Raw genomic sequence first — 71,653 nt, 5'->3', positions numbered from 1 at the left:
TATTTCTGAGGCTGACTCAGGTTTGCAGAGCAATGAGAAGAGGCAGATCACAGAGCCCCCACAGCTCCTGCCCTCGGGGTGGCTGGTGGGTGGCACCCAAGCTGTGAGCTGCAGGTTTTGGGGTGCAGGAGGAGCCAAACTCAGGGAACGTGGGGTGGGATCATTTCTGCTCCCAGCCCTGAGCATCACCTGGCTGTGACAGAGCCCAGAGAGAAAACACTCCTGGCGGCCAGGACATGTCCAAGAGCTGGGCACAAAAGTGCTCTGCAACTTCCTGAGTTTAGTTTAATTGATCAAACACTGCCGTGGAGCAGCTGAAGATGCACACAGCAACCTTTGGAGAGGTGTGCACAGAAGTTGTGTCACCTGCAGCTCACAGCACGACCCTCTCTGCCCAGAGGAAGCTGTGCCCCATCCCCATTTTCCTCTGGAAAGGCCTGACAAAGGTGTCAGGTGTGTTCTGCATGGAAGACCTTTTGTTTTAGGAAAGACTGTGACCTCAGAGGGCTGTGTTAAGGGAAATACATTGTGCTGAAGTGTTTCAGGGCTGCTTCTGAAGCCTGTTTGTGTCTGGTATTTATCCTCAGCAGCTGATTTGCAACTTCACTGCTCTGCAAGCAACCACTGATTATCCTGTGATTCTTCTTCTCATGATTAACATTCTAAGCCTCAATGTTCAGCTTTATTTTAAAGTGCAGAATAGAGCAATCATCACAAAAGAATCACTGTGGTAATCCTGAGAAAATGCATATGTGTGACTGGGTAACCAGGGAAATGGAAGAAAACCAAAAAAGTGCTCTTGAAAAATTTGCAAAGAGATAGACTGTTAAAAGACTGATCTAGATCTCTATTCTAGAAAATATTATCTAGAAAATTAATCCAGAATATCTAAGCGGACATTTTTCACTATTTAATCTCCTTTTCTGAGTGTGCTATTTAAAGATTTGCCTTCTTTTCCTCTACATGTTTACACAAACATTTATCTTGTTATAAATAGATGTGCACTCACACCCTCAGCCAGGTTTTCAGACCCTGCAGGAATGTCTCTATTGAAAGATTTCTGGTTGGGTGTAAGCAATTCATTCACACTCGAGGTCTGCATGGGCTGTGCTCTGGGCAGGGGCTGCAGGGTGGAATTTGGGACTTCCCATTCTCCAGTTGAGAATTCCCATCCCATTCCTTTTCCAGGTGTGAGGAGCATGGGCTCAGCCAGCGTGAGATGCTGCTCAGGTGGCAGCTGTCCTGTCATGGGCTGTGTGAGCTGGGCCATCACCTCTGAGTGTGAGGGAGAAGGGAAAGGCAGCCCTGCTCCTGCTCCTCTTCCTCCTGCTCCTCCAGCCATGCATCCCTCTGCTGCAGAGCACCTTTGCAGGCATTGGAATCCAGGCTAATCTGTGTTTTGCTTCCAGAGGGTTGTTACTGATCCCAGGGAGAGATTGTAGGGGTGGAAAGGAGAACAGGACAGAACACGAGAGCAGCAGCCCTGCCAGGCTGAGGAGCACAGCCAGTGTGAGCCCATGGCACAGAGATTTCACACCAATGTGAGCCCATGGCAGCAGATTTCACAGTCAGTGTGAGCCCAAGGCACACAGGTGTCACCTCCAGTGTCAGTCCATGGCACACAGATTTCACAGCCAGCTTCCAGGGCTCTTACAAAACTGCCTCTGGAAGTCCTTGGCACACGGATTTTGCCAGATTCCTTGGCATTCTTAAATTTAGGTATGCCATGAATCAGTTATTTATAAACTGCAATTCCTGAAATAGGGTCCTAACACTGAAAGATTCAGATTTTCAGGAATTCTGAGCTTTAGCAGTTGCCAGTAACTTTCCTGGGACCTGCCAAATGTTTATTGCAGTGACTTCTTTAGGTGCAGAGCATCTGAAAACTTCACTTTCCACTCTCAAAATAAGCAGGGCACTTATGTGCATTTGTAGGCACCTCTTCTTTCTTAAGAAGTGTTTGTTCACTGGCCTGGGGGATTGGGCTCAGAAGTTCTGAGGTTAGCTTGGTATGAGGTTTCAGCTTTTCAGAATGCTTTGATGATCTGGACTGGGAGATGTTTCAGGTCCTGTGCTGGGGGATTTGAGGCAGTGGACCCACTCTTCTCTCCATTTCTGCACTTTTGTCACTGGCAGAAGTGAGGCTTTTCCTGACAGGCAGGACAGAAGCAACAGAGGTAAAGAATCCCTCCAGGAGAGTGGGTTTATGTCACACACACACCTGATCCCTCAATGTGGCTTCCAGGCAACAAAAAATAAACACAGCAGCTCACAAAGCTCCTCTGGGCTGGCACCCACACTCCCAGAGGTTGCTGTCTCACATCAGCACAGGATGATCTCTCCCATCAGTGGCTGGATATGGAGCTGGAGCTGCCAGCAGGTAACTGGGGCGTTCTGAGAGCCGAGCTCCCACTGCTGGGAGCTGAGCTCTGACCCTGCCTCTGGTTCAGGCAAACACCTGGCATCATTTAACTTGACTCAAAATATGTTTTTTCACATTAGAACTGAGGAGGAATGTGGCTCGGACCCTCCTGGGAGTGGTGTGAGGAAAGCCACAGCCACCAGGGGAATGTCATTAGCGTCACCCAGGAGTGATCAAACCCTCCCCGCCCTGCCCTGCTGTGGATGTGTCACAGTCACAGCACTGCTGGCAGCAGCTGGAGCTTGCCATTTCTGCACAGCCCCATCCGAGCCTTGATGTTTGTTTTTTCCATGCATGATCTCTCCTTGTTTACCACCCTCTTTCATAACCGAGTCACCCATCCTGGGTTGTTCAAGCTGGGGAGTCACTGGGGCACTCTGTGCTTGCCAGTCTCATCCTCCTTATCTCCCCATTCCTGTTTTTACAGATCCTCCCTTCATGATAACCAACATTTCAGTCTCAAAGCTGTATTTTGAAATTTAGCTTGGATTTTGATCGGTCTCTTAGAGATGCTGTCCAGCCTGTCTGGCTGTTTGTGTGCACAGCCCCCTGGGTGGGAGATCTGGCAGTCAAGGAATTGTCTCTGCCTGTCCCTAAGTGTAATGATGACAAACTGTAGTTAAGTTTGTAGCACAGCATAAGAAGTTTTGGCCAGTCTGGATGCAGTAATGACATCTTTAGATGAACTCACTACCCCCTGAATTCAATGGCAGGAGTGTTGTGTTGATCTCTGTTTGTTTGAATATAATGTAACTTAAAGCTGAGGTTTGCTCTTGTACCCATTTCTTGTAACAGCAACGTATGAACTGATGTAGCAAACCAATCAAAAGAGCTAAACATTCCAAATGAGGTGCAAATGAGGTACATGTAAAATGAGCCTGATTTTGGGTCAAGTCTGGGTCTGATGCCATTAAAAAATTGAACATGTTGTGTCACCTTTTTCATTCTCCATGATCAGTATTCATATTGCATCTTTCCCTTTTCTTGTCATCATTTTCTTTATGATTAGAAGAGGAACTAAAGGTCTGAAAGGCCATCAGAAGATAAAAACCAGCACACTGGAACTATGTGTCTGAAGTCATGTGGCAGATCAATGGTTGCTTTTAAACCAGGTCAATAAATGTTGTATTACAACACCAAAATCATGGAAAATATTGTCTGGCAGCATCCTGAGGAGCTGGGTACAGGAGTTGCTGGTGGTTTTTGTGTGCCTGGAGTTCATAAAGTCAGTCCTGAGGGGATATTTTACAGTTAGATGAGGCTGAGGGCTCTGGCCCACCACAGTTTCCTGTCTCCCTCCCGAGAAGAATCAATGTCTGTCACATCTGTGAAGTCACTCTATATTTTGATTATTCTCCGCATTTTTCTTTAATTATGTCCCTCTTTTGCTTCTTAAGAGACTCTTAAAATTTTCAAATATAATAAGAAATAATAATAACCAATTAAAAAGCTGTGGGTATTAAGTGGCAAATAACAGACTGAAACAAAAGTCAAGGATTATCCTGGGAAATGACGTTTATGGATCCTGGACCACTCTGTTCTGTGAGGCAATCTGAGGTTTTGGCCGGGCTTAAAAATGTGGCAGCACAGCTTTGCAAGGAAGAGCTGTGACAGAAATCACCCAAGTAGATTTTGTGCAAGGTTGGGTTGGAGGTGAGGCAGCTCTGGTGTGTCCCCTCAGCACTGCTGGCCCTGCCCTGCTGGCTTCCCCTGGGTGACCCAGCATGTCCTGGCAGCAGCCAGGGTGTAGACATGGTTATACAAGCAAAAAAAAAAAAAAAAAAAAAAAAATTTCCCCTGTATACTGCATTTGCCTTGTAAAGTTAATACAAACCAGATGGGTGAAAACATTTTTTTTTTTTTTAGTTGTAACTCCACCGGGACAACCAGATATTATTTATGCACCGTATGGTGAGCACTGAAGGGAAGGGTGAGGAGGTTTTGCATGAAAAGCTTTGTCAGGCACAGCCCAGCTCCAAGAGGTTTGGTGCACATGGAGCTCTCCAGATGTGTTTGTGAGCAAGGTGTCACAGCAGAGCTGCCCTGGACAGGATGTTTGTGTAGAGGACACGATTTGAGAATGCTATAGGAATGTATAAAATCATTTCAGATGACATTGCTTTGAAAAGACAGCCAATAGGGAGGAACTTGAAAGGTCTAAATGCTGCATTGTTTGGTCTTTCTCTTCTTTAATGGTTGAATAATGGTGTTCGAAGACATCTTATTCAAACATAATAAGTTTTATCATCCAAAGTGGCTGAAAAAGGTTTTATCTTTTCTACTAAAAAACCCTGCCCTGAAAACCAGCATGTGAAAGCATTGGCTACTAAAAGTAAGTCCGAATAATTTAGTCTTCATTATGGTTTCAAACTTAGGTCTCAGTAATGAAGACACTTTTAATTTTAACTGGACCTTAGGCTTTTGTGTGGCATCTCCTGAAATCTGCACTCAGTGGTTCAAGAGTTACATCCTGATAACTCCATCAGACAAAAACAAAGTGAAGAGGGAAGAAAATCTCTTTATCAGCTGTGCAAACGTGAACACTTCTGTGGAAGTGTGGGACCAAGGATGTATCCCAATAAATCCCTGTGACCATGGAAGCTCAGGACAGTGAGCAGACCACCAGGCTCCCCTGTGCCATTGCTTTAGCTTGGAACACTCACCTGGGAAAGGATGGGGTGCAACCTCAACAAGGATTTCTAGACGTGATCTTTTTGTGCAGCCTTTCTCATGTGAATCAGACCTTCAGCATCAGGATCAAGGCCCTCATCCAAAGGCTGCTCAAGTCAATGGAAAAACTCTCATTGTCTTTAGTGAGCTTTGGATGAGGCCCCAAAGGTTGAGTCACACTTTGAATGGAACATTGAAGCAAAACAGGCTCAAGGCTCCATTCACGTAGGGGTTTTAACTGTTAAGTGAAATTTCCCAAACTTCCTGTGCCCTCCTGCCTGCTTCCTGATGTCACTTTTCCCGAGGGGACACAAGCCCAGGGAGAGCATCATGAGCCCAGAGCCTTCAGCCTGTTCTCCACCTTTTCTCTATGAAATCCATGTGACCAAAGTGCAAATGTCCCATTTCCCCCCAGGAATGTGGGGGGAAACATATTTAGTTCTTTTAATATTACCAGTGAGTATTTGTTCGATCACATTTAATTTTCAATTCCCACATAGGTTCCTGTGACTCCACGTGTTCTCAGGGACATTGTTGCTTCTGGATGGAGAGGGGCTGGAGCATTTCCAGAACTCTGATAAGCAGAGGTGCAGGCCAGCTCTTCTCTTCAGCAGGGTTTCAGCACACACAAATAGTGCCTATGCCTCATACTTGGTGCTTCAGTTCTTGTTTCACATCAGCTGGGCAAGGACACTGGGTGGAATGATGTGTTTGTGCTTATTTTTACATGTGACATTTAAGAGGCAGAATAAAGGGTGAAGATTTTCTCCAGATGTGTTTATAATAGAGGTCTAGAGATATGAGGGATGGTTTGTTGACCTCAGGTACAGGTACTTCATATTTACTAATTCACTATACAAGTGATGTATATCCACTGGAACTGTCATCACCCCAAAATAATTAACAGCCCAGCAGGTAGGACAATTAGCAGGGACGTGAGAGATTTCTGGAGTCAAACCCAGGAGAAGAATTTATGCCCCAAGTCTTAATGTGAGGGCATTTCTCACCAGAGCAGTGGCTGCTTTAGGGCTTTTCTGCTGTGATCTTCAGCTTTGATTAAAAATTCAGCAAATCACTGGACCTAAATAAAGGGATTATTTTGAGGTCAGAGTGGTTCTGTGGGAGACCAAGCTCAATGCCTATTTAATATTTATACAAAACAGGATGGTTCCAATGCCACATTCCCATTACACATTTTGGGTCCAACGTAGTGCAATTTTCCTTTAAGAAATCCTACAGAAAAACCCTCCACCAGAAAAGCCCCAGTAGCTTTTCCTCCTGAGCTACCTCTGGGCTGTGCCAGAGTAGCTGACGTACAATGAGATTTTGCCCTGGGTAATTTGAAGTCCATGGGTTTTTCCTGGGGATGATTCATTTTACAAAAGCACACAACAAATAAACAAACACATCACTGGAGTTAAGAAGCAGCATGTGCTATGGATTAGGGAGAAGAGCAGCCCTTGAAAGCCCAGCTGTCATGTTCAGGATAAAGATAATGTCATTTTTTTCCATTCCATTGTCTTTCTCTCTGTCTACTCTTTTCTCTCTGTGTCTCCCTTCATTTAGTCCTTGCTCTCTGTGTCATTTGTTTGCTTTCCTTGCTTCTAGGCTTTGTTAGACCAGGGTGTGGGATGTCTTGGCCAACACCAGCTAACAGCAGAGCAGATAAAACAGTGAGCCTTGGACTTGTTTTAAATGGACTGACTTAGATACACTAAAGCACTGAACTAAATATCATCTTCTTTTCTAGATGAGCCATTTTTTCCTCTGAAATGGATGTTGGTCCCTTCCAGAGCAGGGTCAATACCAGTCCCATCACCATCCCTTCTGAACATCTGCCAGCCTTGCACAAACTGGCATGTCCAGCTCATTCTTGATCTCTCCCCAGAGGGAGAACTGGGCTTGCAAACAAATGTTTTCCTTTCTGCAGCCTCATTTTGGTTGAAAATGGCATTCCTGCACTGTGCTTGACTTGAGAAGATGAGTCAAAGCATATCTGATGCTTGGAGTAGGACCTCAGGAGCCTGAGAGTCTGTTCCAGGGATGCAGGGCATCTCTGTTTCCTTAACAAGTGAACTTTAACTGAAGTGAGCATGCAGGGCTCCAGTGTTTGCCAGTCTGCATTGTAAATACTGTAAATACTGGAGGGAGACAGGGAGAAGTAAGCAGAGGAACACACAAATAGGAAGGAAAAAAACCTTATAATTTGATTTAATGTATTAGTTCCCACCTAAACTGAGATTTCAGTTTTTCTCTTCCATCTCCCTCCCCATCCAACTTCCCACAGCAAGCTTGAGCCAGTGAAGTTACAGTGATTGTCAGCTCAAGGAACTTGACCAAAATTAAACTCATTTCCCCAGTAAGTCCACACAGATTTTTTTCTTTCATTTGTAGGAAATGCACATGTGTAACTAAATCCAAATTTGGCAAAGTTAAGGCTTTTGAATCAATTCACAATGAGTCTCATTCATTCCACTGTAGCTGAAGCACAGCATCTCACCCTAAAATGTGATTAGCTTCTCCATATAGCAATACCCCTGCCTTTATTTTTTTTTTCTTCTAAGAATATAATTGGTGAGGCAGAATGTTCTTGGAATGTATCTTGCTGCAGCAGACACAACAGCTCTGCTCTTTGGAAAGTGACACTCAGGAGTTCTTAGCTACAGCCCAGTTGTCATAAGAAGAGATGATGAATTAGCCAAGAGCTGGGGCAGGACAGGGGCTGAGGGCTGGGAACAGGGAATGGCTGAACAGATTCAAGGAACAGCAAAGCAGGCCAAGAGCTGGAGGAGAACTGCTGGAGAGATCTCGGGCTTGAAGGCCAAAGATTTCCAGGCAGAAGCCAGAAGGGCTTTATAAACGTAAATGAGTGGGTGGACAGAATGGATCAGCCATGTATTCAGAGGTCTTGGGATTCACTGACCCTCTTTAGCACCAGATGCTGCTTTTAATGCACAGCTGGCTGGTGGAGGAGTATTTCTGAGTAAACAGACTGGGAGATGGATCTCACATCCAGAGCTGTTTGCCCAGCACTGTACTCGTCCTGGCTGGAGGCTGGGATCTTTTTGATCGTGTCCCACATGTTGTACTGTACTGGGATGAATCATTTCCTGCCTCTGCCCTTTCTGCTGCTGCTGCATCACAGCTCTGCTGCTCTGGGACTGGATCCTGAGCCTGGGGCTGAGCTCTTTGTGTGCTCTGGGCTGGTGCTGGCGCCTGCTCGCACGGAGCAGAGGCTGCTGTGAGCCTGAAGTGCTGTGAGTCCGAACTGCTGTGTCATCCTTCGTTATTAATGACCGAGAACCACATGACACAAAGTTCTGGGAAGCTCGAGCAGATTCCAGGAAGGGGTCAAGGAGTTCAATAAACAGTTTTATTAGAACTTGAATTGCAACCAAAAGGCTACACATTGAGTTTTTTTATGAAAACCTTTGTGAGTGTTACTTGAATTTAGAAATCCTGTGAATGGCAGCAGAAGCCCACAGGGTTATCTTTGCTTCCTGCTGATTTTTGTCACTGTTAGTTCACAGTTGTCCTCGAAAAGGAAACCCGAGTGCACCCTGCATTTACCTTTTCCAGTTGCCTTTCCAGCTTGTTGGTAAACTGTAGGGTTATCTGAATTTCCAGGGTCATATTCTTGCCTCAGTGACACTGGTGGAAATTCAGAGATGAGCAGGGAAATCCTAGAGTGCAGCAATGTCCAGGTGACTGCAGCACCTCAGAGAATCTCCAGGTGAGCGATCACCTCAGTGAGGGGCAGGTTGTGGCTCAGGATGACAGATTCCAGGTGAACACACCTGGCTGAGGAGCCTTGGGAAGGGGACGTGTGCCCACCACACGGACACGGGGACACAGGGACACACGGACACAGGGACACGGGGACACGAGGACACAGAGACACGGGGACATGGGGACACAGGGACACGGAGACACAGGGATACGGGGCCAGGCTCAGCAGGTACAGGGACACCTCTCAGTGTCCCCAGCATGCGTGGCACTAATTGGCTCTGTCTCCTGGCAGCAATCCCACAGCTGAGTAACTTGGTGCTCTGCAAAAAAATACTTTTTTTGCTAAAGTAATTGCTTTTACATTATCTCCACCTCACACTCGTTAAGACCAAGCTGCAATTCTGTCTCCCTGAACATGCTTTCAATTAATGCTCCCGCCTGCGTTCTGGGTTTGCTCCTGCTGCCATCGAGCCCTGGGAGTTGTCTAGCACGGTGTATGGTATAAACAGCTCCATTTGTTCATTCATCAGCTTGTCTGTATCACAAGGAATGGGAAACAGGAATGCATCTCCCTCTCAAAGTGATCATAAAGCATCCATTATAGTAAATATTAATGAGCACTAATGAGCATTGCTATTTCACTGTTACAAATGAGTATTGAGGCACAGAAATTAAGGGTCCAAGCCAACTTATTCTGATGTAAAATTAAGGTGATTTTTGGCCTTATTAGAAAGTGACCAAGTTGCTACTTGAAATAAATAGAAGAGCTACAACCAGAGGCTGTGTGTGCCTCATATTCCACCGATCTGTCCACAGGACAAAATCCTCACTGCTGCCTTTTGTTGGCTCTTGGCTGCAAACCACGGCTCTGTGGGAGAATGTTCAGCAGTTCCCACACTGAACAGACAGACCAGCATTGCCCCCCGAATGGAATTGAATGTACCAAATGTGCACTGGGACATTCCCTGGCTGCTGCAGCCACCTTTGGGGCAAAGCACAGCTACATACAGAGCTACTCAGCAGTCTCTGATGGAGGAAGTGAAAAACACTACATCTGTTTGAAATAAATGGGGAATTTTAGGGAGGTAGAATGGAATTACCCAAGCTGGGATCTGACTTCAGTTAACTGGCATCAGCTCTTGCAAAAGCAGCCTCAGATTTTTCAGTGATCACACTGGTCAGAAGTGCAGGCTGACCTCTTGTCCCAGGCGTGGCATTCCAAACATGCTGGTACCTCCTCCCGAGGGGAGGTGGGCTGGCTCACTGCTGACTCAGACAAAACCCTGCTGCTCATAATCTCTGAAGCTGCTTCCACAGCTTTGGGGTTTCTCGAAGCCTTCACCGACGATGTGCCATCACTTGCCATGGCTATTGCAAGGTTCCCCATGAGGAAAGTTTTCTGGACATGGCACATCCAGTCTGTGGGAGCTGCTGGGCAGTGGGCAGACCCTGCAGCAGTTCTGTGCCACCCATGTCCATCATTCCTGCCCTGATGCACATTATCTGCAGGGGCTGCTGAAGTCCTGGGTACCACAGAAACTTCACTTCTTGTAGAAGCTGCACACAGATATGAGACAGATGCTTTTTCATGCCAGACAATCTTAGGGAATGCCTGGAGCTGTGGCTGGAAGGTGTAACTGATATCCAGGGAACTTCTTTGAGGAGGCAGAGGGAACAGGAGCACACAGACAGAGCCTTCAGCTTTCTGGGGTTGTGAGCCCTTGGTTCTCTGTGTACCAGTAAGGGCAGAGCTGCAGATAATAATAATAATAATAATAATAATAATAATAATAATAATAATAATAATAATAATAATAATAATAATAATAATAAACAACAAAAGCACTTTGCTTTGCTCCAAACACGAACCATCTCCAAAATCCAACTGATGCACATTCACAGTCAGGCAGTCTCACAGGCTCTGAGGATTTTCTCACAGGCTCTGAGGATTTCCAGCCTCACAGGGAGCAAAGCACCAAAGGCAGCAGAACTGAACTTGCTGTTCTGTGCCTTCATGCCCTGTGTGTCTGTCCTCGTGGGGATTTGTCTGTCCTGTGGATTTCCCCATAGCTGGGCATTCACTGCTCTCTCTCATTTGCACTCTGTGCTAGTGAGTACAAGGCCACTGCTCCTGAAGCTTTTCTCTTCACATTCACAAAATTTCTTTTCTGTCTGATAACGACAGTGAAGCACAAACTGTTAACACAATTTAGACCCGTGTCTTTATATCAGATCTGGTGGAAAGCTGCCAGTTGCTTTGAAATTACACTGAAGGATAAAGAGACACGTGCATGTAACATATACAAACATAGCACAGCGACATAAATCCCATTTCCTTGGGCGATCAGGTTAAAGATAAGAAATCTGGCAAGAAAGAGTCACCACAGAATGCTCTGCCAAAGATGAGGTTGGCATGAAAATGGAGGAGATGGCAAAGGAAAATTTAACATTTCACTGGATAACTGTTTCTCCCAAAGTTTCAATGAAAATGTTTTGGCAGGATTTATTTGTTACAAAAGAAATAATATAAAATGAAACTTGATTTTCTATCGCTAAAATTTCCATGGAAAGTTTTAGATCAGGCCCACTTAGAAAGCCCAAGAAAGCTTCCAAGCAACAACAAAACCAGACAGATTGATCACTTTTAGCTGGAAAACATAAGGATCAACAGAAACGTGACATGTGGGAAAAATATACATAGACTGAGGTGAAAGTTCTTAGGAAGTGAGGACCATTCAGTAAATGGCTTTGCATTTGGGTGACAGTGAAAAAAATTACCCTCAGAAGCTGTCCAAGCAACAGTGTCCTGTTTATATCTTGTGGTCTTATGAGTAACTGACTGGAAAAAAACAAGAATGAAAAGATAACAATTACAATAAAATTAAATTAAATAAGCTAGTGACTCATTACAGAGCAGTAAAAACAAAAACAAGATCATTTAGGTCCCAATAACAACAAGAGAATTAAAAGGAAACACAAAAATGGCTGGGCTGCTTTCCTCACATATACAATCACAGTGTTCAGGGGAAGGCAGAGAATACAGAACAATATGGATTCTGATGCTGTAGGACTTCAGCAATGTCGATTTGGGTGGGACAAAGCTTTTTCTGAAGTGCCATAGAGGGACATTCCTCTCCACACACCCTGGCCAGGCACCCCACTGGAACTGAGAGCAGGATTTATCCCACAGCTTGCTCCAGAAATGACTTTATTGAGCAATATTGTCAGCCTGTAGAAAAGTGTTATCGGGGAAGACCCATCCATGTTCTCCTTCATAATTCTGATAAAGGCTCAGGGCTAATCCTGGAGGAAATGCAAGCCAAGGAACTCTTGGAATATTTAAGCAAATGAGCTCAATTTCAGATGGCTCTGCTGTGAATTGGTGCAGTTCCCGTGCTCCCAAAGCACAGCAGTGTTTGGAGCTGTGCATCCTGGGCTCGGTGACAGCACAGAAATCTCACATGGAATGAGTCCTGCATGGCTGCAGTGCTTTGATTCAGCAAAACCCCTCAAAGATTTATTCTGAAGGAAAACTATTATTGTACAAAGGAGGGCCTTGACTTTTCAATGCTATTCAATTACCAATGCCAATAAGAAGCCGAAAAACTCAGGGTAGAATATCAAAATTCCCTAAGTGTGAGGTCATTTGTGCTGGCACACTTCTGAACAAATTTTATTTCTCTGCCTCTTTTCACGTATTCCAGTGTTCACATTGATCTCTAAAGTGTCCCTGTCTGAAGTGTGATGGAGAGAGGACACAGGGACTTTTGCACTGGGTTGGAGTTATTTGTGACAGGGTTTGCAGAGTTTGCTGCAGGAGGAAGGCTGAGCAGCTGCTTCTGAAGCTTTAGAAATTCTGTGTAAACACATCTTGTTTAGTTCTGCTTTAGCATTGCCTGCAAAGAACAAAAGGCACTTTATAAACACAAACAAAGAGCGCTCATTCCACTAATAAGGTAAAGTAGTATCTTGGAGGAAAACAAGACACAAAGCAGCAAAGCGATTTCCCCACATTTGCTCTGGAAAGCCACTAGGAGAGCAAAAAATAGAATCTAAATCTCCTGACTGCTCGTCCTGTGCTCCAGCCACGAGACCAGGCTCCATCTGACCGGGCTGGGCTGTGGGGTGAGCGTTGTTGTGCTGCACAGATGGAAAATCCTGAGCGCACTGAGCAGGGAGAAGCTGCACCTGCCTTGGACAGCACCTCAGGGCTGTGCCCAGCGCCTCTCCCACCCTGCCCCGTCCTGCTGTGCTGACTTGTTCACAGCCTGCTTCCCTGGAAGTCAGCTCAGCTTTTCACAGCTAGTCCTTCAGTTCTTGGAAAGACGTGACTCAAGCGTTTAACCCTTTCTCTGCTGTGGCGGTGCAGGACAGGAATGTTGTCCTGGGCTGTTCCTGGCACTGGGAATTGCAGCCACGAGGGTAACACAGAGCTGCACTCATCTCAGGCATCCTTGCCTTCACCAGGCTGGCCATCCCAAGGCTTGTAGGGCTGAGCAAACACGTCCTTCTTTCACCATGAAAGATGCTGACGCCACATCAGACAAGGCCACTCTCAGTTTTGGGTTTGTAAACATGGGCCTTTCCCTAGGGAAGAAATTGTCTGTTCCCTCAAGAGAGTTTAGTAGGGAAACATCTTCTTGCCCCCAGCTTCTCCAGTCCTGGTTTACCAAAAGATTGACACTGACCCCTCTCCTGTGTGTTCATGTTACAAACATTTCCTGCTGACATCAAGCTCTGTTTGTTACGTGCATGCTCTGGTTTTGATAAAAGTGTGCTGAATTTATACTTCTGCTCCAAAATAGTAACTTACCAACTGGGCTTTAAACTTCGAAACGTCACTGCCAGTGTCACAACAGATGCTTGCCATAAGCTGACAACCCAGATTTTCCACTGAGGAGTCATTCACGGATGCTGCTGTTGTAGCAGAATCTGACAGTTCTCCAACTCATAACTCACATGTAACCACTACTTTACTTTTCTTTAACTGCTGAAGATTGTGTCCCAGGTGATTATACAAACTTAGTTTTATTTAATCCTCAAAATTTGTTCGATTTGCTACCAGGGAAATGTAGCAAAATCGGTCCTTGTTGGGAGATTACAAAATAAAGGGTGATAAGAGAGAGAGAAAAAACAAGCAAGTGAGGAGCTAAGAGCTATGAACAATGCAGAATTTTTCTCAGAGGTTATTGAAAATTCATTGGAAACCACCAGACTATAAATTCAGAGGATGAGTTATCATCATCTTCGCTGACACAAATTCAGTTCAGCATCAGCTAGGAGGGCTGGACTGAGGTCACTTTCATCCACCTCTTCCAAAAATCCAGCAAATATCCAGAAAAAGAATCAGACTGAAGTGCACGTGCCAGGCTGCATAGCTGGAAGCAAAGAGGAGGTGTTGTGGCAGGAATGTCACCTCTGGTTCCTGGGGCTCTGGGGAAACCTGGGCAGAACCTGAACAGAACCTGGGCAGAACCTGGACCAGAGCTGCAGCAGGAGAGGTGAAAAGGTTCACCTTGACCTTCAGAATGGCTGAACAGAGAGGCTCAAAGGGAGACAGAACCTCCTCAGACACAGCAGCTTAAAGTTATCACACAATGTTTATTATTCATCACTGCTAAGCTGTTTGATGTCTGCTCAGCTCGGACCTGGAAGAGCTGCTGAGCCTCAAGCTACAAGGTTAACCCAGCTTAATTCCAGCTTGGCCAAGGCTTGTGCTTAGCCCTGACATGTTTGAAACTTAAGCTATAAAGTGTCACAAACAGGGACCACTTGGTTTTAAATGCAAGCATAGAGAGTCATTTTACTCTCCAGCAGGATGTTCCAGTATCTGTGTCCATATAATCCTGGCTCTGCTAAATGAACTGCTGAGAAAATGAATTTGACTAGCAGAGAATAAGATGTGTTTTATCTTGCAGACATCAAACCTGTTGTTTTAGTACCTCCCTGAAATTTCTAACGGGTCAACAATGTCATCAGGCAGTGAGAATGGTGGGCAGTTGAGGTTCATTAAGCAAATTAAGCCACACTTGAGAAGTGATTTGTGACAGTGAACCAGCCTGGGCCTTTACCAACACACAAATGTTACGGGGAAAAAAGTGTTTATAACCGGCATTTGTATTCTAGTAAATATTTTAGCAGAGAGCTGAACTCAGAGGAGGTGCCAGTGCTGCCGTGTGGCTCAGAGTGCCAGGGTGTCACAGGGTGCCCAGCGAGCTGGGATTTGTTTCTCTGCAGCCCACGGGGAACTGGAGTCATTTACAACAGAACTAATTCTGGTTTTGTGCAAGGCAAAGCCGTGAGGGGAGAGGGGAGGAAGCAGCAGGCATACATCAAGAGCTCTTTAGGCAGCGAGCCCCTGCCAAGGGGAGATAAGGAGGAATGAATTAGCTACTCTGGAACCAGCTCTGCTTCTTCTTCTTCTCAAATAACTTCGGCTCCGTGCCTAGTGAAAGCACATCCTTGCTTTGGATGTCTTGTTTCCGTTCCGTGTCAATTTTCTAGTGCTAAACTAATTTGCTGAGGCTCTGCTAATGTCCCTGCCAGAGGAGCATCCATCGCCCTTATCTTTATTTACTCAGAAACATCATGACAGTATATTTTAGCCCTCTTTGCCTTTCAAATTATTTTCAGCAACATTCCCCATCTATCCCAAAAGCTGCTTCCTGCACAGGGATACATCTTATGGAGAGGAAAACGCCAATGCAGCAGCCAGGTCCCGGACACGTGTTGCACAGTGCTGGTGCCAGAGAGGGGAGTGCCTGGTAGCCCTGAGCTTGGCTCAGCCAGCCAGCTGGGGGGCCAGCAGCACCACAGAGCAGCCCCGAGCCTGCAAATGCCCTGAGCCTGGCCTGGGTGGTCCCTCTGGGCAGGAACCCACTCTGCTTGCAGCATTGGGGATGGTCCCTGCCAGCTCTGAGACACAGGTTCAGCCTTGCACAGAGCCTGAGCCTGGCTCTGCTCTGCTCAGCAGCAGTTCTCTCCTTCACCTTTCCAAAATTTGGGCTGGTTGTTGGAGTTTCCTAACAAGTAACTAGAGCAAGAAAGAGGGGATGCCATAAGTGCTGGACCAGTCCAGGACCCTCTTCTTGCAGGACATGAACCTGGCAGCTCCACATAATTTATTTTGAGCTCTTTAGTCAGAAGAGTGTTTAATAATTTTGTAACTAAAATCTGTCCTTAGGTTTATCTGTTCTGCCCATGTCTGCACCTTTCTCCGTGGACCATTCCTCCCTGTGGAGCTCTGGGATGTGGCTGCACAGGAGCTTCCACTGGGCTGGGGGAGGCTCCTGGAGGGCAAAGGCTGATCCCTCCCTGTCTCCCTCCCTCTCTCCCTCTGTGGGCTGAACAAGGAGCCTCCCTGGCATGATGCAGGATGATCCAGTTCCCTAGAGCTCACCCCAATGTGTCCCTGAGAGGCAAAGTGATCCCTGGCAGGAGCTCAGTGCCTTTTGAGGGACAGCCCTGAGGATGCTCCCTCCCCACAGCAGAATGCTCCAGCAGGATGAGGACATGGGGCCCTTCCTCTGTTCTGGAAGCTGAAAATTTGGAGGGAGCCTGCTCCACACCTTTAGGGGCTCAGCCACCTGCAGCTTCTTACCTTCTTCTCCTTCCTGCTTACTTATGGCACTCACTGGAACCAGATTTAATGCTACACTGCTTAGAGCACGTGAAGAGTCAAGCCCTCCTGTTTTATTTTGTCTTTGGAATAACGTCCAGGGTTGCAATCGTTAGAGGTTCTCTTCAGTTTCCTGTCAAGTCGTTTCTAATTATACATCCCTTTTAATCATGATCTCTTGGCTGATGACAAAAGGAAATGCAGCAGGTTTTGGCTTGGACATCACAGCTAATGACTTTCTAGTAGTTTCAGAACAACAAGGTACCAGTGCCACCTCTTGTTAGTAAAATCTGATAGCAACAAGCCAATGACTAATGGTCCAGGACCAGCCTTGCTCTGCTCCACTGCTGTCACCTAAAGTCACTTTCTTGCTTAGCTTATGGGGCCACTGGGGATGTCAGACAGAAAATTTTTACACCTAGAGTACATTTGCAACGTTGAAAAAATCTGGAAATTTGTGCAGTGCTGGTTCTGGGGACAGGCAGCAGCACAGGGGTGAGCATGAGAGCCCTGAAAATCCAACGTGTCAGCCCTGAGCACCTGGACAGAACACAGGCATCCAAAGCCTTGCTCCTCTCAGGAGACACAGGAGACTGTAGGAAAACAAAAGCTCTTTTCTCTTGCTTTTTTAGGTTGGCATGGAGTGCATGTACTCCAAGGAACAAGAGTATCAGATTTGAATTACTGTTTATTTCTACCACAGCCATGCCCAAAATCTTGGACTGAGTTTGGGACTCCATTGCCATGTGCTGTTCAGAAATTGTCAAGAAAAACTACAGCTTGAATGAATAAAACAGAAACAGTGAGGAAAATAAATGAAAGAAGAAGGGGAAAAGAAAGAGGGGAAATAATCTGAATGGAGCTTGGTGAGGAAAACCCAAGTATTGATCCCACACCTCTCTAGTAGTCAGTCCTACATTGACTTTGCCACACTGCCCTGTTCCTGTCTGTACTCAGAAAGGTGCCTGTACCCAGAAGTTATAGCAAACTTATTAAGAATTCTGGTTAAGGCTTTTCTTTTGTACAATGCCAGAGCTCATTCCAATGAGAATGGAACAGAATCCCTATTTCAGCATACTTTCGATATGAACACAGATGTTAATCCACAAATCTATGAAAAAACTAGGAACACTTGCTTTATTTTTATAAATAGATGCAATCCCACTGAAATTAATAACAGAGCTCATCCCAACTGCAGAATTAAATGTACATTCTCTGCTCTTTCAACACCAATACCATTATTTCTTACTGTGTCTTTAGTAGCAATTGGCTATCCTGTACTTTGGGCAGCAATCTCCTTGGCACAAATAGATCCAGGGCTGATCCCAGGTGTCAGTGCTGGCCAGAGCAGAGCCCCAGACCGTGTGTGATGGAGCAAGGTGCTGCCTGTCTCACAGTTCCCTGGGCAGGGCAGGGATGCTGAGCAATACCAGCAGTGCTGACAGGGAAGCTGCTCTGAGCTCAGGGCAGTGTTTTTGCCCCTGGCCTGCAAGGCTGAGCCTCAGTTCTGCTGCCAAGCCTGGGAGCTCTCACCCCGTGGACAGATGCTTGTCCCATCAGCTTCATCAGAATAAAACTGTTCTGTGGTTTCTTGTTATAAACTCTTTACAGCAGCTAATTACTGCTGGCACAGAATTAACCACCAGTTGTAGAAGTGAAATTCTGCTCGGCTCTGGGTCCTGGCTGCTCTCACAGTATTGTGGCCTAATGGCACAAAAAGACACTCACACTCCCAGGAATCAAGCAGGAGAAGAACCACTTTATTTACATTACATGTCTATTTATAGAATTCCAGCAATGACCATGGATTGGACAGTGAGGATAATTCCTCCTGACCCCATAGGTCCCACCAACAGTCCATCAATTCTCTCTTCCTCCAAAGAGGAATGCAAAACAATCATTATTTACAAGAAAGAGTGTGAGAAACCGTAAAAAGAATCTGTCAACAATCAGAAGGCTGAAGCACAAAGGAACACAGTGTGGTGAGAGGAATGTGCTGCTCAGCTGTGGGTGCTGCCCACGGGGGCTCTGCCAGTGCAGGATCGACCCCTCTGCCCTCCAGGTGGAACCTAAAAATCCTCTTTTACTTTTTCAGTGAGCAGGGGATAAATCCCAGCGTCCTTGCCAACATTTCCCCTCTAAACAAGTTCCATTCTAGTGCTCAAGGCTGCAAGCAGCCTGCAAATGCTCTGGCACCTTTAGCTGTGTGTTCCACCTGCTCTGTGGTGTGCAAGGCTGCAGGGAAAGGTTCCCTTTCAGGCTGCTTTGCTGCTCAGTGCTGAGCACGGGTTTTTATGTCATTCTGAATAGTTGCTTTGATGGTGAAAATGGAGGGGGAGAAAAAAATCTGTCCTGTGGAGACCAACCTGTGAGGTTTGCATTTTATTTATGGGAGAATAATTCAGCAGGGTCAGTGGGGTATCGGTTTACAGGATGCCCTAGCTCCACTGGTGAGTAATCTGCTAATTAATAGCTTTGGAAATGCTGCCAAGCTGCTGCCAGAGTGATTGCAGCACCAGCACACCTCGCTCAGCTCCTGAGCAGACATTCTCAATAGCTGCTGGGATGGGCACAATGGCCTCTTACTGCTCCTTCCAGTCTGTTTTCTAGGCCAAAAGATATTAGATTTGTATCTGTCCTCAAATATAGATCTTTATTTTTGTACTCTTGGCATCATGAGTCTCAGTAGCTGAAAGTCAGCCCTGACTTCTATCTAAGCAAGTTCTCAGTGTTTTCAAAAAGAGTAACAAAAATGCAAATAATCTGACAGCTTCCTCTTTGGCCAACAGGAATTCAACAAATAAATCTGCACGCTGTGTCTTTAAATCTAAGAAGTCTTTGTGCTGAAGGTGAGGTAGAAAAGCCACCTGTTCACATAAAAAATAATGAGTTTATGCACTATGGTCTCTGGTTCTTATCTCTAAAAAGCAATGCTGATCCAAACTAAATCTGTCAGTGAGACACAGATACTTGAAGGATTCGTTTTAGGGGATTCCAAGTTAAATTGCCAACTGCTGTCTCACAGGAGGGTTGAACATTGGGAAAATCTGTTCTAAATCTATAAATTAATTTAAAAACCCACAGGCTCTTGTTCAGTATCTTCAGTGCAACATCTTCAGTGGGCACTGAGAATGTTGGACTGAAGAATGAACGCTGCTCCAGTGCCTTCTGTCCCATCTGTTCAAAATTCACCCTTAATTTCAGAATAAATGTGCTGTTTCCTTGCCAGACCTGGCTGCTGGGGAGAAAGAAGAGTTAATGTCTGGGGTGCAGATGAGCTGGCCCAGGTTATCCCTTAGGCAGGGCTTTGCAGGGCAGGGTCAGGCCTCTGAGGATCAGCAGTCAGGTCCCTGGGTGTGTGCAGGGATGGGGATGTGTCCCTCAGTGCCTCTGCACTGTTTGTGCAGGCTCAGAGGAGCCAGCTCGTCCCTCAGACCATCACAGTGCTCAGTGTGGCACCTTCTCCCTGTGTTTCCAGGTCAAGGATGGAATTTTCCTCATGTTCTCAGTGGGTGTGCATCCCATGCACACTCGACCACTTCTTTCCTCTTTCAGTAGTGGACGTGGCTCCGAGTCCCTTAGGACAAACTCTTCATTTTTATAATTGAAGTGCTATCTTTTCCTTGCTTCTGTCACCTTCAGGAAACCTATTACCCAACTCTGGGTGCTCTTTGAGGAAGCAGAGATGAAGTAAGAGGCAGCAAGAGGGGATGTATGACAGTGCAGTGAGCAACTGCATCTCTGGGGGACAGCAGGTTCCCCAAATGCCACCCAGAGCAGGGCACCAGGGGATGCTTCCCTGCCTGAGGTTCCTTTTGGAGGCTTTCTTCACTCCCTCCGTGTTTGTTCTCCTGCAACAGCAAGGAAATGAAGAAGAGGAAGGAAAGGAGGCAATGAGCACACATCTGGGGAGGGAGGGAGGGGGCAGATGAAGGTACCAGAGGTGCCCCTCCAGCTTGTGCAACTTGTGCTCACCACCAGTGTCCCAACAGGGCACAGGGGCAGCTTTCCTGTTAGACAAGAGCCTTGAGCAGGAAAGGAGAAGTGGGGCTCTGTGGGTTACAGGAAACCAGGATGGACCAAGCAACGCCCTGGCCAGACAGCTCAGGCCCTGCCTTGGCCTCCCCACCATCCTGCAGGTCTCCATCAGCCACTCAGCAATTTTGGGTGTTGTTCAGCCCCGGCTAATGACGGGAATCTCTGTCCCAAGTGAAGCAATCTGGGGATCCATTCCTGCTGGGTGACTTGCCCAGAGCCCTGGGGGCAATTCCAGAGACCAGTTTTTCAGCCTGTTCACACTGTTATTTTTGCTAAATAGAGCCTAACAAGGCAGGGAATGCTTCAAAGCCAGCTCTGGAGGGGCAGAGCCCCTCTCCTCTGCCCAGGGGCTGCTTGGCCAGGGGGCTGAGAGCCTGGCCCGAGGCTGCCCAGGGCCAGGAGCCCCTTCTCCCTGGCCACAGGAATCTCTGCCTGCACAAAGAAACCTCGAGCTGAGCTGAGCTCTCTGCACGTTATATTGCACCCCAAGGATATTAATCCCCTCCTGCTGTGGACCTCAGAGCCAGAGGAAAACAATTCCCTTCTCTAGAAGTTCAAGCTGTTGGTCTGTGGTAACTGCTATAACCATACTTTTGAATGGCTAACCAGAGTTCAATTTTTTTGCCTGAAATTACATGATTTTTATGCACTGTTGTATTTTTGCCAAGTGTCTGAGCTTTCCAAGTGCCGTGGCTATCAGGCCCAAAGGAAACAATCTGTTTTGTTCCTGTTGCATCTATAATCACAAAGTTTAAAACGGACCTCAAAGCACACCTGGAGAACCACTGTCAAGACAAAAGATGTCAAACCTTGTGTTCTCAGTGTCTTCTTGTTATTTAATTGTGTCGGCCACAGTAATGCTTTGAAATTTTGCTGTATTTAATTGTCAGTGCCAGAGCTGATGGTTTAGTTTCTGGGTCTGAAGAACAGCCTGGTTTTTCACAGCCTATGGTGTGTTGTATTATGCCTGAGCTCCCTGCTCGGTCTGCTGAAGTTGTAGGGCTGTGGTTTGCAATGAACTTGTTAGCAGCTCAGGTTTCTGACAAAAGAGATCAGTATTGCAGGCTGCTGGAACACCACATCTCCCAGCAAAGCCTGCAGGGCTCAGCTTCATGCTGGGAGTGGTCAGCACCTGGCTGACTTAAATCATTCCACGTGAACAGTGTGCTGAGACTGGCAAACCCCCCGGCCCAGCTGGGCACACCTGGGTTATTTGTATGGATTCTAAAGCTGGTGCAGGCTGCCAGGGCTCACCTGGGCTCAGCAGAGCTGGGTGCAGTGCAGACACGAGTGCCAAAGCTGGCCCTGACCAACAGGTTCTGTGAGTGTGGGCCTTGTTTTGCACCTGGGACAATATGGGGGTTTGAGATGTGTCAGCCCCAACACTGCCATTCTACTGAGTCAAAGGCCCCAGCTGAGTGGGTGGATTTTTACAGAAGGCCTGGCTAATTTTTAGACCATTAGTAATGTAGCTGAGGAAGATAAGGTAATGAACAGTGTGATCCAGTCTCATGCTGCAGAGTGCAGAGAGTTCAGCTGCAAGAGTTAAGAAAGAATTAGGGAAGGATTCTTTTCCCTGTCTGTGCCATTGCACAAGAGCAGAGGTGCCCGAGGAGGGGATAGCAGCAGGAGCTGGGGGTTGGACATGGTGTGGTTTATTGATGACCAGGATGGAAAATACATTTCCTCTTACACTCCAGAGGTGGGATCTGTGTGACTGGCTCTGGACAGGCAGCCTTGCCCTCCAGTTCCTAAATGGCCACCGAGGAGCATTAGGAGAGGAGCTCTGCTGCAAGGGCTGGAGCTCATTGCCATCTCTCATGGGCAATATTGGCCATGGGGCTGTGCAGGGTGTATGAAACACTTTAGTGTCTGTGAGCACTTCACACAGGGACAAAAGACCATAAAGAAAGGGGTTGTTGAATATTTGGATGCATCAACTGCAAGGCTTAAAATATGGGATACTTCCCTCAGTGTGATTTAGATGGATCAGTGTCATCTCTTGAAATGAGTGATCTGGATTTCTCTGTGATTGTGCAGCTGCCAGAAAAGTACAAAAATTGCCTTTACTTTCTATACAAATCTCTGTAGTTTTCTTCTTAATATGTGCACCTGTGATTGAAGGTAAAAATTATCATGCAAATCTCTAGACATGCTCTCAGCCAAGAAAATGGTGAAAATTCAGCTCTAATTTCACCTTCCAAAGAAAAGAAAAACATAGAAATGTTGAGTGGCAGAGTGCACATAATCTCCCTACATTAAATATTTTATTAAAGGCTCCATTGGGGCACTAATTTATTTTAATTTTTGCATGCAGTGCTGTTCAGATCCCAGACTCCTTCACTGTCTTAGGCCCCAGCAAACACATCAGTAATGCTGTCTTTGCACACAGCTCACACACAGGTGGTTTATAGCCTGTATATACTGTTACAGGACGTTTTTTTCTTGAAGTCAGATTACAGCACAGTGCAGGTAATTAAACAGTGATCTCTATACAAATTAAAAGGGTTGGTGCATACTTTATTTTAGAAGTACAATTACAGTAATTTCAGTGCATGCTGACTGCATAACAGCACGCTCAGGACCCGGGGCTGATCTGGGGATGTGTGAGTGCTTCTTGCACATGCAAATGTGAGGCTTACTCACCTCCTGCCTTTGAAGTGCCACCACTGCACAATCCCTAGGGAAATGTGCCTGCACTCCAAGGCTCCCAAATTTTCTAATGGTTTGGGAAACAATACTTGAAAATTAAAACTCTTCTTCCCATTTCCTGCTGAGCATCACCACATCTGAGCAGCACACAACACTCAGGTGAACAGATGCATTTCCTTTTTCTTCTTGCCAGGCTGTGCTGGAGCTGCCCTGGGAGCCACAGCAGGCACAGAGTGCCCCCAGAGCAGCTCCTGGTGCATTTATTACTGCCTGCACATTGCAGCTGCTGTGCAGGCTCCAGGGGAGCTGTTTCCAGAGAGTAGAATGGCACATGGGATATGGCACATGGGATATGGGATATGGGATATGGCACTTGGGATATGGGATATGGGATATGGCACATGGCACATGGGATATGGCACAAGGGATATGGCACACTGCACATGGCACATGGCACTTGGGACACGGCACATGGCACACCTGTGCCCAGCCAGGCACCCAGCACAGGCTGTGTCCAGCCCTGGAAATGTCTCAATCCTATCAGGCTGGGTTTGAGCCACTTCCTTCGTGCTGAGGCGAATTCTTGAAGCACATTCAGGGTGTTTTTCGCTCATGAGCAGGCTCCAGGCCAGAGCTGGTGTCCAGGAGCAGGGAGGGGAGCAGGGCAGGCTTGCCTGGGTGATGGCATGTGCAGCAAGCAGGGGCGGCACAGGATTTAACACAGTGCCTGCATCCCAGAGTCTGATCTCACAATCAGCTGGGAAGGCGATGTGATCCAAGTGACTGCTTACAATGTAGGTCAGCTGAATGCAAAAGTGAAAGCAGATGCACCATGAGATTCCCACGTCTGCAGAGGGAGGGGATGTCAGGCTGTAAGTGCAAAAAGCCCCAGAACTCATGTGTGACTCGTGTTTTCCGGTGAGTGACAAACGCTGCCATCCTGCCTGCATGGGAAGTGGCAGTATCCAAGGGCGGGCGTGGATGTGAGAGAGCAGCCCCCGGGAGGGGCGAACCGCGAGTGTTGTGTGCGTACATCCCCCTGGCATCGGTCCGGCATCAGCCTGGAATCAGTCCGGCATCCCCCGGCATCAATCCTGCATCCCTCCGACATTCCCCGGCATCACTCTGGCATCAGTCCGGAATCAGTTCGGAATCAGTCTGGCATCAGTCCGGCATCAGTTCTGTATCTCCCCAGCATCAGTCCTGCATCCCCCGGCATCCCCCGGCATCAGTCTGGCATCAGTCTGGCATCAGTCCAGCATCTCCTGGCATCCCCCGGCATCCCCCCGGGATCACTCCGACATCAGTCCTGCATCCCCTCAGCATCAGTCCAGCATCTCTCCGCCATCCCCCGCCATCCCCTCTGCTTCCCCCCGGTATCAGTCCTGCATCAGTCCAGCATCCCCCCGCCATACCCCCTGTATCCCCCGGGACCACTCCGGTATCAGTCCAGCATCCCCCTGCCATCCCCCTGCCATCCCCCGGGATCACTCTGGTATCAGTCCAGCATCCCCCTGCCATCCCCCTGCCATCCCCTGCCATCCCCCTGCCATCCCCCTGGATCACTCTGGTATCAGTCCAGCATCCCCCCGCCATCCCCCCTGTATCCCCCTGTATCCCCCGGGATCGTTCCGGTATCAGTCCAGCATCCCCCCGCCATCCCCCCTGTATCCCCCGGGATCGTTCCGGTATCAGTCCAGCATCCCCCCGCCATCCCCCCTGTATCCCCCGGGATCCCTCCGGGATCTCTCCCTGCCGGGCTGCGGTGGCCGCGGTGCCCGGGCGGGGCCGGGAGGAGCCCGTGCGGTGCCCGGTGACCGCTGGGTGACTGCAGTGACAGGAACGCTCCCGCCCCGCTGCTGCCGCTTCCCCGAAGCCGCGAGGGCTGCGGGAAATCCCCGGCGCTGCCCGAACGGCCCCGGGGCTGCCGGGGCTGGGGAGGGACCCACGGGCACCGGGGGGATTTTATCCCTGTGCCTCAGGAATGATTTGTTCATATAGTCATTAATTTATATTAAATCTATGTGTGAATTGTAAGCGGATCGCTGTGGCACAGATGCTCTTGCAGGATGTAAGCATTGCAATGCAAATTAATTTTTATTACTTCCAAAGCGGATTCCAAATTTACATCCACACAGGGAATTAATTAGGAGGAGTTTTTGCCTCTGCAAAAAGAAAAGTCTTGAAATCCACAGTTCTACGGGTGTCCCAGGGCACCACAGCAAGATGGGACTAAGATATTTGAAACGTGTCACTTGCCTCAGTCACTGCTTTCAGAAAGTCAGAACACTCTGAGCATAAAGGCTTTCTTCATATTAAACCACTGAGATCGATCACCTGATTTTAAATTTCTTCTAGACAGTGTAATGTATTATTAAAAGTTCCCAAGGGAGCATTAAAAAGAATTATTTCTGCGGGTATGATGGAGATGTAGATGTGTTGCTGTGGGGTAAGGTGAGGTGAGGTGTGTTCCTGCATCTGTGCTGTGGTTTGCCTCGTGCTCTTCCTTTTACCCTGTGGTAAATAAGAAGCTCCCCCAGGATGAAGAGGAAGTATTTCTCTATCTTGAAGCATCTTGGTAAGCACCGGAGCAAAACAGTAATATTTTTATTTCTCCTTAATGACTCAACAATATTTTTAATTCTCACACATCTAATGTATGAGTGCTGTCAGATTCTGACTACAGCAGTGTCCTGTGGCAATGTGCTTTCCATTTGACCAAAAAGAGCTGTCAAAGGAGGTGATGGATGGAGAGTTCAAACCTCAGTGCTGAGGGAGGTCAGCCTGTGAGTGATGATCTGCCACTGGCCTCAGATCATGAGCTGTTTGCATAACTGGCTCAGGACAAACCCAGGCTGAGGATGACAGATGATGCTGGATAAGCTCTCCCCATGGCTCTTTCCAGTCTGATCCAGATCTGCACCCCAAGGTCAGGAGCACTCCAGAGCCAGTCACTGCCAAGGGTGACAGACTTGCTGGCCTCCCTCCCACTCTTCTGAGGAATGACAAAAGGGAAGGTAAACAAATCAGAGGAGTTCTCTGCCACTCATGGCCTGCTCTGAAGCCTCAGCAGTAGGGAAGGGAAGGGGTGAGACCCTGGTGAGTAACACAGGCCAGTGCTGCTCCTTCTCAGAAGCCACCACCCAGCTGATGGCCCTGGTGGGCATGTGATTGCTGTATGCACAGATGAGAGCAGCATCACACTCTGCTCAGGATGGAGCCACTTCCTAAATTTGTGGTTTGGTGAGCAGAATAGAATCTTGTGTTTGATGGCCTCAGAAAATGACTAAAATTAGAAATAGAGGTGGATGTGTTTTTCAACTTTTTTGGACCGAGTGTCTTGGCTGGCATTTCCCCATTCTCCTCCTTCCTTGTCCTGTTTGATCTGTGGCTGGCATTTCCTCATTCTCCTTCTTCCCTGCCCTGTGAATTAGGTCTGTCTGACCCATAGAGAGCCTTTATCCTTGGCAGATGGTATCAGATGGTATCAGATGGTATCAGCTTCACTCCATCTTCCTTGTCCTTCCCTCTCTCTTTGGTTTGAGATTCAAACAAAAACAGACACTGAAGTCTCACAAACCCAGATAACCCAGTTTTCATCATTAATCCTCCCTCTTTTTTGCCTGGCCTTCTCTGGAAACAATCACATGGTGGACTCATGGTCATGGGGGAACTGTCTCGAGGGTTCTGGTAAAGCACCCACCCCTCTTCCCTGTGGTCAGGCTTGGGCTACTCCTCTTTGCTATATTTTCACTGCAAAAAAAAAAAAAAAAAAAGGGAAACCGTTAGGTCAGCAGCCCAAAAAATCAGGGAAGGAAAAGCTGCTCAGCCAGGGCAGGAGCTGCAGGGAAAGAAAAGGAGAAGGAAGAGCCCCTGCACCCAGGCTGGGACTGGGTGAGTGCTGCCACGAGGGCAGCTGGGAGTCCTGGCTGGTGCATTGCAGTGGGTGGGGAGCTCAGGGTGAGGGGGCCTGTGCTGATTGTCCACACTGGTCTTGGCAAGGGTCTGGTGAATAATGTTTTCCTGGTGCTCACATCCTCCCCTTTGCTCAGCGCTGACTGTAGGGGAGCCACGTCCTCCCTTCTTTTTCCTGTTTCCCATCTGCTCATGATCTAAGTGTGGCAGCACTGGTGAGTGTGGTCTGCTCCTAATACCGGTGCCTGGGACCTGTTGGAGTTCAGCTGGTTTCTCTCAGATCCCCCATGGCATTAATTCCTTCTGCGACTCAGGCAAAGTCTTCTCTGTGACACTGTGAGGAGCCCCCTCCTCCCCCCAGGGATGCTGGTGTGCTTGGGACTGGAGATCATAATCTCATATCTCATCTCATCTCATCTCATCTCACATCTGCAGCAAGGCCCTCTCCAGACTTTGGCCTGAACACCCTTGAGGGGAGATTTTTCATTCCTCATCCCTATCATTGCCCATCTGGGTTCAATCCCTCTGTTCTCCCCACAGACCCCCACCATCCATTCTGTGTTGAAGGGCCCAGTAAACCCAGAACTTCAGTTCTGCTCACTTCTGCTTCTGTTTCTGTCAGAATCCACTGGACTCTGAGGCTAAATCCCTTGGGAGAAAGGAGATCATTTTAGTCAGTCCTTCTAAATCTCTCAAATTTGTGCTCATGTCAGGACTCAGAAGGAAGAAAGTTTCGCCTTTGCTGAAAGAGTGTAACCCATCTCTTACCTTTGTGATCTTATATTTTGGGGAGTTGCAGTTTGGAAGCAAACAGCACTACTAAAAATAAATATGTTTTGTCCTTATCTCCACACTGTTAGTATAAAAGGGTCCCTGAGTGGGTGGACTGACTCTTCTGTGTTCCTTTTTCTTTCGGTTCTTTTTTTTGTTTAACTCAAGAATTTGTCATTGTCATGTTCACGAGGCTGACCCCACCCCAGGGCTTTTCCCTTCTTTCCTTGCTCTCAAGCAGGACCATTCTTTTTCCCTTTCAGGCAGCCTTGGCTCCAGGTTAAGATGCAGAGTGAGGGGTTTCTGGTGTGATTTATCAGTTCAGCTTTGCAGTTGTTCTGTCTCTGGAGCACCAGTACAAGTCTCCTCCATTCACTCCCTCCTGCCTTATCAGAAACCCAGCCCAGGACCCACAAGGGCCACCTGCCAACACATAACTCTGTCCTACCATGGATGGAACTCTTGATATTGCCGTTTTTAACTTGTTTTTCAGGTAGTTCCTACCCTTTGAACACTGTCATTTTTCAGACTGTCATTCACAGAGTTCATCGGGTTTCAACTGCAGCCTCTGAACTGAAAAAATGTATATGCCTCATTTTTGTGGGCTAGAGTAAAACAGAGAAGAAATTTCCAAAGTGCTGAATGTTTTCTCTCCTAGAGAATTCCTCTGGAAACTCCTACACGTGTACAAAATACTGCTTCCAAAAATGTTACTCTTCCTCCATGAGCAGCTGAGCTTGGATGTACCAGTGCAAGTCCCAGAATGTCCATGAGCTCCAAGGCACCCTGGGGTGGCAGCACGGCCTAAGGAGGGCCAGAGTTATCAGAGTTAGGGGGAACAAATGGATCTTTACAAATGGATCTTGTAAAGGACATAAAATCCAACGTTTCCCAATTAGAATCAACCTGTAGGAAGCTGAAAAATCCCTTCATGTGGAACACCATGTCTGCCCATCATGAGAATCATGGCAGCCTTTTAAGCACAGCACCAGGCTCTGTAATCCCCATGTGCCCTTCTGGGAGGAATGGAGACAAGCCCTGCTGTGGCAAAGTGCCAGGCTGGGCTTTGCCAAGCTCCATCCCAGCCCCATCTCTCACTGCCCTGTCACTGGGTGCTTGCTGGAGGTGTGGGTGGTGCAGCACATCCCTGCAGGATGTTCTGGGGCAGAATGGGAATTCTGAGTTCCTCTGAGACAGAGGGGCCTAAATTAGAGCAAGGAGGCAAGAACCACAGGGTTCTGATGTGCAGGGGTGGTGCCAGTTCCAGTTCTGCACGCAGGAACCTCTCAGTGCCCAGTCACTCCTTTTTATGGACTCATCCCAGAGAAAGCAGTGGTGTGTGTTTGGTCACTTAGAGTCACTTAGACTTTGGAAGTGACTTTGGTCACTTCCCTGCTTGGGGAATCAGGCCCAGCAGGAAGGACAGAAAGTCTCCTGTCAGCTGGAACACAGAGCTTTGCAGTGAAGATAATCCCACAGAAATGTTCCTGTGTGTGGAAGGCTTTGGAAGAGCCAGCTAGAACAGAGCAGTGAAACCTGATCAAAGAGAACAAGCTCCATCATTTAAGCTGGGTTTGTGGCTGCAGTGTTCTGTTAACAAGCAGATATTGCTGGAAGGGCTGGTTGTGCAGATGTTACACATCTGCACACATCAGGCCTCTGGAAAGTGTCCTGGTGATAGCTGAGTCCAAAAATGTCACTGGTTTTCTAGCTTCTCTCTTGACTGGATTAAGGAAGAATTCTTTTTCCACGTTTGGTGGAAGTGTTTTGTGGTTCAGATCAAGCGGCCCAGGGGAGACAGACCCCAAAAGCAGAACCAGAGCTCAGTTCTGGTGAAGATGAGCTCACAAGGGTCACTGTGGAAGGCAGGACCATGCAAAACCCCGTGGCTTTGCTGTTCATGACTGTGTTCTATGGTTTCTAAATTCCTACCCAAGGTCCCTGGGCTAGTAAAGCATGGAGGTTTGGATGGGAATCTCCTGAACAGCCCCAAAGGGATTTGGTTCATGACAGCTCAGCTCCAAAATTCAGGGAAACCTGAACTTTTTACAGGGTAGAAAAAAATTATCCCCCAACATGTTCTTCCCTGGCCAACTCTGCTTTCCACCTCCCATGAGCAGTAAACTGAATAATCTTTTATGAAATGGAGACTTTATGGGTAATTTGGTTATTGATTGTTCAAGGGGAGGTTTTGTCAGGATGTTCCTCTGTGAGCTTGGGGTGGGAGGAAAACAGTGACAGCCAGGCCAGCTAATGAATGATTTAATATCAGTGACTGTGGTTTAAATTTTCACACTTGCACTTATTCCAAACAGCTGTAAGTGCTTTAGGGAAGGTGATATTCCCCCATTTTGTGGGAAGAGAAACTGAGGCACAGTGCAGCTCAGTTATTTGTCCAGAATCACTTGCTGCTGGGAATAGAAAACACTGTTCAGGCTCATGTGAGAATCATTAGCTAATACTTATTATTAAGGAAATTAATTCTTGTCTAGAATATTACTGAATTTTGACATCTTAGGAACAGATAAGCTCTATAAGTTGGGCAAGGAAGTTCTTGGTTCTCCCTTCAGCTCTCTGCAGAATGTAATGTTTTGTTTAAACACAGCAAGAACATTAACAGAACATAGTCCTGTCTTTCCTTCCTTTTTCCTTGTCTTCCAAATTCCATAGATCTGACCTTATTAGCCTGAGCCAATCCAGGCAATTGAAGGCAGCAGCTGCTGTGGCTTTTCATTTTCATGGTTAGTCCAGGCTGTGCTGATTTCTGGTACCCAGATTTGGGCACAGTGGTGTCCCCAAAGGGGGATGTGCCCTGCACTGCCTGCCCCAGAGCCCTGCAGGTCCTGCAGCTCAGCCTGGCCCTGTGACACAGCTGGGGTGGTCCCAGGCTGGGGTGGTCCCAGGCTGGGGTGGTCCCAGGCTGGCCTTTCAGCCTTTGCCTCGTTGGTTTTGTTTGCTGAGGGATGAGCACTTTGCCCCTGTGCGAGGCTGAGCTCTGCAGAGTCCCAGCCCAGCAGCTGATTGCACCACAGGTCCTGGAAATCCTCTGGCATGAACTGTCTTTGTGAAAAAAAGGTTCAGGAGGCAGTTTGGAGCAGTTTGGGGGTGGGGGTTTGTGTAATTAATATATATGCACTCCTGCACAGAGAGGGATTCTTGGGGCTGTCCTGTGCCAGGCCAGGAGCTGGAATTTGCTGTTCCTGGTGGGTCCCTCCCAGCTCAGGATATTCCATGATTCTGTGTCTGTCCCAGTGAATATGACTCCAAAGACATCCTGACTGGATCTCTATTTGCACAGTAGCTGCTTTTCCTGGTGTTTTCAATCTGTCTGTCACAACTACATTATAAATGTAGTGTGTAAATGTAGGTAATCCTAAAAGCACCACAAAATAGGATACAAATTACTTTGGCTCAGTGGGATTCATTTTGGGGTTTGGATATTTATGGGCGGGTTTGCCTTAAAATGGTTATCCCTCAATATTTAACATTTCTGCTGTTTTTCTGGCTTCCAGCCCAGCCCTCCTTCCACTGCAGGTAAAGAGAGCAGGGTTGGGCTGGCAGCCTGCACTGCTCCCTGGGAGGGTGTGCCTGTCACCCCCTCTGCAAACGGGACTTTCATCTCCCTAGACACCAAGGTATGGCACAAGATCATCCTTTAAAAGTCACATGAGATTCTGGGAATGCTGTCCCCGGTCCCAGAACACTTCCAGAGCTGTTTATCTAAGCTCTCTCATGCTACGCCAGCACCAGGTGTGCTGTGTGCCTGAGGCCCCACGTGTTCTGGAAGCTTTCCTCGGATTTTGTTTGTGCAGAGTTCTCCTGCTCTGCACAGTGGGTTCAGGGAGCCTCTCCTGCTGCTCTCTGTATTTTCCTTGTGATGGAGAGAACCTCTCTGTGTTTTCCCACCATGACCCCTGGTAGGATTGCTATGGCCAGGACTGTGCCATGGCTCTTTAGGATGTGTCTGATCCTCTTAGACACCACTGTGGGCGTTTCTCGCTTCTGTACAGCCCATTCCTTCTCAGGCACCTGGCTGTGCATTTCTAAACGTGTTTGTTTTTGTTACTCAGCAGCCACCATGTTGTGCTGATTCCAGTGAAAACTGGGTGAAATTCCACAGCCTCGTGTTATGCAGAAGGACAAGCAAGGTCTCTGTCACATCCAGGAAACTATAAATAGAAACTGTACAAAAATCAGCAGAGGATGACTAGAGGAGAGGTGGTCCTATGAAACTGCCCAAATTTATGTGCCCAGTTTGGGAACTAAAGGTAAGGTTTCCTGCGTGGAAAGAGATAAATTTCTTTTGAATTGGCCTCTGGAAGATAATTCCTTGACTCTTTCCCTAAGTGCTTGAAGGGTCTGGATCAGTGCTCATGTAGCTCTCAGGCCAAATTGTACCAGGGAGAAACCAGCAGCATGATGAGGCCGGGCAGAACAAATTCCACCTCCCAGGGTACCACACATCAGCCTCATTTTTATCCTTTGGAAGGACAGTTATCTGTTTAATTGTTTTGTCATCACTAACAATGGTCCTGAGGTGCTCTGTGGCACCTGGGCTGGTTTGGTGGTTTTGGGGGAGTGCCCTGAGAGCTCCCCTGTATTTACACACAAGCCTGACTTGTGCATTGCAGAGATTACTCTCCCTTTCCAAACAGAGAGCAGTGACTGGACCAAGCCCAAGCATTGTTTAAGAGTGGGCTGTGACTCTATGGTTTGTTTTCTTGTTTTGTTTGCAAAGGTCAGAGATGTATGATTTTTTTTTTTTTTTTTTTTTGAGGTAAAAGTTGTACTCAGATCTTTAACTGGGCTGAGCTAGAGGGGAAGTGAAAAAGCAAGTCTTGGTCAAAAGCATGATATTTCTTTGGTGATTTCTCTCATCAAACATGTGCCTGAAGTGGAAGCTGATTGTGTCTTCCTGAGGCCACATTACCTTCCATAATGCCCCCAGTCTGTAACTCCCTGCATGTGAGTTTAAATCTAATAAAACCCCTGGTTCTGGTACGATTTTCCAGGCTGTATCCTCCAGCCAGGGATGTTTCCTTGCAAGCCCTTTCCAGCACTGGAGCTCTGCCTTATCTGGGCTGTGCGTGGGCCAGGCAGGAGGGTTTGGCTGCAGGGCTGGGGGTGACTCTGCTTTGCACCAGGGATTTTCACTGCAGCCTCTCTCAGGCACCTGGCAGAGGGACAGGAGGGAGAAACTGCCCATGGCCAACAAATCCTTCCCACTCCTCTGGGGTGGGAGAGACTGGATCATTCTTAGCTTGTCCTCGAGGCAATAGCCAGTGTGAAAGTTTTGGTGAGGCATTGCTTGTTGCACACAAACGAGTGGAAGTGCCAGTGATATTTTCTGCAGGGTCTGAAACTTGTGTGAGGTCTGGGCTTTCAGGGCTGTTTGCCTGGAAATAACATGGACATTGTACAAAAAGGCTTTAGAAGTAACTCCCCACTTTTGACAACTTTCTGCATGCTCAGTAATAGCTAAATGATGCAGGCACACATTCAGAGTAAGAGTACAATTGCTGTTGGACATTCTTCTGAATATGTCAGATTTTTAAAATTGAAGTATTGAGAGGTGAGGAAATTATTTCAGTGAATGGTTTGTATTGGAAAAAATTAAGGTATGTTTCTGAAACAAAACTTTTAATTGACCCATCCCTTTTTTTTTTTTAGTCCACCCAACTTTCTTTTTTAAATTTCAAAGTAGGTACCATAAAAGCTTCTGAAATCTCAAAAATATTCACAGGAAAGGAAAAGCATTTCCTGTTGATCTCAGCTTGGATGCTTGGGGGTGCATGACATTTTCTGCAAAACTGACAGAAAGCAGGTAGGGTTTTCACTGCCTGCCAGGCAGGTTTGAAAACCTGCTTGATTTCCTTCCAGCTCACCCACCCAGCTCGCAGGGATCCTGACAGAGGGAGCTGCGAGCCACAGACCCAGCCGAGGTTCTGGGCTGTCCCCTGTCCTGTCCTGGAGGTCACAGCTGCTGGGGCTCTGTGCCCTCCCTGGGCTCTTTGGAGCTGTGCTCCCACACTGCTGCTGTCCCATCCCCCTGGGACATCTCTGGGGCTCCAGCTGAGCCTGCCCACAGCTGGCCCAGAGCTCTGAGTGCCCAGGGCTGCTCCCACCTCAGCTCCTCCGGGGCCAGCAGCCTTTTCCCCTGCAGGGCAGGTATGCAGCCTCTCCAGCTGCCCCATGTCCTCTTCAGCTGCAAGCCAACTATCCATTTTTCTCAGGAATGTGAATTTGGCCACAAATTCACAGCAATTTCACTGAAGTAACTTTTGAAATTGAAATGACGCCAGTTGAGGAACATTCTTTGGGTGTATCTAGGAGTGTTCGGTGAGAAATATTAATCCTTTGGATGCTAGAGATGAATTGCACCCTGGATCACTCTGGGAACTGAATCTTCCCATCCTCGAACACCTTCTGCCCTAAGCATCAGTATCTAGTCCAAGCTGATGTGGGTCAGAATCACAATACTCAAACCACTCTTGCTGAGTCACATGGAATACATCACCATCAGAAAAAAAGTGTGAGGATAAAGAAACCTGATCCTCGGGTGCTGTAAATGCTTGGTTTCAGACGTGAAATTTTAAATTTGAGAAAGTTATCTGACAAAGATCTTGGGGAGGTTTGTGTCCTTGTTACACCTGTCCTGGCCAGCAGAGCTGCCACCATGCTCAGCAGCTCTCAGCCACCGAAGGTGCCTTGGTGGGTGGCAGGAGCAGGTGCTGTGACACAGCTGCTCACTCACTGCCTGCCAGTGGGCTGGGGGGAGAAACAGGAAGGGTAAAAGAGAGAAAATGCGTGGGTTGAGCTAAAGACAGTTTGGTAGGTGAGGCAGAAGCAGGAATTCACAGTGCACATGGCACGGGACAGGACAGGGCTCCATCTCTGAATGTCCCCTCCCTCCCGGGCTCCCCGGGCTGGGCACGGTGCCCTGGGGGCTGGCATGTCCCAGCTGGGCTCAGCTGTGTCCCTCCAGCCCCTCCTGCACCCCCAGCCCCGGCTGGTGGGGCCAGTGAGGAGCAGAAAAGGCCCTGGCTCTGTGCAGGGAGGAAAACACCCCTGTGTTATCAGCACTGCTCCAGCACAGCCCCAAAGCACAGCCCCGGCTACCGGGAAGGAAATTAACCCTTTCCCAGCCAAGGCCAGCGCAGAGATGTGTGGGAGCCCTGGCAGAGCTCCCTCTTCTCTGGGACCACAGGAGCTCGTTTGGTCCAAGCAGTTTCCTGAGCTGCTGCCAGGAGCTGGAGGGTGAAGCCTGGAGAAGAAATGTTTGTACAGCTCCACTGGAGAATCACAGGGACCCTGTGGAACATGGCTCGTGTTCAAAAGGTTCACAACATTTAACCTTGCAGAGCTCTTGGGCACTGGGACCTGAGTGCTTTAGCCTTTACTAAACAAATACTTTTAATGATTTGAGTCTTAACAGGAAAGTCCAGTGGGGGCTGTTGAACTCTGGAATTCGCTGCAGGGGGGCACAGGAGAGATTAGAGGCCATGGCTAATCAAAGAAAATCTGCTTTACATTGTACTGCTGCTTGCACAGCCCCAATTCCTACCTGTGACTCCCTTTTGCCTTAGAGGGAGCTGCATGTGTGCCCTGACCCTTTCTGTGCTGAGCTCTCCTGGGAGATCAAGGTCTCAAGCAGGGGATTCATGACAGTTTTTACAGTGACACTTCTCTCCCTGCAGCCAGTTGTCCCAGTTCTTGCCCTGCTCCTTTTTGGATCAGCACACCTTTTCCATGGTTGTGGGGTAAAAGGAGCTGTCAGCCCAAAGGAATTTTACAGCTGTTCTGGTCGAGTGTGCAGCTGCACAGCCAGATGTGCCAGCAGCACGGGGAGTGTGGAGGGTGGGGGCTGCCCCTGGCACTGGGGGTGAAACCACAGCCTCCATGGTGATACCACAGCCTCCATGGTGATACCATAGCCTCCATGGTGATACCACAGCCTCCATGGTGATACCACAGGCTCCATGGTGAGAGAACAGCCTCCATGGTGAGAGAACAGCCTCCCTGGTGAGAGAACAGCCTCCATGGTGAGACCACAGGCTCCATGGTGAGAGAACAGCCTCCATGGTGAGAGAACAGCCTCCTTGGTGATACCACAGCCTCCATGGTGAGAGAACAGCCTCCCTGGTGAGAGAACAGCCTCCATGGTGAGAGAACAGCCTCCATGGTGATACCACAGCCTCCATGGTGAGACCACAGCCTCCATGGTGAGAGAACAGCCTCCTTGGTGAGAGAACAGCCTCCATGGTGATACCACAGCCTCCCTATTTAAATCCAAACATGCCACACCAGCACCAAACCACCAATGGCTCCTTGTGCCAGGCAGGGCTGTGGGACAGACAGGGACCCTCAGGGTCTGGGCAGCCAGGAGCTCCCCAGCCCAGAAGGTGCAGATATTTGAAATAAAAAGCCTCCTGACTGAAGTGTGGGTGCCAGCTGGTTTGTTCTCAGGTTTATTCTGAGCCAGGGGTCTCACAGTAGCACTCAGGGCTGTGGATCTGTATGTGATCCCAGCAGGTCCCACTGTGGAAATGTGAAACCCCACTGCCCACCAGCTGCTTGCCCCCACAGCACTGCCAGAGTTCGTGCATCTGGAGCACAGCTGGCAGGGCTCTGTGGCATTGCTGTACATCAGCTTTGGGCAAAGCCTCACTTAGAGCTTGTGATAGTTGGAGGCAGCCTGGACACCTTTGTACCAAAGCAGGTGAGGCAAATGCAGGCTGTTGTGCTAACTCATCTTCCCTTCAAGCACTGTGGAGCAATCACGTTCAGAAACACAGTGGAAAGATTAAGTCAGTGTGAAGAAACAGCTCAAATAGCTTCCTCTGTTTCTGTAGTGCTTCTCTAACCGTGTTTGTAAACAGGTTTGAAAACACTTAACCCTGAGCTGTGCACCCACACTGATCCCTCAACTCCTCCTTGCTCCTGGGTAAAATCCACATTGATGGGCCCAAGCACCAGAGCACAGCTACACACATCCCAAACTATGCTTTGGCAGCATCTGCATCCCAGTTGGAACATGTCTTTTAAAAGGCAGCTTTTTGCAGTTTCATACTTCAGCTACCAACTAAACTCCTTATCAGTGTGATTCTATCAACAGGAAACTGGTAAGAAAAAAAAGAAGTACCCACCCCATAGCCCACGATGTTATCTAATCTCTGTCCAATCTTCTTTCTGCTTGGGGACACATGCAACAGGCTGCAGCAACTGTGTGTCAGAAGGTCAGAGAATGCAGACAGGGGCCAGCAGTGCAAATAACCAGTTGGGATTCAAAGAATCCAAAGTTGAAGCAGATTTTTAAAGCTGCTTAGTAATCAAAATATCTCACTGTGCAAATCAGCCTTTTTCTCGTGGTCACAGCTCCTCTGCCTGTGCTTGCTGGAGTGTTTGTCACTGTGCCACAGGTGTGACAAGAGCCTGCTGAGCACAGAAAGGAACACAGGACATGGGCTGGGCTGGGCTGGGCAGTGCTGGGTCAACAGCTGGACTTAAAGACCTTAAAGGTCTTTTCCAACTTCAACATTTCTGTGATTCTGTGATGGAAACAGTGTTTGGGGTTAAACCATGTACCTGTACTTTGCAGGAAGAAAGTGGTTCCACAGTAAAAGAGACTTATTCTGAGTGCAAAAGTCAGTTCCTGAAGTGTCCAGCTGTTGCACTTGTGTGGGGATATCAGACTTTGCTAAAAGCTCTTACACAAATATAATAAAATGATGTACAGGTGTGCAGCTGCTACAGGTGGCTGATTGTTGGTGTTTGCAATTACAGCAGTCTGCTCTCAGCACTGGAAGATGCTCTAGAACTACTTTATTATTCTACATATTAGAAAATATTCACTCTCTGGTGCTTCTTTTCAGTTGAGGTTGTGTCACAGAGACTGGATGTCAGCTGCAATGACTGAAACAAGGCCCTTATGTGAGACACAGCCTGGCTAAAACTAAACCTGGGGCAGCAGATCATGTCCCTGTCCTGCCCTGCAGAGAGGGTGCAGTGGCAATGACAAATCACAGGCACCTCTGAGCAGCTGGAGCAGATGGCACAGCAACCTTTTTATCCTGCCCCACTGACCCCAGGGTTGCTAAAAGCTCTGCAATCCCATTAGTGGTGTTAATCTGTTGGTGTTATTGCACTAAGCACATTATTGAAGGACTGTACAGGTATGGTGAGCTGGAATCTGTGTGAGGCTGGAGGATTAAATGGATTAATGGAAGTGTGTGTGGCAACACCCATTTACCAGGAGAGTGAGGAGCAACCAAAGTGGGAAGGTTGAGAATGAGAGTTCAGAGTCAAAGTTTCTTAGTGCTTTCACAGATCATGGAATTAACTAATTCCCAGTTCTGGGATGCTTTTCTTGGAATTGGTAAGGTTAGAAACGGGTCTGAGGCCAAAGGTACTCAATGCTGCCACACTGAAGGGGTGAATACAGAAAGTGAAAACAGGTCTTCAGTGTGTAAAGGCCTAGAATGTTTTTATTCAGAAAAAGTAATAATTGGGAAAATTTGCTTAGCTGGTCTAGGAGTTTAGCAGAGTTCAGTAGGAAAACTTGTTGTCACCAAAGCAGCAATCACACTCAGAATGACTTTAACCCACCTGCTCTCCTCTCCCTGGAAACACTGAGGTTTTTCCTTTTCTCCTGGCTATTGGTATGAGCCATATTTTGCAGTGACACTTCTCTCCCTGCAGCCAGTTGTATTGCCAACCTGGTATTCTATTTCTGGGCACCTAGTTATTTCAATAAAGTGTGTCATTGAGGTCTGTGTTAGAGGGAGAGCTCTGACTTGGGTTTTGCAATTGCTGAAACCAGTGAAAACTGTCTTGTTGTCTGTAGCTGTGTTGGACAGCCACTGCCCAGCCTGTGCTCCTGGTGTCATCTCCTTGGCTGCCTGTGCTCACTTCCCTTCACGTGGTTAAGGCAGTGGTTGGTTTGTGTCTCTGATTTAGCCATGGGAAACAGACCTTCCTAGCAATGTGGTACTAGAAAAATCCCTAGAACTATTTCATGTTTTTTTTTTCCTTCCCACTCAGTGTTATGAAACACTCATGATAATTACTGAACACCAGTAAATGCTGTGCTCTGATGGTGTGTGCAGCAAGGCTGATAAATTGCTTTTTATAGCACAGGTGGGTCTGTACCCAGGGCCTCTGGATCCTCCCCTGCTCTGGGTGACACTGTGGGGTGGCACCTCACTTGTTCCTGCCCACAGCTTTAGCTAAAGAAACCCCTATTAGACATGAAGAGGGAGGAAAGGGATTTTAAAAGGTATTGTTTATATCCCTCCACAGCTAAAGTAAGATAACTCTTATTACACTCCTTTAAGGTGCCTTTATCAACTTCTTGTGGCAAGTTAATTTAGGCCTGCTGTAATTCAGTGATATTTATGGGTTTGAGCTGGGGTCTTTCTGCAGAGACAGCTGTATGGGTGTGAAAATACAGAGTGAAATGGTTTCTTCAAAGAACCCACACATCCTTCCTTACTCTTGCTTCTTGCTCCTTCCAGCTTGGAGAGGCTCCCAGCAGTCAGAGAGATTCCCAGCACAGTTTGTTTCACAGAAACTGCAAGTCCTGAGGATCTGCAGGGTCCAGGGAAGTTCCCATGTCCCAAAGCATCCTCAGAGCTCAGGGACAGCTGAGGGGAAGGGAAAATTGGGGAATATGAGGTGCTGAACTGTCACGTTGCAGGTTAAAGTAGTTATTTCTGAGGTTTGTGCTGACTGAGGGGGATCCATCCCCAGGAGCTCGGAGCTGGGCTTTGCCCAGAGCCCGTGTCACAGGTGAGCATACCTGTGCACATACCTGGCTCATACCTTGAGCCACAGACCTGCACAGAGGAGCCCTGCACACAGATGTGCCTCAGGAAAAGCGGGGATTACATAAAGCGAGCCCCCTGTCCCTGCTCTGCAGGGAGTTTGTGGGAGGAATGTGCAGAACCCACAGAGGTGAAGGGACACACAGAAACTCCTCCAGCCTCCCTGCTGCTCACACACAGCCTCTGCAAAACAGACAGACAGACAGACAGACAGACAAACAGACACACACAAACAAACAAACACACAAACACACAGAAACACACACAAACAAACACACACACAAACATACAAACACACAAACAAACAAACACAAACAAACACACACAAACAAACAAACACAAACAAACAAACACAAACACACACACACACAAAGGGCTGGCTGGGCCGAGAGGGTTTAGGAGCCTGACCCAGGCCCAGCGTCCTGGCTGTGAGCAGAAGGGAATCGGCATTGTGTGGGAAAGGAAGGGATTGGCACAGGGATCTGAGTGTGAACAGCAGCCAGCACAGGTGTGCACACACAGGTGTGTCAGTGAGCACACAGGTGTGTCAGCACAGATGTGCACACACAGGTGTGTTACTGAGCACGGGTAAGCACAGACAGGTGAGTGCTGAGCACACAGGTGTGTCAGTGAGCACAGGTAAGCACAGACAGGTGAGTGCACGCCTGCTCCAGTGCCCCGAGCACACAGGGGTGGAGCTGTACCTGTGGGCAGGACCCTGCAGGTGTTGGTGGCACTCTGTGCTCTGCTTTGTGTGGCTGTGCTGCCTGCACGTGTCCAGCTGCTTGCCCAGATGTGGGTGGGACTTTTCCATAGCAGGGAACGCTGCTCCATTTTCTACTGACCTCTGGCAAAAGAATAAAGCTGAGAGAAAAGTTTGTGCAAATCCGAGCTGCTGACAGGAGCAGGATAACTGCAGCTCTCTGATGGAAAGGGACTTTTTGCATCACCTTGCCATTGACATCAAACTGCAAAAATGGAAGGTGTCACTTTTGTTTCCACTCTCTCTGGGCTTTGTTAATCTGCTCTAAGTACAATGTGTCCTTTGGATACAGTTTTACCTCTTGTTAAGATAAGGCTGTGTCTTTTCTGCATCACTTATGATCAGTCTAATAAATTATATTGACCCTAGAACAGCCCAAGAGCTAAAAGCATCTGGAGGCTCCCCCAGCATGGGGCAAGCAAACAATTGTCCTGAGCAAATAGGGACCTGGGGAAATGGGACAGGTTCTCAGAGTCCCTGGGCATGGCACTTTCAGTGGCTGAGCTCTGAGGGGGTTCAGAGGGATATTTAAATTATGATTGCACACAGGCCTGTGTCTCACCTGGCCCATTATTGCAGAGCTGATTGCCCATCTGGGATGCTTGCATTTACTTCCCCCTCTTCTGGTTGTTGACATTTCCCCTTTCATGTATCTGGTTGCTTTCATTTCTCTAAGCATCATCTATTACAACTTGTGATTTTCAAAGCAAAGCAGCTCTCTGTGTGCCTCTGGATGTGTGTGTGTTTCTGAGCACCCCTGTGTGCTGCAGGGGCTGTGCCCAGCACTGCTGGGTCCTGCTCCCAGGCACAGGGCTGGGCTCTGCTGTGTCCTGCTGGGTTTGTGTGGGCAGTGCCATGGCAGAGTCATGGCTGCACTGCCCATTCCATCAGCCATGGAACGTGTGCTCAGAGCCCAGCTTTGCCAGGCACTGATATCCCTGAAAAGATTTATTTATTTATTTATTTTTCTATTTATTTTTATATATCTGGCAAGTTCCTATTAGAGCTGGGAGTTCTCCTCCTGGAGAAAGCAGTGGTTGAGCTTCATGTGATCTGCTGAATCTGCATTGTGCTTTATTTTCTGTAAGTGTACATAGCCACTTCATCCCCCAGGGTACATCTGAGTGGTTTGGGCCTTTCTGTGCCATAGCTGGGATTCCTCTGGCTGAAGGGTTTCTTCCTTGGTTTCCCCAGCTATAAAATTAAACGAATCCTCAAAAACAAATTAATTGCCAAGGACTGTGTAGTAACAATGATCAGTGTTTAATTTGCTTTATATTCCAGACAATGTGTAACAAATTAGCCTCAGTCCAAGGAATCCATCTGTCTGCAGGCAAATTAAAGAAGTGCACAGAGATCCTGATGACCCAGCAGTGATGTGGTGTGTCTCTATTGTGTCATTTAAGTGCACAGTATTGTGGTTCACTTTTGACTTCGTAATTAAAACAAGTCAGAATAATGCTCAATAATTTAAACTATTTTGCTTGTCTAGTTGTTCAAAAAGTGCCTGATTTTTGAAAAAAAAACAAAAAAACAAACAGTTAAAAGCATGTTCATGTGTGGAAAATACTTGTTGCACAATTTTTGCATGCACAATTACCCCGATGGCAAATGCAATTACACACTGAGCACCTCCAGCTGCATACACACATTGGCAAGTGCTCAGCTCCGGGATTTTGTGTAGCCTGCTGAATTTATTTGGCGTGAGAGGATTTCAGGAATGAAGTCTCAGTCTGTGGACACAAGCAGCCACCTTTCTGTAGGACATGCCCTATCCCAGCTTCCCTCAGAAGTGAGGATGAATCCCATCCCATTGCCTGTTCAGGCACCGGCCTTTTCCCTGGAAAGCAGTGATGGATTTTGAACTGAATTTTGAGGATGCTCTGTGTCCCTGTGGAGCACACAGCACTGCTCCGAGTGGCTCAGGTACGAGTTCCTGCTCAGGAATGCTCCTCCATGAGCAGAAATGCCCTGGATCTGTTGGGATCTTTGCTAAATGCTCTGGGAGGGTCACTGCTGCTGTTTGCATGGTGCTCCATGAGAGAGCACTGAAATTATTCTGCTGGTTTACACAGTGCATCTGATTCTCCTGTCACTTATGGAAGCCTTTGAATCTTATCTGAGCTGCTTCATTTACTTCCATGCAGGAGAAAAGAGAATCCAGGCTGCTGCTGCTCAGAGTGAGTTTGGCTCCATCCTAGCCTGGTTGCCTTTTACTCAGCCCTCTTGTTAAGCTCTTACTTCTTGAGTATCTTCTATCAGTAAATAATTGTTTTCAGTATGTGGAAAGAACGTGACTGAGAGGATTCTTCGTGCCAGGATCCAGAGACAAGAAAGTTCTGCCATTTGTGAGATGACCTTAGGCAGCCTGTCCTGCTGATGCACTTCTGAAGGGAAAGAGGAAGGAAATTGCAGGGCTGGCCCCCCCCTCCCGTGTTAGACTGGTGGGTTCCCATGGGGTGGAAGAGCATCTGCTTGATTACACAACCTTCCCCCCAGAGCAGCTCCCTGTGCCTGCTCAGAGCTTTGCTGTGGGTCCTTGCTGCTGTCCCTGACCCTCCTTGGTGCTTCTGCCCTGGCTCTCACTCCTTCTGTGCATCAGGAAAGCACAAACATCACATCAAACCCTGGCTGGTGCCCCCAGCAAACACAGGTGTGTGACGGGGGAGGTGACACTGCCCCTGTCCTTAGGGAAAGGTTTGTCACTTGTCTTTCCACAGGGTGAGTCAGGGAGCAGCTCCCAGCTGAGAGCAGCAGAACCAGCCAGGGTGAGAACATGTGGCAACACAAAACGTTGGTTCAGAGGCCAGCAGTCGACAATCCTGAATTTAGCTGCAGCTCCCTGAGGCTGGCAATATCGAGGGGAAAAAAGACTATTTTTAATGCCTTTCCAGCTCAGCATTATAAATCAACAACTGCTCTGATTTAGCTAAAGCACAAGTAGAAAGATATTTTTTCTCTTGTTGCTGTGCCAAGGAATTCACTCGGAGATCTAAATGTCAGGGTCTGTCTTTTGTTTCTTGCTTGAAATGTGCCCTTATCTCCAGATCTGGATGGGAAGTGTTTTGCCATCCTGACAAGCTCCTCAGAAATTGGAGAATGTTCCTGTGCTCACGCTGAGCTGAAGCTCCCATCCTCTCGTGCCCTGCACAGCACCCAGGGCAGATGGCTGTGCCAGTGAGAGGAGTGTCCTGGTGATCCTGGCAGCCTCCTGGGACAGGGACATGCCAGCTGCTGATCCTGGTTCTCCCCACCCCTGGCAAGTGTCATTCAGGGGCTGCTCTTCCTAATCCGTCTGGGAGCTGGGGAGCCTTTCTCTGCCATCCCTTCCTTAAAAAATATGTGCAAAACGTAGCTTGATAGAGATCTTTCCTCTCGTTAAAAATCCTTTCCATTGGAGATTCCCAAGCAGCTGCAGATGACAAAGCTGCAGACCAAGTGAAGGCTTTTCCTGGCCCAAGTAGAGCTGGGCTTTGGCTCTGCAAGGAGAGGCAGCAGCTACAGCAGTGCTGATTGCCAGGTGGAAGAGCCCATTTTCCTCCTGTCTGTTTTGTTTTCTGTATGATCCCACTGCTTACAGCTCTTCTGGGCAGGAGTGGGATGAGCTGTAAGCCTGACCAGACAGCCAGGCTGACAGGACTAAACCTGGAGTAAGCCCAGTCCAGCTAGGACGGAGCTCCCAGTTGGTGCTGGGTGAGTTACTGGCAGGTACTGGCTTAGCTGTGCTGCTGAGGTAACAGACACAGGTACTTGTGCCTGAATCATACACAGAGGATTTGTTTACAACATGAACAACAAAGTCTTTGCTTGTCCTTTTAGTCAAAGAAGAGGCGCTATGTAAATGGGAGAATTTACCACTATTTAACTATATATCAGTTTTCACCTTCAAAGGCTGTCCAAGTGGTTTATTTACCATAAATTTAACCTTGGACTAAAGCTGAGATGCTTAGATACCCGAGTGATAGGGACCTTAGAAATGCTAAGGCAGAGATAAAGAGAGCACCATCAGATTGAGGGAAATGAGAACTGTCTGGCCCCTTCACAAATCCAGAGGATAAACAATAGGGATCTTTGTGCTTGGGCTGTAGGCGTGTTGTCAAGGTAAATGAGACCTGGCAGAGGGCCCTATTGTCTCCTTTCCCACAACTCATTAAGATTTACTTGTTTTATCATCAATGAGTATAATAAGCAGAGCTCTGATTATGCCACAAAGACATCCCAGTGATTCATGAGACAGAGATGGTGTGAATCATCAGAAGGGTCTCCTCTGCTTCTGCTGGGAGGCAGGAACAACATCCAGTGGGCAGGGAGCACCAGGCTGCTGCTGCACCCCTGTATGGAGCCCTTTTCCTTCATCCAGCCCTCAGCCCTGAAGGGTTTCCAGCAGTGACACTCTTCCCTGGTGTGCAGCATCAACACCCCCACACAGAGCTGAGTTGCAATAGGGCTGGAGGCTACTTCAGCTCAGAGGCTTTGCCAGAAATGATTGCAGCACATAATGAATCAGCTGGATTATGCTTACCTGGAACAGGTCTGCCAAAATCTCTGACCTGGTTTCCTCTCCCCCCACTCTCATTTCACTGTGAGGAGCCAAATGGGCTCTGGGTGCAACACAGTGCCACTAGATAAGTTGCCAACCCACAAAATTTTGCAATAATACACTTTTGTCTTTCAGTAGCATCTCTTATCAAACAGGTCAGAGTTATTGTTACAGACCTCAGTGCAGCAGATAAGTGTTGTTCCCCAAGCTACAGAGGACCAAATGAGATACTGAAAGATGAACAAGATCTCAGAGTAACTCAGTAGTAAAAGTAAGACCACTCTGGGCTGCTCTGCCACCTGAGCTGTTTATGAACATGCACCCAGTAATTCCCAGGTGCAATGTAAGTACATGAGATCCCAACACAGTTCCTTGTGCTGCTCCACACTTCAGTTGTTGAGGAGGCAGTGAAATACAGGTGAAATTCTTAATACAGGTGGGCTTGTTCCTCTGCAGATGAAAATTCAAGTCCAGCTGTCCCAGCACGTTCCCCTTGGGCTCAGTTTGGGGGAACAGCTACCACTGCCCATGTCAAGCCTCGACAGATCCCATCATAGATGCAAATTTAGAATGCATGCTTGGACATATAACCTGTAACATCAGAATATTGTGTTTAATTCTTGGCCTGTCTGTGGAAGGGGAGTAGCCCTGTGGAGCCTTTAGTCTGTTCATCTGGGTTTGTGCTCCTCGTGGTTATTTTGCTGGAGATAATACTTGCAAAACAGTAAATATAACATGCCTATCTCTCCTAGTTTCTAGTTGAACTAATGGATGTACCCTAATTATTGAAGAGTTAATTGCATAAGTCATGTGTTGTAGGGTTCTGACCTCACTCAGATAAAAGGACCATTTTTGAGGATTAACTGCATCCCAAATATCTTTAAAGTCATGTAAGTGTTCATAACTGAATTCTTTTCTTGGATAAGATAAATCGTTTATTTGCATATATTTGGGATTTACAGACAAGTTAATTTTTGAGGCTAGTGCTGCATTATTTTGTGAAAGAAAAAACTGATAAAGAGCTTTTTCATAAGTGATTTTTACATCAACTGTTTCAGCAGAAGTGAAGTAGCAGAATTGTACTTCCTGGAAGCCAGGCAGGACATCACTGCAGGCATGTACTGCATTTGAACCTTGTCTAAATTAGCTCAGAAACTGGATGTGGTTTTTATCCATATGAATCTTAGCAAGACAGTGCTTTTCAGAATAAAAGTCACCAAGACTATTTGCAGGAAAATCAACATGGCATTTTCCTCCACATCCACTCCAAAGCTTTCTCATGAGTAAGAGTCTATTGGTGTATTTTTTTTAAGTCAGGTGAAAAACATATTTGCAATAATATGCAAAATAGAAGTAGGCAACACCTTGCACAACACAGTCTATAGTGCACCAACCACCCTAGCTGCCAGCATATCCAAAGGCTCTGTAACACAGGGCAAACTTGAGGATTGTTTGCAGGACAAATCCAATGAAATTTTCAATAAAATTCTGTTCAACATAGAGCAGAGAAAAATTCCTGCTGGTTTTCTGTGGAAGAGATGGCCTTTTGACCAAGCAGTCCTCCAAAAGTTTTAATTGTGGTGAGTGTAACAATCAATTTTAAATAGCCTGGTTTCAGCACCTGTGAGTTGTGCCATTGCCTCCCCCAGTCAGATATATTTGGGCAGAATTCCCCATTGGATGGCCAATAGGAAAGTGCTTCTGCCTATGGATCACTTTCCAAATATTTACCCCCACATAATTAGTGGTGTAATTAACACTGGCCATCAAATGCCTCCAGACAGCTGCCAATGGAATACACCTCAGGATTCCTGAGCATCCCCTCAGCAACCTCGGGGCTGATGCTCGGTGGAGGCCTCCAAATGTAGCCGTGGAAAGGGGTTTTAACCCTTTAAGTGCGGCAGAAATAAGATACACAGCTACACGGTCGTCTGTCATGACAGGAAGAAAGAGCCAAGTTTATTCACAAACACTCTTGGTTTTATAGCATGACTGCAACTCCCAGAGTAGAGAAAAGGTGATTGGGTCAGAGAGAAGACACCCCATTGCCAGGGCCTGGGCACACACCACAACAGGGGTTCTATCTTGTTATTAATTCCTTTTTATTTTGACCAAATTATCACCCTGGGAGAAATTCTCCCTAGCCTTGAGCTGGACCAGCTTATCGGCTGGGAACAGAGCTGAGAAGCTCCAGCCTGGAATATTTTTCAGGCTGTAATTTTCTTACTTTCTCAATATGTGCCCCACACGGGGCTTTTGCAAACTTCAGACCATTCAAATCCAAAAAAAGAGCAGGGCATTTCTGTGGGGCATGGGACCTGTTCTGCCAGGGACCTTCCAGCCTGCTGACTCCTCGAGGTTTTGCAATCTCCCTGCTCTTCTCACCGTCCTCTCATCCCCTGAGTGTGGATGTGCAAGATGGGAAGAGTTCTGAGTCACACCACACTGCTAAGGCCATCAGGCTGGGATGGCAGCGTGGTTGAGTTCTCCTGAGTGGGGTGACAACAGTGGAACACCCAGAGAAACCAGGGACAGGGACAGGGAAAGGGGCAGGGACAGGGACAGGGACAGAGACAGGGACTGATCTGCCTGCCTGGGACTGGAGCTGCTCAGTCTGTCCCAGGCCATCTCCTCTAACACTGATGCCTTGGGTTTTATATTTTATATTTTATATTCTAGATTTTGTATTTTACATTTTATATTTTATATTATTTCCTTTTGCTCTATCAAGTCTGTTCCAGGTCAGCCTTTCCAGGCAGCAGCACCAGAATCCCCATGACCCCAGCAAAGGGAGCAGGGTTTCACTGCAGCCACCCAGGGCAGCTCCAGGAGGGGAATGAGATAAAATATGCAGAAAGTGTTTGTGAGGCAGGGGAAGGCAGGGCAGGCTGAGGCTGACCCAGAGGGCTGCAGGTCACCCCTGTGCCCCTCTGCCATGTGCCACGGGGTGTTAGTGCTGCTCTTGGCAAGCCCTGTCCCTTGGCTGGGCCCTGTGCCTCACACTTGTGCTTTTCCTGCTCACCCAGCTGTACTTTGAATTGCTTTCCTGAAAACTACTGGGAAAATCCCAGCTGCCTCTGGGAGCTGAGGAAGGTCCTGGTTGAAATAATGAGACAGAAATCAATTGACTCTTTTAGAGTGGCACTTGCTGATGCCAACAATGTAATTTGGTTTATTAGTCTGCATGGGCTTGATCTGAGTCTTGCTGAAGCCGAGCAGTGAGTGCAGAGCCTGTCCTGACAGCCAGCCTTATCACCATCAGCAGAGATGGGGCTCACAGCACTTGCTGCCTGCTGCCAAGAATTAATTGTGTTCAAGTTAATGCCTGAGTTAAGAATAAGCTCCTCCTGATTGACAACTATTGCCATGGCAGGAAGCACAGACACGAGGAGCTAAGTTAGAAATTGCCTTTTTTTTTTTTCTGGGTCACCTCTGCAGATGGGGATAAAAGGAGCCCTGTGTGCTGTGTGTAGAAATGCAGCACGGTGTGTGCCAGGGCTGCAGGCAGGTGTCCCTGCACGGGCAGGGGCTGTGGCTGGCACTCAGCAGCTGCTGGGGCCATGCCACAGGGACACAGGCAGGGAAAAGGGATCCCGTGGTGCCAGCCAAGGCTGGCAAGGGTGGGGAACACGGCAGGGCTCCAGGCAGGAACCCTCTGGGGGAACGGGACCGGCTGGGACTGACTGCTCAGAAAGGGGCAGAGCAGCTGGGGATAAACTGAGGCTTGAGTCATCAGCATATCTTGTGTAGGAACAAAATCCCCCAGGGACAGGACAGAGCCTGGCAGGGGCACAGACAAGGAGCAGGGACAATGGGGAAAAGCAGAAGTGAAAGGTTCAGGGGTGGGCAGTGGATGCTGTGAGCCCTACACTGGGTGCCAGCGAGGCTTCCCCACTGCTGTGAAGGTTCTGTGCGAGAACTGTTTCAGAGTTCAATAATAATCAGAATTTAACTTCACAGCCCTTAACAATATGCCAGGTGTGCCCCTGTTCTGGGGTTTGTGCCAGGCCTAAGGTAGGTCAGATGAAGAGTTCAAACACTTCAGCAGTGTGTGCTCAATTCTGTGCCCGACTGGCCAGGGAACACTGGAGCACTGGAACACAGAGGGACTGGGAACAGCAGCACTTCTGAGAAATGTTTTCTTCATTATGAATGTGTTTTGTTGTGTTTTTTTAAATGTTGTTTTGGTTTGTGTTATGAGTTATGAATATAGCAGGGACAGTTTCTGGCTCAGGGCCTTCAGCTGGTACAGACTGGCCAGGGATCTCTCCCTGGTGCTCAGGCACACAAAGGGATCCCTCCAGTGCTCCTTGTCCTTGCTCTGGTGCAGTTGTTGAGGACAATGCCCAGTGCTCACAGGGCCTGGTAGGTCAGTCTGTTCAGCCTGACACCCTGCTGCTACCTGGGATGGCTCTAAGCAGGATTTTGGTTTTTTTTTTTTCCCTGTTAGAGATTATTATTATTTACAAGTATTATTTTCCATTTCAAAGTGCAGCTTTGCAATTGCAACATTTTCCACTTCTCCCTTGACATATCTCATGGCACTGCAGACTGGGCTGGGAAGAACTGTCAGGAGGGGCCAGAAGGGATCTCCCAGGTGGGAAAAGAGAGTGGTGAGCTGCACCCCGTGGGTCAGACAGACACTGCTTGCCCAGGGCTGGGAGCTGTAGCCCCCAGTTAAATCCCAGTGCCTCCAGTTAAATCCCAGTGCCCCAGTCCCATGTGGCAGTGCCAGGCACAAACCCCTCTCCCCAGCTGTGGGGTATCTCTGCTGTATCTGCTGCTGCCTGGGCAGCTCCTGGTTCTTCCTCCTTTCCCTTCCCAGCACTCAGCCTCACTGGGAAGGAATTGGGAAGGAAATTGGGAAGGAATTGCTGGGAAAGGGCTGTGCCTTCCCCATCCCTCCGGAGGGATCCAGCTCAGAATGTCCAGCCTGTCTGAAGCCTGAGCTCTTCAGGCCAAGAACGTGTATTATCTAGTTTGTGTTTTATGGCAGTATATGAATGTTTTGTTACAATAACAACAACAACAATAATAATTAGGGCCGTGAGAGCCCTGGAGGGCTGGAAAGGAACCAAGCCCTGCAGGTTCTCTCGGATGTTCAAGTCTGACGAGGTTGGACCATGCAGGTTTTACCCCCATGGCTGGTGCCCTCTCTCACCCTCCTGGCTGCCATCACCACCAGGAAGTCTGAGCCTGTCCGCTGGGATGCCCTGGGGCTTCTCGAGGGAGGAACCCGCTCTCACCGGGGAGGATGTGAGTGAAACTCGCTGAAATTCCGTCGATGTGGGATGAGGGTCGTGAATCATCCGATCCTCAGCCCCGCCAAGCCCGGGTGGGACCGAGCCCGCACGGAGCATCCCGGAGCGGGGATTGCGACACTGCCCTTCGTCCGCTGGGGACCTGGGGGGAGAGTCCCCCTCTTGTCCCTCTGAAAACCCCACCGAGGAGCTGAACCCGTGTTAGGTGCTGCCATCGCTAACCGGAGCCGTCCCCTTCCATTTCCTCAGCCCCAGAGTCTTTGTTTCCATCACTGACAGCAGGAGCTGCAACTGATACTGGAAGACGAAAAATAATTATTTTTTTTTTCAGATCCACACACAGAAAACCTCTGTGAGCCTGGGGTGCCAGACGCTGCTGATGCACCCCAGGGTCTGCAGGAGTTGTGTTTGAGATCCTGCCGTGAGCTGAGAGCCCTCTCATTGCCCAGAGGGGCAGCAGGGCTGGGGGTCCAGCACCCCCCGTTCTCCCGAGCACGAATCCCAATTCCCACAGTGTTGCCTCAGCTAATCGCTGCCTCAGTTCTCCTCTCTTGTAAAATGTGGGGGTAATAACTGTGCATACCTCAGAGAGGGCTGTGAGGATTCATTAATTAAACGATGTTCGGGAAGTGCTTTGAAGATGAAAAGCCCCATATAAATGCTGGGTGTTACTGGTGCTTAGTGAGTACCTTCACAGCCACAAGCAGGGTGTGCCTGCAGGAAGCAGAGCCATAGGCTGAGGCTTATGGCTAAGTGCCTTTAAAAATAAATATGATCAGTAAATGCTCTAGGGAGGTCAGCTTCCCTCTCCTCCCCCTGGGGCTGAGCTCCCACCTCAAAGGAACTGGGGTTTCTCTTTGCCTCCTCCACTTCTGGAAAACCAAAAGAGGTTTGGGAGTGCTGAGGAGAGAGCTGGATTGGAGTTGTGGTGATGCTGGAGCTGAGACAGGCAGGCAGGCAGGGTGCTGTGAGCCAAACAGGCCCAGGAAGCCACGAGAGGCACTGTCCCGGCAGGGCAGGGAGCGGGGACAGGGAACACAGCTGTCCCCAGCAGACCTGTCCCCAACAGAGCTGTCCCTGACAGAGCTGTCCCCAACAGAACTGTCTCCAGACAGAACTGTCCCCAAACAGAGCTGTCCCCAAACAGAGCTGTCCCCGACAGAACTGTCCCCGACAGAACTGTCCCCGACAGAACTGTTCCCAACAGAGCTGTCCCCGACAGAGCTGTCCCCAACAGAATTGTCCCCAGACAGAGCTGTCCCCAGGGCCCTTGGACAGGGCCAGTGCTGCCATGTGAGGGCCAGAGTGCCACTGGCACTGTGGAGTGTGCAGGTGGCACAGGCACTGTCACGGTCACTGCAACTGTCACTGTCATTTTCACTGTCACTGGTGTGAGCAGATGGAACTGTCACTGTCACTGTCACTGTCACTGTCACTGTCACTGTCACTGTCACTGTGGGGTGTGCAGGTGGCACTGTCACTGTCAATGTCACTGTGGGGTGTGCAGGTGTCACTGTCTCTGTCACTGTCACTGTCACTGTCACTGGGATGTGCAGGTGTCACTGTCTCTGCCACTGTCTCTGTCACTGTCACTGTGGGGTGTGCAGGTGTCACTGTCTCTGTCACTGTCACTGTCACTGGGGTGACCAGTGCTGCTGTGACTGCCCTGCTCTCCGTTAATGACATGCATGCTTTGGGGAGCCAGAGGCAGATCTGTACTTGCTGCTCCGTGCACCTGTTGGACTGAAAACACAGAAGCTGATTTCCTCTTCTCTGTGCCCCTGGAAAATCTAGTATTTAATATTCACCTGACTAGGCAGAAAGAAGAGAAAAGGGATTTTTGATTAGGTTAATTGTTTTTAATGACAGCCTGCCACATTTGACAGATCCCTCTTGTGAAGCCTCAAGACAAGAAACCTTTTCTCCCAGATGCACTCTGAGTGTTTCTGTATTTTTTAAGGTGAGCTGAAGTTTTATTTTCAGGTTTGGGCAGGGAGATCACCTCTTTCCCAGTTGTCCCCAGGTTTCTCGGGGAACACCAAACCTCAGTAATAATGTGTGAACTGGGGGAGATGTCCAGGGGAACTAATGGCAGAAACTGGTAAAGGAGAAGCTGCATTTCCTGGCCTAAACTAGCCTTGGTGACTGAAAATTAACGACTTAATTGTTAATTGAACCAGATTCAAATGTTTCTATAAGAGATTGAGGCAAAAACTGGACATTCTTCTGAGAGAGGTGTGTGAAGTGCTTCAAAAACACGTGATAGTTATTAAATGATATATAACACTAAAATTCATCAGATATATTATTAGTGCTCTATAATCTAAAATTATACAAAAAAAGAACAGATAAATACCTGAGTCATGACTGAGGCTGAGGCCAGAGGGTATCTATCACATCAGGAACTCTTATTGATGGACTGCTGAAGGATCAACAGCAGCAAGGGCAGGACAGACATCCTGGGTTTGAGAGCACAGACCTGCAGGGAGCAGCCAGGGATTAACAGGCTCTGCAGTCTGAAGGGAGTTTCATTTCACCTGGAAATAAATATCCTGGAATGCCCCCTTGGTTTGTCCCTTATCATAAAGCCTGACCGGTGGCTTGGGCAGGCTCTGGAACACAGGCTGGGACACTGGCCTCAAATCTTTGTGCCTCAGTTTACCCATTGATCAAGATGATAGCCTTCCCATAGTGTTGTGGTGATTAATTATTGATGTTAGTAAAACGTTTTGAAGATGAGGAGTGCTACATGCTGGCTACAGATCTTACTTACCTCAGCCTCATAATTAAATTTTTTATATTTACATAATGAGCCAGTCATGGAAGAGGTGCAGAGATGGTCTCTCCTGGTGGACAGATTCTTACAGCTCAGTTATCTCTGCCATTATCACTATCTGAGTCGAATCAAAATCCTTTTTTTTTTTTTTTTTCCATGGGGAATCTGCTTTAGGAGTGAGCAAAGCCCACATGCTCCATGTGAGACTCCCTGCATGGCAAACAGCCACGGGACCTTGGCTAATTTCAGTCCCTGCCCATGAAACTCACCTCACCCAGAACTTGTTTCAACTTCTCCAGCTGTTCTTGGCATGTGTTGAGATTTCATAAAGTTGATGCCATCAACTCCCACACATATGGCAAGGCAGAGTGAGAGAGAAAACCCACACACAGTAACTAATATATAGGGAGAAGAGGTATTTGCATGGGAGAGCACAAACATGAGGCTCTGCTGCTGGCTGCGGCGGCTCCTGCCTGCTCATGGAGATGCAAAGGGATATGCAGATGGGGAGGGAGGCTCACAGAGCCAGTGCACAGCTCCAGGAAGGCACCTGATGCTTCCAGCAGGGCCCTGCATTAGTTGTGGTGGCCAGCAGGGTCACTGGCACTGCTGGCCACGCCGGGAGTGGAGCACAGGGCTCCTGGCTGGGCACAGGGCACACACGGCAGCTGCTGGGGAGTGCCCGGGGGACACACGGCTGCAGGAGCTCTGATCCACAGGGCAATCCCCCATTGGAGTTAGTTTTGCTGAGGCATTTTGCCCGTGATACAGAAGTTTTGTTCTCTTTGTGTGTCCTTTTTCCTTTGGAGGCAAGTGCATAATTTTTGAAACTTTCAATGAGACTCGTTTTCAACCCATAATTCATTATCAAGATGACACCTAATTATTGTCAATTTACAGTCTCACCCTAGTTAGGAACAATCTGGAAACTGCAGGCAGAGGAGAGTCGGTCCCAAACACAGAGTGCAGGCAGTAACAGCCATTTCCATACACACTTTTACATCTGGGCAGGTTTCCAGGGGAATCCATGCTTGTCTCCTAGACACGACTTCAGGAGAGGCAGAGGGGTTTTTTTTCAGCACTGAGCTCTCACACCAAACTTCTTCTTGGCAAACTTCTTCTTGCCAGTTACAGGGCAGCAGTTTGGAGTAGTGGGGATAGAGCCAGGCTGGGAACGATGCCAGGGCTCAGGACAGCACAGGGGGATGAGATGAGCCTCAGGCTCCTCTGCTCACTCGGCCCCCAGCACAGGGGGTGGGAATGGCCCCTGGACACCCTGGCTGGGTGGCCATGAGTCACTGGGCAGTGCCCTCCCCTGCCAGTTCTCCCCCTGAGATCAGGATCTCTCCTGGCAGCTCCTCAGCCCCGTGCACCTGCAGTGGGAGCTGGGCAGAGCAGGGCCCAGCCCAGCACCTCAGCTAGTCACTCATGGGCTGCACGCTTAGAAAGCATTTAAATCCGTTTTATAGTGATTGGAAGGCTGCAATGAGATTTTGCTAATTAGCTCATTGCATACTCAGTGAGCCCTGCAAAATCTTGGCCACATCGTGGGGTTTATTGGACACCAAGTATCAGGCTTTCCATTTCCTCTTCTATTTATATTCTCTGTTCAAATGAAAACCACAAATCTTTCCAGGTGACCTGTTTATTAAGTGAATTTAGAGCACTTAACATTTGCATTTATTAATTTTCTAGAAAAACTGGTATTACTAGTTACTGAGAACTAACTGCTATCTCAGATTTCACTGGATACCAGCTGCAAACCTCGGTAATAGGACTTTGGTGATGATTAAGCCAATGAGGTGATTTTTCAGTGGCACCTGTAGCCAGCTCCAGCTTTGCAATGACCTGTGAGCACTCAGCACCTCGGACAACACCTCCAGAGCCCCTGGGCACACCAAAGGAAATGCAGCAATTCCGTGCGAGCAGGCTGTTCACAGCTGTGTGCACATCTGTTTATGTGACCTGGGTGTGCATCCTGACCCCTGAGAGCGGAGGGAATGGCACCTTGGAATGATTTGTATGAATTGCATGTGCAAGCACAATCCCAGAGCCAAGTCCCTAAAGCTGCTTATGTCCCAGTACATGAACACGATCTGATTGTATTTTTTTTGTAAGAGTGTTTTGGTTTCTGAGCTCAGGCCCTGCATTCTGAGATGCCCTTTTCTGAAGAAGAATCTGTGGTACCTTCTTCCCAGGCTAGGGCTCACAGTCCCCTCTGCACTCTGCAGTTTTGTCCTACATTTCCCTGGTTGCATGATCAGAAATGCTCTTTCAGTAATTTCATCTCATTTCTTTTCAGTAATGACAGATCTTTTCTCTGGGCAAAACCACCTTTCTATTCCTTTACTGGGTCACTGTTAACTCTTCTACACTCTACATAATAACACTGGAGATTTTTTGTAGATAGGCTTTCTGCCAGTCTCCTTCATAAAAATGAATTACATCTGGAGCAGGTATGAACTTGGAACAATTCCTACCTCCCAGGTAAAATAACTCATCTGATGCATAGACATACCATGAATCCTGCACAGACTAAAGAGCCTGGGAAGGTGGAAGGAAATTTTTCTAATTCATAGCTGAATTTCTTCTGATGAAGGACATGTACAACCAACTGCAAGAAAACAAATGATTGTTCTGATTATTTTTCACTGTAGGAATAATTGGTAACATTGTTCTTCTTGGCAAAGATGAATAGTTGGAACCAGACTATTTCAGAGAGACAAAATATCCACAGGGAGAGATTTTTGAGGCAGTCATAGGATGCACCCTACAGAGTGTGATTCTCATGACATTAAAGCTGTGCTAATGGTGAACTTCTAATGAAGAGAGAAATGAACCTGATAAACACAGCGTAGATGTTCTATGGAAAGGATAATAAAAATATCACATTTTAGGCAAGGTCTGGCTCTCATTGGAGCCAAAAGGGGTTGAATTCATTGAACTTATCCAAAACAGGAAAAAGAATTTATGAGCGTGGAGGATGAAGAAGCACTGCTGTGAGTCCGAGCCACTGAATAACTCCATACCACAGAAGAGAACCCCCAGAGTTTTGCAAGAGTAACTGTTGTGTTACTTTGTGGAATTCTCTGATCCTTTGATAATGTTTCCTCCTTTTCACAGCAAAATCCACACTGCTTCTTGAAAGCTTTTAGAATATTTTCCCTTATGCTTTTATCCTAGGGAAGGCAGGACCACATTTGGTATTTAGGACAGGGAGCTGGCAATCTGGATTCTTTTCAGCTTTGTCACTAACCCGTGGGATGGCTTTGATCTGCTCATTGTGCAGCACCACTGGGAGAAGCCCTGGGGAGTCTCCTGTGCCTCAGGAAGGGTCCAGAAAGTGCCACCAAAGGCACCCCCTGTGCAAACCTGGCATTGCCAGCCCCTGGGCTGGCTCTTTGCAGCCTGGTTAAACCCAGTCCCACTGCTCAGGCTCAGGGTTTTCCTTTTCCTTAACCTGGTTAAACCCAGTCCCATGCTCAGGCTCAGGGTTTTCCTTTTCCTTAACCTGGTTAAACCCAGTCCCATGCTCAGGCTCAGGGTTTTCCTTTTCCTAGCCTGGCATCTCCAGGGGCTGCAGCTCCACAGCTTTGGCTTCACTCACCTCTCCCCAGGCAAAGCAAGTGTTTATTTAGAAACAATTCAAATTGAACATTTAGATACTAGACTGGGAGGAAGTAAACAAGCAAAATGTAAAGTAAACAAATATAAAATATTTCAATTCTGGCTTCAGTTTTGCAGCTGGGGCCAATCTTTTAAATGTTCTCCCCTGGAATCTCAAAGAATGCCCACGTACTCAGGGACTGGCAGCCATTGGTGCCAGGCTGGACACACACTCTGCTCCAGCCTTCTTTGGACAACCCTTTGAAGTTCTCCACTCTTTTATTTCCTAAAATTGGTCTTTATAATATAAATGGGTCTCTAATTGACTTTTACCAAAGCCAGCAGCAATGGATATTTCAGCAGTGGTTCCTCTGGGTTTAGACCTAATTGACCAGGAGGTGTGTGCCCTCTATAAATACACCTCTGGCCCTTCCTGGGAACCAGGTGCTTTATTATTTCTGCCTTCCTCCCAGCCAGCCTGCTGGCTACTGCTCCCACCCACTGAGCTGCTCCCTTTGTTTCTTCAGCCAGAGTTATTAATCCTATTCAAGACACTGCTTATACACAGATGCTATGAACTAATGGCTTGTGGTGTTACCAGTTTCTTATAGAGGTCTGTATATGCTACTCTAGATGAATATTGATTATTGATTGGTAACAGTTGTTCTGACAGGACTTGTCTATGAGTGCAGTAATTCCTCAGCTCCATCCTGTCTCCCAGTTTCAGTCTAAAAGCCTGAAAACCCCCCAGAACTCCTTCATTTTTACTGCCTGCCGTGGAAGGAGCCCTGAGCACCTCGAGGTTCTGTTGGCTGTGCTTGATTTTGGGAGCTTTGTTTGAAGTGGGGCAGCTGTCCCTGGGTACCCCGAGATCCCCCTGACTGCTGGGACGTGGGGTCCTTGCTCTGGGGGATGAACACACTGGAAACAACGAGCTAAATAAAAACACGGGCTTTTTTTTCGACTTTAAAATGAGACTTTCAGTTTCTAAAGGCTGGCAGGGAGTTCGTTTTGAGTCAGTCTTTGTGTGGTCATTTTCATTCTGGAATGAGAGTGTTCTTGCACAGAATTACACTAAAATGTGTTGTCAAGAGACATTGTCTTTTGTTTCCATGAGTTTGCAAATATTCCCAAACAAGTTTGATGTAAGCCAGAACGTCCCAGCTTTTTATCTTGCCGAATAAAAAGCTTCTCCCTGAGCACCAGGAGCCCTGGGCTCGCTCAGGGCTGCTGGCATGAGCACATTCCTGACCTGGCAGTGCCAGGCTCGGGGCCACAGCCCTGGTGAGGTGCCCACAGCTGCTCCAGGGGCTCTCCCTGCAGTGCTGCCACAGCTCCATGTCGTGAGGAGACTTTAATGAACTTTCTGAGCTGCCTGAATTCCTCTGATGAAGGGCATTATATGTGTACGGTTTGTTTGTATTGTTGCCTAATTATGAGCAGCAATTAAGACTTCACACCTACAATTTGTATTCACAATTTGTAAAATTCCCTCGCCTGGAGTTCTCTACCACTGCTGCCAAGGAGGAATACAGCAAATTTTATTCTTTACCCCGGTGCCACAGAACAAAGCTCTTCAGCAGCCTCACGGCTCCAGCTGGCAGCACAAAGGCCCAGAGCTGAAGCTGCTGACTCGGAGCCACTGTGGCTTACGTGTCCCTTAGCTGGGCTTGTCCTCCCCTCAGCCAAGGGAACGGCAGTGACAGTGCCCAGGCGTCCAGCACGCAGCACCAAGCCTGGCCCTGCACATCCCCAGCCCAGGAGTGACTGTCCCACAGGATGGACCAGCCCGGGCACTGCCACTGCAGGGAGGAATTTGCACAAAGTGATGGTGTGGGAGCATTCTGGTGCTTATTCACTCCTGCACTCCCCAGGTACCAGCAGCTGGCAGTGACTTTCCCAGGAGCTGGCACTGTTCAGGACTTCATCGTGTTGCAAGCACCAGCCCTAATCCATTTAACTGTGTCCACACATGTCCTGAAATGATTTGTGGGATGGGGAACACACTGAGCACATTTGTACACATCCAATCCCCAGTTTAATAAACGTACCTTTGGAAACAGTTCTCCTGTTAAGGATAAAGGCAATGCCATATTTTATTTTTTTTTTTTGGCTGTTCTGCTGTGCTATTAGGCTGGGTGGGGTTGGGCGGTGGGTGAGCAGGAGGGAGCAGCAGGAAGGAGCAGTCAGCCCAGCTGTTAATGGCACTGTTTGGGAGCTGCCAGTGCTGTGCCACAGCAGCCAGAGCACAAATGCCTTCCCCAAGCGTGGCTCTTACTCATGGGAGAGCTCACCTTGGAGCCACAGGCACTGACCAGGGGTTCTGAGCTGTGTTATTAATTGTGTTGCTGATTATTAATTTTATTGCTGATTCTGTACGTTGTGATCAGTCAGAGGCAAAGCAGAGCATGGCAGCATTGTTTGGACAAACACAACAGCACCAGTCCTTCCTTTGTGGATGGGTCTCCTGGAAAATGCTCATTTTCTGACTCTGCTGGGGAGATTTGCAACAGCATCTCGGAAATGTATTCCAATGGGAATGTCTCCAAATGGTGACTATAACACGAGTATAAAGTATTGCTAATAAATTAATTGACTTTGTGTTTTTTAGCTGGAAAAATAAACCCAGACTCATGTTGTTTAAGTGAAACTCAATTCAGCACGGGCAACATCAAGAACACAGCTAGGATAAAAACTACCACACAGTAAATCAAAGAACAAGAAAAGTACAAGGCTATTAATGCTTTACTATAACATTCCTCACAGCCTCTCTGCACTGGGGATAACTGCAAGCCAACATTTTTCAACTGTCCTAAAGAATGTGAAATGTAAATGTTTAGAAGAATGTTTTTGTGCCAAGCTGAGAGTGATCATAAACATCAGCTTCTAATAGAAACATTTTCAAAAGATGCGCTCCGTGCTGCCAGCTTTTGAGAGCAGCACCATGTAAATTAGGTCGGAGTCTCCTTGGATTCCTGACACTCCATTGCTGCCTTTTAATTGCCAAGAATTGTTGGATTGATGCTGTGTTTGAATTTAAAGTATGAACTGCAACTGTATTAAATACACTGCTTAGATGTCATGTGGATAAACAATAAATCACCTGCCTGGGATTTGTTTTGGGGACAGGACTAAAGAAAATCCTGAGGGAAAGGAAGCCCTGTTCTAACCATGACCCTTTATTTCTTTCTTTATTTCTGTGGCATCACGAATGTGCCTGGTGTTCTGCTGCCAAGTGGAGTTTATGGGATGGATGCAGCCCTGCCATGTTAATGATACACCAGGAGAGAAGCGTGACTTACCCTGAGTGCAGCCACTCCACCCTGAGCTGCAGGGAGGGGACAGTGCCCATCACCGTGCTGGCACTGAAACCCTGCTCTGACAGCACACTGCTCCTTCCCAGTAACCTCCTCCATCAGTCAGCACCAGACAATCTCTGCCAGAATGCTCAGATCTAGGAAAATTAAAAAGCCTTGGGAGCTGTAACCAGTTTCAGCTGACTGGTTTGGTTATTTCACCCTGAGATTCCAAACCAATTTAAATTCTATAAGTGAAGCATTTTAGCTTTGGCATTTCGAGTTTCAATTTTAGTTTAGTGCTTAATTATATTTTTGAAACCCCCAAAGCAAAATTAAATATTTGGATCAAAGTATCAAATGTCTTTTTTGTCACTGCTGCTAGTGAATCCAGTTTAGTATCTTGCTCGAAAAGGAGTCATCTCTGATCACCACTCAGACATCTCCTGGTATAATCAGTGTTCATATTCTTCCACTTCCATCATCCATGACAGCAGATGGTCACTGATGACAGAAGGGTTACACATGACTTGGTTATTAGTGGATCGTGGTTAGAGATCTTTGCAGGGTTTATTTTGATAAAAGCCTTGGAATAACTTCAGGAAAAATCTGGTTTTAGATAAACTTACCAGGTTTTACCTACAGCCTGCCACTTGTCTGGAAGCAGATTAAAAGGGGATGTAGAGAGGGCAGCTGTAGGTACCAACCCCAGGTGCTCAGAGCAGGGCCCCAAATCAGGGCTGCTTTGGAACCCCCACTGCAGAAACAGCAGAGAAGTCCTGGGATTTCCTTCTCCAGCACAGCAATACATCTTTGGTTCATTCCTCTCCTCAGTTTTGTATTTGTGCTCTGGGGTGTTCACACACTCCATTTACAGGCTGCTGGAGGAAGTGTGGCAGGCAGAACTGTCCATACCCAGACTCTCCATAACCCACCTGGGAACAGCTGAGCCTGACTGCAGAGCTGCTGGGAAAAGCCAGGAGGAAACAAAAACACACAGTCACTGTGAGCAGGACATGTCCTGCATGGGTGCAGGAGACATTGAATTAATTCCCCCTTTTTACTGTTTTGATTTGTTCACAGAAACAAATGTGATATTTAGATGGAGTTAGAGCCTGTGTGAAAGAAACAGAGACCAAAAATGATCAGGACAGGGAGGAGACCAGTCAAGCCTCACAGCATGGAAAGATGGGAAAGGGACTGAAGAGCAGAGAATAAGAGGATGTGAGCTGTGCTTGCAATGAAATCACTGGGAATTCTGCCACGAGAGCAGAACTGAGTTGTTCTTTCAGGTATGAGAAGCACTGAGTGACAAACACAACTCCCATTAAGAGGTTAGGACAGGAAGCTGTTTTCTTCCAGGGATGAGCCAAGAAGCTGCAAAAGCTGAGTCCCCAAATTTGTGTGTTCAAGCCAAGCCTTGCTTCCAGCATCCCCTGAGGGTGGCTTTTCATTCCCATTAGTATCTCTTGTACTCCTTCCACCTCTGCCTTGATTTCTCCTGGCCTTCCTTCTCTTTTCCATCTGATCAAGGACTGCACTGCAATCTAAAGCACACAGGAGTCAGAGATATCTTTGCATTGTCTTCAGTAGCCTTTGAGTCAGAGAAAGGAGGTCATGATTTTTAGGTTTATAATTTGTTTTGCAGATAAATCAGGATATTTTGCTATTGTTTTGATTTGAGCCTCAGAAAGCCCTGGAAATAACAGAGGCAGCAAATAGATAAAACCAAATTCGTGCCAATGGGACAACCAAAATTTATCATCCCAATACAAGCAGGTCTTGGTGCAGAACTAGAAATGAAGGCTAAGTCCTGACTTCCCTCCTTGTGCTTTTACCATTCCAACATGCAAACTCCCCCAAAATTACCATAAAATTGTGCAGGGTAGCAGCCAGCAGAGACCAGCTCTGCCTGGCTCCTAGGAGCCTGCCAAGGCTGCTGGGATGGCCAGGGAAGGGACACACAATTCATTTCGAGAAGGTTCCCTCCCCCGCCACCCCATTTTTGTCGTCTCCTTTGTGGTGGTTTGTGAAATGCTGGGAAGGAACAGCACAATGAAGAGAAAATGTTCCAAGGAAACCAGGCTGCTCCATGGCATTGCCCAAGCAGCACCCAGTGTACCAACCACGGAGCTTTGCCTGGCAGTGTGGGACACACATGGGGACACGACTGTGCTGGCAGGAGAACACAGGGCACAGAGCACAGGGGACAGAACACAGGGCACAGGGCACAGAGCACAGGGGACAGGGCACAGGGCACAGAGCACAGGGCACAGGGCACAGGACACAGGGCACAGGGCACAGGGAACAGAACACAGGGAACAGGGGACAGAACACAGGACACAGGGCACAGGGCACAGAGCACAGAACACAGGGCACAGGGCACAGGGCACAGGGCACAGGGCACAGGGCACAGGGCACAGGGGACAGGGCACAGGGCACAGGGCACAGGACACAGAGCCTCTCCATGCCAGCTGAGCCTCTCCCTCACCCCAACACAAATGCAGGTGCAAATTTATCGAGTCCAGAAATTTTTTTGCACAATTTAGAGCCATAAAATGGGAGCTGCCTCTGAGCATTTGGCTCTTCCTCTCCTGCAAGTTTGGGCCAGATGCAAAAGAGGACTTAAGCACTTACAATTCCATAGGTTACTCCCTGCTCAGGATAACATTTCTTCCAGTACCAGCAGCTTTATGTCTGGACATGCCCAGAACTGCTGGGATCTGAGCAGCTTAGTGCAGAGTTCCCACCTAAACCCCACTGGGATCCTCGGAGGAGGAAAGGAGCGTCCCTTTTCCCAAGAGAGCCAGGTCAGGAACATTCCAAAGCTGCTGCACACCAGCAGGACCAGTCCCCTGGCGTGGTGCAGTGGCAGCTGCTTCCCTCTGAGCTGGGCGGGCAGCAGAGCCCTGATGGGGCTGCAGGGCTTGGGTGGCACTGGGAGCCCAGCAGAGGGAGAGCCCTGGGCTCTGTGGTGTGAGGGTCAGCTGGGATGGTCCAGGAGAACAAACATCCCCTCCAGGAGTGAGACAGGGAATCTGAACATTTCCAGCACAAAGAAGAAACAAAAACTCCAGACCCTTTCAAGGAAAACATAAATGGAGTGAATTAGAACAAAACCAAAACAAAACCAGAAAAACAACCAACCAGAAAAACACACCACCAGAAAACTGAAGAAACCACAGTTATTCTGCTGGTTAATATCATGAAGACATGATGGTACTTGCAGCTTCCTGCTTGGACCTGGCTTGCTCCAAAGTTATTTTGTGTGTTAATCCTGTGGTTTAGATGATGAAGATTAGGTCTGAGTGAGCTGGTTCAGATAAAAGGGGGAAAAGCAGCAACTAAACCTTCACCCAAACTCCAACCTAAACTTTCCTAAGCTTTGAATAAAATAAAAAAAGTATTAACTTTTCTTTATTATTCCTTTGTTTTGCAATTAAGATTTTATTTGTAAGTACTGTTATTCATCAGCTACAGTTATTCATTCAAAGCTTTGGAAGTCACAGTGCTGTGAGGAGGAGAGCTCTTATCCCTGCAGACACAAAAACACTCATTCCAGGCTCACAAAATTATCTTTCTGCTACCCCTCCTGAACTTGGCTTTTTAATGGAACTGGGATTTTTAACCCTAGTTACTGCTTCCAGTGTAGCTTCCACTATACCCTGCAAGTTCCTGCCCAGTTTTGGTTTCTGAGCATCTTGGCCTGGAATGTTCAGTTACAGATTTCCTGATAAAGATTCCAGCTGACAGCCAGCAATTTGGCCAATGTTCCTCAAAAAAATAGGAATGTAAAATCATGTTCCAAAACCCAGAAATGTGTGAGTGATTGATTCTCAAAAAAAAAAAAAAAAAAAAAAGAACTTAAACCCAAAACAAAACAAACAAGAGCTGCCTGCTGCTTGGCAGTTTTGAAAATTGAATTAAAACGATGTTATTTTACTTTACTATGTAATACTTCTCAGTACCTATTTTTAAATGCTTACCTCAGCCAATAGAACACTTCAGTGCTTGATTAGCACAAACCTGGCACGCAGAGCACCAGGGAAAAACACACTTAGTGCTTCTATTCTCAAGCTGGACCACTCTGTACAGATGTCAAGTACACACATGACAAAGCCAGTGCTTGCTCCTGTGCAAAGACACTGGGCATACTGGTACATACTGGGCATACTGGTCCATACTGGGCATGCTGGTCCAGCTCTTGTAGCTCCTGGCCTCATCCTTGTGCTTGTAAGGCACAGGCAGAGCCTGGCAGCTCCTGGGGTGCTTGGCAGCACTTTGCACTCACTGTGAGCCCCTGGGTTTGACTGCCCTGGGGGGACTGGGCTGCAGGAAAATCATCATGGACCCTTCAGGAAAATCATCATGGACCCTTCAGGAATGTCGTCATGGACCCTTCAGGAATGTCGTCATGGACCTTCAGGAATGTCATCCACGGACAGCATCTCCTGAGGCAGCTGCACCTCGGTCCTCCCAAGGTGCAGGCACAGAAATGAGAGTTGATGTGGTGACCTGGCCCCCACAGCTCCTCCCTCATGGGACAGCACGTGTGTCCCTTTTGGGACAGACCCAGTGGGACCCACCTTGGTCCTCCCAGCATAAATGAGATTCTCAAATTGGAGTCTGGTTCCTTCACTGTTCCACGGGCAGGAGGCAAGAGCCTCCAAAAAGAGGCTGAGCTTCCCAAATGGTAAGAAAATGAGGATTCTAACAATTCAGGAAGATTCATCCAAGCTTCCCAGCCCTAAAGCTGGTGAAGTGTCACAGGAGGGTACAATTCTGCAGGAAGGGCTGTGTGGACACTGCTGCTCACACCTGCAGCCACTGGTTTGGGGTGGGAGCTGCAGTCTGTGCCAGCTGCTGTTTGTGCAGGGCTTTGGTCAGGAAATATTCCAAATGGGATGAGCGAGCCAGCTCCAGAGAGCGACTTCCATCATTATAAGAGACTTTGATTAACATTTGAACTTTCTGAGTGCTTATTCTAATTCAACCACAGACTCTTCTGAGAGCTCAGCCATCACTAATTAAGACCTGCAAGGATTTATCTGTGGTTCATCTTTGCACTTGGCAGCTTTTGCTTCAGAGGGACTGAGCACTGCAAAGTGTCAGTGCTGGGAATGCCCCTCAGAGGGACCAACCAGCCCCTCACCTCTGTGATAACTGCCTTGCCCCTTCCATGGCTGGGAATGCTTCTGTGTGGCCTCACATTCAGGGTGAAAACAAATAACCCACTTCAAAAATAAACTGCCCTAGGAAGTGTCTTTGAAGATTTTTTAATGCCAAATTACAAAAACATAACATGCAAATGTAAATAATTTCCCCTGCAATGAATGCAGGAAATAAAGAAGTGGTATAAACAATAGGGAATTGGACAGGTCTGTTTTATTTCCCTTCCTCCCCCATCTCCCCCACGGTGTGATTTAATAAATATTAATGAAAAAGAGAAGGAATAACACTTATCTAATAATTTTTCTGCTTTTATTTTCTGATCATGCCTAATTTAAAAGTGTTTTGGGGTTACATTTAGTCATATATGTGGTTGTTTGAGCCTTTTATTAGCCATGATTCATTCTGCATATCAGCACAGAGTGGAGCTCATGCCTGCAGTGTGTGTGTGCTCCATGATGCTCAGTTATCTGAGCCTGCCCCGAGCCATCCAAAGGATGGATTTGCATGGACACTGCTCCCCTGTGGAAGAGAATGCCAGGAATGACCGGTCTGGTACCACCTGGCCAGGTGAGCTTCCATTCAAATAATGCACATGCCACCAAAACAATTCAGATCAAAGCTCTGCCTTTCAACAGAATTCAAATGTAAGGACTTCTAAAGCAATTTTAGCAGTTGGCTTTACAAATGAACTTATGTCAGCTGCTCTGTATGATGAGTGACTAAATTACTCCTGTATCTAATCTTATCTCCCTATCTGTCTGTCTGTTTTTCAGCATTTCAGTGCCCATCACCACATTATCCAGGCGCCACCATAAGATTAAGAAGCTCTGCAGTGACATTCTCAGCATGGTCTGTTCAAAGGTCATTAGCAGAGCCTTTCATACTGGAAAAGCCTGGAGGAGAGCTGGGAAGTGAGCCACGGGAGGAGAGGAAAAGGAAAAGGAAAAGGAAAAGGAAAAGGAAAAGGAAAAGGAAAAGGAAAAGGAAAAGGAAAAGGAAAAGGAAAAGGAAAAGGAAAAGGAAAAGGAAAAGGAAAAGGAAAAGGAAAAGGAAAAGGAAAAGGAAAAGGAAAAGGAAAAGGAGGCAGCAGCTGCTGGAGCCTCTGTGGTTGTGCTCACATCTGGATGTGCTCAGGTGGTGCTGGAGCCCAGAGAACTCGTGGCAGTGGCCTTTGTGCTGCTGCAGGGACTGTCACACTCGCTGTGTGCTCCTGTCACCTCGGACTTTGGCTCACGTTGGCTCTGCTGTCCCTGTGTCTCCTCAGATGCCATTCCCATGCCGGGTCTTGCTGATTTCTGTATGCTCCAGCCTCAGAGCAGGATGTTTCTCTCAAGATCCCAAGCAGAGGGTGGGCACTGCAACTCAGGAACCACCTTCTCTGCGAGGCTATATTGGTTAAATTTTATTTTCCTCCCAGTGGGCAAAGCCTTCCAACTCTCAGTGTTTAAAGAAGCCAGGAAGGGTGGGTTTAATGCACACAAATCTGCACAGGAGCCATGGAATGAGGAGAGAGGACTTTGTGCCAGGAATTCCAGTCCTGCTGCCACTGAAGCTGGTGTCCCTGGGGACAGCTGAGACCTCGTGTCCGGGGAGGTGACACTGCCCATCCCTGAGGCTCTGCTCCAGGTGAGTGAAAATGTGAAAATGTGCCAAAGCTGTTTTTGCCAGTGCTGCTGGTGAGCAGCCTGGCTGGCTCTGAGGGGCCAATGGCCCTGTGCTGACGTGGTGCTCAAACAAACCCTGCAGCCTTTGTGCCCCTCTGGGGCAGCAGCAGCCGGGGATTCACGCTGGGGGATAAAGAGGTGGCTCCAAAGGGAGAAGGAAAGAGCCAAAGCTGGAAGCTAACCACAAACCGTGGGTGTAAACGATTACCAAAGGCTTCCAGTAACTCTGCTATCATCAGAGACTGGCTTTATGGGTATGGCCTCAAGAAGTTTCCCTCCACTTAATTAAAGAGGCAGATAAGTATCTAGGTGGAGTGTGCAGATAGGTTCTGAATGAGTTATCCACTAAGGCTGGTTCGCTGCACCTATTGTTAAAGCCAGAATATAATATCAGATTAATGCATTATATTTGCCTATTATAGCACTATGTCATCATTATATGACATGTTATAATTAAAGCCCTGCATTAGAAACAAAACTATTTGGCTTGGGATAAGTTGCCTTTATGACTTCTGTGGTTATGATTTCCTCCTTTTCTTAACCCCTTAAAACTGCATAATATAGCTATTTGTAGCTGTATAAAGAAAGTTTCTAGTTTCAGATTCTAATCTCAGCTAATTCAATGTAAATAAAGTCAAAATCTGGCACATAGGCTTTTCCTGTGTCAGAATATTTGCTGGTAGAGGGAAATCCACGTTGTTTGGGTTGACAGAGTCCCAAAGATGGGCAGATTAAAGAGGAGAGTGCCTGACTCTCCATCCTTCCCTGTCGTGCCTCAGCTGTCCCCACCACTCCTGGGTCTGTCCCCATCTCTCCTGGGTCTGTCCCCACCATTCCTGGGTCTGTACCACTCCCCAGCACTTTTCAGGAAGTTGCTTGTCAAACCCTCACTCTTCCTTTTCCTTCCTGGAACTACAGGAGTAAAAATCAGTTCTTGGAGCAGTTTGTGGGCGCAGCTGCCGGGAACCCAGCGCTCCCCAATGCAAACCTGGAGCCTGGGTGTGGGATCGCTGCCTGCCTGAGCTGCGGCTGCCACTGCAGCTTGGGTAACTGACTATGCTAATGACTTTAATTAGCATTTGCATATGCACGCTTTTCAATTTCAGCGCTGGTGACTCATGGGGGTGAGTGCCAGGCTCAGCCCTGCTGCCAGGCTGAGGAGAGGGTGCCAGCAGTGCCCCTGTCCCCCACCAAATGCACAGAGCAAGGGCTGGCACCAGGCACGGTGGCATTGCCAAAACTCACCAGGCTGGGGCTGCTGCCCAGGCAAACCTGGCAGGACAGGGAATCCTCCTGCTGCTCTTTGGGGGCAGCATTTATTATCCAATATTTTGCAATGCTCTTATATAAATCTAATTGATGTGTTTTATGTCACTGGCTGGAGTGTGAGCTTGTTTAGTTTGGAGATGACCACTTTAATGAGGGGAATGACGAGGGGACCCTGCCACTGGCCAGGGGTGACATCCCACTGTCCCCATCAATCCCTCCCTGAGAGTTTATTCTCTTGCAGTGCTGGTAATTCAGTCATTTTCTTCCTGATTCGTGATGACCTTTCCCCTGGACTTGCAGAGGGCTGGATTTGGCCTTGGAAATTGGCTCGTGCACCAGGAACTGTTTTGTCATTTCTGTTTCACGTGGAAATGTGCATTCTCCTCCCTGGGCAACTTCTCCCAAGCAGGAAGGCCCCAGCTGTAAGTGCCAGATGTGTCAGATCGTCAGGCTGGGGCACACACACAGAATGGAGTTGCTGGAAACACGTTTTTAGCATTTCATCTAAAATAATAAAATTCCTACATCGAGAAGTAGACAAGTAAGAACGTTAATATGCAAAAAAAATTTATTTTAGCGTTTGCTTTGAACAGATATTTACCTGGCTTTTGTCACTGTTCCCTGCTGAAGGGAAATTCTCCCTCTGGGTCACTCAGCCAGGTAAGGCACTGAGCTCATCCCACCGAGGCCAGGGGGATGTGCTGGGTCACACTGGGGCATCCAGCAGAGCCCTGCCCAGTGCTGCTTCATTTTCTGCCCTGCGGGATCCTAAACACCACAAAACGCTGCTCATTTCTTTGGACATCCCATCAGCCTCTAAAGGTGCTTTTAGAGCCCCCTTCAGTGCTCCCCCACCCTGCCCGAGGGCTGGGTGTGAGCATGGGGGGGTTGAGTGTCATTGCCATTATCATTGTCACTGTCCCTGAGCTGTGACAGCCCCCAGCAGCACCAGGAGTCACAAATGGCTCAGGAAAGGCCCTGGCAGGACAGGGCTGAGGGCTCAGGGCAGCCCCAGGGAGGCAGAGCTCGGTTTCAGGGTGGAAAAGGGAAGATGCTCTCCAGTTCTGAGGGTGATCTTAAATACCTTGAGATTACGGGGCAGGATAAAAACATGGCCCCTGCAGAGGATTTCCTAATGAGGGACAGGCTGCTCAGTGGGGGGAAGCATTACTTTCTAATAGCATCTGCCTATTTTACATCTATAATGAGCCAGACTCTGCGTGGTCAGGTTATGTCTGGGAAGGGTTTGGAGTGAGGGACAGTTGTGCTTCTGGCCTTACAGTAACCAGGATTGCCCTGAGAGAGAGAGCAGAGTGGAAAAACAGAGCAATGTCTGCAGAACCAACAAGTCACAAACCCAAGAGGTGCATTTGGCTCTTCATTACAGGAATCTGGGGATCAGGAGATGGGGAAGGCACTGAGAGCACAGCTTTTACCCTGATTAGCAATTTCAGAGTCTTGTACAAGCATCTCAATTTGCTCTCCCAAGCAGGTGTCATTTTGTTGGAGGCCAGGAAAAGGTGACTTGTGTGTTTCTTCCCCCACACCTGCTCCGTGTTGAATCTAGGTTTTGCCTCTTAAAAAAAAAAAAAAGAGAGAGAAACATTTTTGCTTTACCTGTCATAGTAAACTGGCTCTCATGCCAGTAAAGCATTCCTAATTGGCAGGATTTAGAGACTGATCATTTCAATTTATGCCCAGAACAGGTAGGGCAGCAATGAAAGCCTCTCCCACCCAACCCCACCCCTTCTCACCAGTGTGCCTCAACCCTGCCCTGGAGGGACCACCTGGAGGGCTGAGCAGGGAGTTCCCTCCTCTGTGCAGTAAAAAGGCCCCGTCCTGCAGTAAATGGCAGGCTGAGCTTAGGCTCATTAAGAGCAGTGTCCCTCTGGTCATGAAGCACCTGCTGCCGAAATCCTGAGTCCTTTCCTTTAAGCCTTGGCAGAAAACACCAGAGTGAAACTTTCACTTCACGCTTCCCCAGGGTCAGTGGGAAAATCTTGGCTGTTGGAAATGGTTCCCATCAGCTTGCAGCACCTTCCCAGAACCCTGGGCTCGTGGGTGTCGTTTCCCTCTTCCCAAGCCCCTTCACCAGGTGCAGGTTTGGCTCCTTGTCCTTTTTGCCAGTCCCTTTCCACTGTGCCAGCCTTGCTCAGGGGCTGTGTCCCCTGCAGCCAGGCACAGACATGGATGACAAGAGGATCGAGTGCCTCATCCCCACCTATTGTGAGTCTCTCACAAGCCAAGCTCGCAGGAGAGCTCCCCTCAGTCTGGGGGAAGGCACAATTAACCCGTGGTTGTTATTGACAGAGGAAGAACTGCCAAAGAGCGTTAGTTTTCCCCATAAAGTGGGAGCATCTATTCTCTAAAATAGAGATAAAATGCTTCTCAAAAACAAAATCCAAACCCAGACACGGTACAAACTGGGAGCCATTAGCAAATCAGACTTCTGCAAATGCAGAGCTAAAATCCAAATAACTTTTCCCAGTAGCCATTAGCCTCACTGAGATTGCCCAATGCAGGCATCACTGCTTTTCTCAGCATCTCCTTTATCAGTTGTCTTCCAGCCCAGAGAAGTCCATGGCTCTTGGCAGCAGCTGCTGCTGATGTGCAGTGGGTTCTTGCTCAAGAGCCCTTTGATCAGCAGCCAGGCACTATCACAGGGCTCTGCAGCCCTGGCTGCCAGACCTGGCCAGCACAGGAGCTGCATGGGCTCCCCAAGTGCAGCAGGATTCCTCTGGGGCTGTTGGAGAGCATCTCATCCACCACCTGCCTGGACACCCAGGTTTGCCACGGTGCTTTCCATGGCCCTGCCACAGCTGCACCCTGCAGGGTGGCCCCAGGGCAGGCTCTGCTGGCCCTGCCTGCACAGAGCTCAGCACATCCACACCCTGAGAGCTTCTGTGCAGCTCTGCTGGCTGTGCTGGGGCTCAGCTCTCACTGAGTGTGGAGCTGCAACCCCCAGAGCTGTCGGAGCCCAGGCTGTATCCCACCTGTCAGATGTTTTGGTGGTTGGGGTTTGTTCCCTGGGAAATGCAGAAATGCCAAAGCCACTGCCATCTCCTGTTGCACAGCCAAACCAGCTCTCTCAAACTGGAGAACACATGAAATGAAGGGCTCAGAATTTGCTGGGGCATGTGCTGTAAAACTGAGCAAGGCACAAAAATTTTCCCAGAGACACGGTGATCTGAGATCCATGTATATACAGATCCATGTAAATACATGCCATGTAAATACAGATTTATGCATTTATCATTACTCATGCCAGTAATAATAGTTCCACTGAAATCACTACAGCTACGTGTATAAAATGAAGCACATGTGTAAGATCAGGATCTAAATATGGAACAGGCAAATCCACCTGCAGCTATGGCAACTGCACCTGGAACTGCAGATCCACATACCTGCACGAGCCTCTCTTATGTTTAGGGGCTAACTGATAATATAAAGATATATGAAAAACTGGTGGGAAAGGCAGGAGCAGAAACTGTCTCTTTTGTTCCAAAGCTCCGTATTTATCCCTTGCATCTTAATTTCTGTCAGTGTTCTGCACTCATTAACTCTGCAGCTCTGTAATTTGCTTTAAAAGGGGTTGAGGACACTGTAGCTGCACTCAGACATCAAGGCCTTCTGCCATCTCTCCTACTGCTTCAGCTTTGGGGACTCAGC

At 47.9% G+C, this 71,653-nt stretch overlaps 1 long non-coding RNA gene across 1 annotated transcript; it reads left to right on the top strand.

Moving 5' to 3' along the window:
* The first annotated feature begins 23,819 nt into the window (after positions 1 to 23,819).
* Positions 23,820 to 68,449, top strand: LOC148221834 (uncharacterized). Its single transcript, XR_015807364.1, has 3 exons — positions 23,820 to 24,047; positions 65,825 to 66,677; positions 68,226 to 68,449. It is a non-coding gene; the product is annotated as an uncharacterized LOC148221834 (long non-coding RNA).
* The last annotated feature ends 3,204 nt before the right edge of the window (positions 68,450 to 71,653 follow it).

The sequence above is a fragment of the Sturnus vulgaris genome, chromosome 17 (genome assembly GCF_052056855.1).
Source record: "Sturnus vulgaris isolate bStuVul1 chromosome 17, bStuVul1.hap1, whole genome shotgun sequence".
Taxonomy (NCBI): Eukaryota; Metazoa; Chordata; class Aves; order Passeriformes; family Sturnidae; genus Sturnus; species Sturnus vulgaris.
This window is presented reverse-complemented; position numbering and strand designations above follow the sequence as displayed.